This window comes from Polypterus senegalus, chromosome 12 (assembly GCF_016835505.1).
Source record: "Polypterus senegalus isolate Bchr_013 chromosome 12, ASM1683550v1, whole genome shotgun sequence".
Lineage (NCBI taxonomy): Eukaryota > Metazoa > Chordata > Cladistia > Polypteriformes > Polypteridae > Polypterus > Polypterus senegalus.
The window spans coordinates 31,422,451-31,494,539 of NC_053165.1; the positions used below are offsets into that span (position 1 = coordinate 31,422,451).

The window sequence follows — 72,089 nt, forward strand, 5'->3', positions numbered from 1 at the left end:
TGAAACAAATGGAGATTAACACGTGATATGACTGAAGGATTTAAAATTATGAAGGGAATTACTACAGTGGAGCCCTAGTGTTACTTTAAAATAAACTGTTGGAATTTTTTTCCACACAAAGATCCACAGACACATGGAATAAATTGTTAAGCAATGTGGCAGAGGATGTGACTTTAGGGACCTTCAAATTGTTACTCAATTTTATTTTGGAGAATCTATGAGAATTAGACTTGTGAGCTTGTTGGGCTGAATGGCTTGTTCTTATCAAAACTGTTATAATTGTTCTAGTATTCTAATGGCCAGGAGCTATATGAGACAAGAATATTTGCTCTTGTGTTAATCACTTTGGAAACGTAAATACTAGGAGAGGAGCACTATAGGTGGCACCATGATCAAGTGTTAAAGACAGAAAGGGATACCATCAGCTCGGCCATCATTCAGCACAAGCATCACTGGCAAGTACAACAGATGATTCACTTTGTTAAAGAAAGGAAGAAGACCAAGGTACAACCAAGGGTTCTGATTGGGTTTCTCGCAACAGCCCAGGACTGACAGTTGAAGGTTGGTGTGGGGAAGCAGCTCCCAGAGTCCCTCAATGTGACCATAGAAAGGTCAGATATAGTGCTGCTGTCGGAGTCAACAAGACAGGCAGTGGTGTTTGAACTCAAAGTCCCATGGGAGGAAATGAACCAGATATGCAAACTTAGTGATGGATGGCAACAAACAAGGGTGGAGAACACAGCATTTGCCAGTAGAGGTGAGCTGCAGGGTTTTTGTTGGTCAATCCTTCTCTTATGCATCAAGAAGGCATAAAGAAGATGGCCATTTGGAAAAAGAGAGAGGCACCTGAGAGATCCTCAAGATGGCTATGGTTGAGGAGAAATGAACCATGGACTAATGCTACTCGGACACAGACTTATCAATCACTGTCACAAAGGTAAGAATGTATGATGTTAAAATTCCCAAAACACCTAATGTGATGATGTGTCTGAGTGCCAAGGTTTTACCTTTTTATATTAGTTTTTATTTTTATATTTTTTCTGACCTTGCTTTAAAATTCAGCTTAGTTTTAGTTTTCCTTCATTGTGCGTTTTTAGTTTTAATTTAGTTTTTATTTCTCTGTCCTTGTGGAACAGATGCGCGCATTCCAAGTTAAACTGGACCTTTTCGCAAATGATTTGAGCACAGGCCGAATGCTGCATTTTCCGACACTCCGCAAATGCATCTCATCCCCTGTACAAATCACGGATGTGATGACAGGTTTCATTGCGATGTTGAAAAATAACTTTGCTGGTCGATTGGATGGACTTGATCTTCCCACAGAGTTGGCCGTTTTTGTCAGAGACCCATTCACTGTTGCAATAGAAGGGGACTTATCCGCCAGAGCTAAGAAACTGGTCCCTTCCATTGACGAGGGGAAATTCACACTCGAACTTGTTGACATGCAGTCATCTGTAACCATGGCACTGGAGCTTTCCACTAACGGGCCTGCAATGTTTTGGACTGATGTCAATGCACACCAGTTCCCTAACATTAAGAAAGTAGCAATTGTCATGCTCATTATGTTTGGATCAACATATACACGTGAGTCAAGTTTTTCACACATGAACTCCATAAAAAGCAACTCTCGTTGCTCCCTGACTGACCATACTCTCCACCAATGCCTTCAAATTGCATTGACAACTTGACAAATTACGAGCCTAAAGTCACTGCTCTCGTTCAAAACAAAAAAATGTCACTTCTCCCACTAAGTCAGCAGGGTAACTGTAGCCTACAATACATCAATATAAGGTGGGATGTGTAACAGAGGCATGCCTAATCACACATGGTGATTTAAAATATGTTCCCTCAGTGTTGTTATAGTTGTGAATACTGTGCACTTTTTATTTTATGCACTTTGAGATGTTCCTGGGTCAAATGTGTGCAAGTTGTTTATTTTGTTTCAAAAGGAAACAATGTTATTTCTAATAGCCTACTACTGTGCACTATTTTGTTTTATACACTTTGTGATCAGATAGGTCAGATACAGTGGTGTGAACAACTATTTGCCCCCTTCCTGATTTCTTATTCTTTTGCATGTTTGTCACACAAAATGTTTCTGATCATCAAACACATTTAACCATTAGTCAAATATAACACAAGTAAACACAAAATGCAGTTTTTAAATGATGGTTTTTATTATTTAGGGAGGAAAAATCCAAACCTACATGGCCCTGTGTGAAAAAGTAATTGCCCCCTGAACCTAATAACTGGTTGGGCCACCCTTAGCAGCAATAACTGCAATCAAGCGTTTGCGATAACATGCAATGAGTCTCTTACAGCTCTCTGGAGGAATTTTGGCCCACTCATCTTTGCAGAATTGTTGTAATTCAGCTTTACTTGATGGTTTTCTAGCATGAACCGCCTTTTTAAGGTCATGCCATAGCATCTCAATTGGATTCAGGTCAGGACTTTGACTAGGCCACTCCAAAGTCTTCATTTTGTTTTTCTTCAGCCATTCAGAGGTGGATTTGCTGGTGTGTTTTGGGTCATTGTCCTGTTGCAGCACCCAAGATCGCTTCAGCTGGAGTTGACGAACAGATGGCCGGACATTCTCCTTCAGGATTTTTTGGTAGACAGTAGAATTCATGATTCCATCTATCACAGCAAGCCTTCCAGGTCCTGAAGCAGCAAAACAACCCCAGACCATCATACTACCACCACCATATTTTACTGTTGGTATGATGTTCTTTTTCTGAAATGCTGTGTTCCTTTTACGCCAGATGTAACGGGACATTTGCCTTCCAAAAAGTTCAACTTTTGTTTCATCAGTCCACAAGGTATTTTCCCAAAAGTCTTGGCAATCATTGAGATGTTTCTTAGAAAAATTGAGATGAGACCTAATGTTCTTTTTGCTTAACAGTGGTTTGCGTCTTGGAAATCTGCCATGCAGGCCGTTTTTGCCCAGTCTCTTTCTTATGGTGGAGTCGTGAACACTGACCTTAACTGAGGCAAGTGAGGCCTGTAGTTCTTTAGAAGTTGTCCTGGGGCCTTTTGTGACCTCTCGGATGAGTCGTCTCTGCGCTCTTGGGGTAATTTTGGTCGGCCGGCCACTCCTGGGAAGGTTCACCACTGTTCCATGTTTTTGCCATTTGTGGATAATGGCTCTCACTGTGGTTCGCTGGAGTCCCAAAGCTTTAGAAATGGCTTTATAACCTTTACCAGACTGATACTGTAGATCTCAATTACTTCTGTTCTCATTTGTTCCTGAATTTCTTTGGATCTTGGCATGATGTCTAGCTTTTGGGGTGCTTTTGGTCTACTTCTCTGTGTCAGGCAGCTCCTATTTAAGTGATTTCTTGATTGAAACAGGTGTGGCAGTAATCAGGCCTGGGGGTGGCTACGGAAATTGAACTCAAAGGGGGCAATTACTTTTTCACACAGGGCCATGTAGGTTTGGATTTTTTTTCTCCCTAAATAATAAAAACCATCATTTGAAAACTGCATTTTGTGTTTACTTGTGTTATATTTGACTAATGGTTAAATGTATTTGATGATCAGAAACATTTTGTGTGACAAACATGCAAAAGAATAAGAAATCAGGAAGGGGGGAAAATAGTTTTTCACACCACTGTATGTAGCCTAGGTCAGTTTTTTTTTCTTTTGTAAGTGGAAAAAATAGGGGCTACCTCAGATTCTGTTAATTCAGCTCTTTTTGTATGCACCTTTTGCTCTGCAAACTGACCAAAGTTAAAAGAGAAACAACGAATAACCCTTATGTTTTTCAATAAATTTGTTTGTGTTGGTTTTAAAATTTGTCATTACGAGCTGCTTTGCCGCTAAAATGACTGGCCCAGCTAACCTTCTTGGTTTGACAATCTGGCCCAAGTGAATTTGTAATTGAATAGCCCTGCTCTAAGGGATTATCTGTATATCATGCTTGCCTCTTGAGCCACGCAGATCCAGTTAACGTACGCTACCGAGCACATTCAAAGTAAAATCCCAGCCACAGTTATTCCACATTAAATGGCGTTCTCTATCAGACGCTTTACGCGTCCGTAATCAACTTGCTCTGTCACTACAAATGCTGTGTGAACACCCGCCCCTCCGTCACCAGCCGCCGATCACTGGATGAACAGATGTGCGCGGCTCGTGGTGGATGACTTTCTGTTAAAAGTTACAAGGGTTAAATACTAACGGCAGGAATATTTATTCAAAAAACAAACATGAATACATTTTGATTAATTTCGGGGCCACTGCATCCCAGGTTAGCTCTTGCGTAAATCCGGTTTTGACGAAAACTAAAATATTTTGGTTAATTATCTAGTATTTCCAGCTACTTTAATAATATTGTTTACATTTAATTTTTCATTTCGGTTTTGTTAATTATTTTATTTCAGATTTTTTTGTTTTATTAATAGTTGCAGTTTTAATTTTAGTTTTCGTTAACTATAAAACCCTTGCTGAGAGCGTCAGGAGATGTATGGCTACGTATGAGGTACTGAAAGCGCACAATTAGAAACTGTACTTTAATAATACAGAATCTTTCCATTTTTAATAAATATTCTGGTCAAGAATTAATTATCAGTCTATCTTGTGAATAAAATCTATACATTAAACTAAGGTACAACAGAAGAAAATGTAAATTGGTTTTCTTGTTTATGGAAAAAATAAGCAAATGAACTGTTTTAACTTTAAATCATGATAAGGATTGTTTAACGGGAACTTTAAAAGAGAAATGTACCTGATCGAATAGGGACAGTATTTTTCCGTTACTTGAATACTCAAGTGCAATCAAATTCAGTAATAATAATAAAAATAATAATAATAATGTTATTTATATAGCGCCTTTCCCATGCGCAGTTATCAGCAGCAGCTTCCTAAATTCAATACTTCCTCACCAGCAAAATATTATTTTTTAATCCAGATCCAATACCATATTTTATTATTATTCCATATGCTAAAATAAATTATTTAAACCAACATGGAATATAACAAATTGGAATAGCATATAAAAGAAATGTAAATCCACATCACTTTGACAAACTTATTTGGAAGTAAAATCACACACTGTTGCCATTCAAAATATTCTTACATTTTAATACATAATAAAAATTTTAATAAAAAATATAAATACAAACAGATACGTACTGAGCAACACCTTAAAATGAACCTGGTTAACCTGCGAAGCACACATATATGATTGACAGGAAGGAAACCCATTCGGTGTGGCTCAAACTCTATTACGTCATACCTATGCGCTTCCTCTTCCCGTATACTTGAATTGTCAATCACAGCCAAAATGGCGGCTTTGAGAGGATTAAACATAATGTGCAGGATACCTTTAAATACAATTTGCTACCGAAGAAACCTTTTCCCACTTAGTGGTCGGCTCAGCCGAATACGGGCTTTTGGGAGTACCGTGAGTATTTTTTTTTAATTCTGCTTAAAACCTTATTCTTCTTAAGAGTTGCAAAGAGTTCAGGACTGTTGTGACATTCACTACGACTGGATAGCGTCAACCCAAATGGCATTGGCGTCATTAGACAGCTTGCTTCTGAGATTTTAATTTGACTGACTTTGGCTGCATATTTAGTTTTTCAACGTACCAGAGTGTTGTTAAGGTTTAATAGACCTTTCATCATTGTAGTCGCAATGTCTTGGGCGACATTAAGCTGATTGGTCTGTTGAGGGGGCGGTGTGTGGCCACGTGAAGTCTATTTGGGTTCTTATGGGTTTCCGTTCGGCAAACGTCCTTTTCGACTTTGTTGATCCGTTTGATTAAGCTGATAACTTTCATACTGACTAAAGGCAAGCTCAAGTTGAAGTAATTAAAAACAGACCTCATAAAGTAAAATGCACAATTATATTGGCACAAGATTTCAGATTCAGGTTGGCTACTTATATCCGCAGCTCTATGGTTAATATAGAAGGAAACATTTAAAATATGTATTTTGACTTGGAATATCAAACCTGTTAAGCATTTTCAAAAGTAAAATACACCACAGTGGTTGGACATGTAAATAAGAGTCCCTGTACGTTCTACACTTTATAGAAAGAAGTTCTTGACAACCATGTTACCATAGAAACCCATACTTTACGGAAGTCTTAAGCAAAAAATGTATTAACTTTATTTTTGGGCAAAATAGTGACATACCATTCTTGAACAAACAATATTGAACTGAGGATCATATGGGGTTGGGAATTTATTAGTCACATATGGCTGCAAAGTTCCATTTTCAGCAGCAGTGCCTTCAGTGTCCAAACTTCCTTAGCTTATCCTTACTTAGTCATGTTTACATGCTACTTAGTTATTAGAGCAAACTTCGTAAAAGTATTAGCACCACTGAAACCTTCTACAGGTGCCAGTCATAAAATTAGAATATCATGACAAAGTTGATTTATTTCAGTAATTCCATTCAAAAAGTGAAACTTGTATATTAGATTCATTCATTACACACAGACTGATGTATTTCAAATGTTTATTTCTTTTAATTTTGATGATTATAACTGACAACTAATGAAAGTCCCAAATTCAGAATCTTGGAAAATTAGAATATCAATTAAGACCAATGCAAAAAAAGGATTTTTAGAAATGTTGGCCAACTGAAAGGTATGAACATGAAAAGTATGAGCATGTACAGCACTCAATATTTAGTTGGGGCTCCTTTGGCCTGGATTACTGCAGCAATGCGGCGGGGCATGGAGTCGATCAGTCTGTGGCACTGCTCAGGTGTTATGAGAGCCCATGTTGCTCTGATAGTGGCCTTCAGCTCTTCTGAATTGTTGGGTCTGGCGTATTGCATCTTCCTCTTCACAATACCCCATAGATTTTCTATGGGGTTAAGGTCAGGCGAGTTTGCTGGCCAATCAAGAACAGGGATACCATGGTCCTTAAACCAGGTACTGGTAGTTTTGGCACTGTGTGCAGGTGCCAGGTCCTGTTGGAAAATGAAATCTGCATCTCCATAAAGTTCGTCAGCAGCAGGAAGCATGAAGTGCTCTAAAACTTCCTGGTAGATGGCTGCGTTGACCTTGGACCTCAGAAAACACAATGGACCAACACCAGCAGATGACATGGCACCCCAAACCATCACTGACTGTGGAAACTTTACCCTGGACCTCAAGCAATGTGGATTCTGTGCCTCTCCTCTCTTCCTCCAGACTCTGGGACCTTGATTTCCAAAGGAAATGCAAAATTTACTTTCATCAGAGAACATAACTTTGGACCACTCAGCAGCAGTCTTTAGCCCAGGCGAGACGCTTCTGACGCTGTCTCTTGTTCAAGAGTGGCTTGACACAAGGAATGCGACAGCTGAAACCCATGTCTTGCATACGTCTGTGCGTGGTGGTTCTTGAAACACTGACTCCAGCTGCAGTCCACTCTTTGTGAATCTCCCCCACAGTTTTGAATGGGTTTTGTTTCAAAATCCTCTCCAGGGTGCGTTATCCCTATTGCTTGTACACTTTTTTTCTACCACATCTTGTCCTTCCTTCTCCTCTCTATTAATGTGCTTGGACACAGAGCTCTGTGAACAGCCAGCCTCTTTAGCAATGACCTTTTGTGTCTTGCCCTCCTTGTGCAAGGTGTCAATGGTTGTCTTTTGGACAACTGTCAAGTCAGCAGTCTTCCCCATGATTGTGTAGCCTACAGAACTAGACTGAGAGACCATTTAAAGGCTTTTGCAGGTGTTTTGAGTTAATTAGCTGATTAGAGTTTGGCACCAGGTGTCTTCAATATTGAACCTTTTCACAATATTCTAATTTTCCGAGATACTGAATTTGGGACTTTCATTAGTTGTCAGTTATAATCATCAAAATTAAAAGAAATAAACATTTGAAATACATCAGTCTGTGTGTAATGAATGGGTCTAATATACAAGTTTCACTTTATGAATGGAATTACTGAAATAAATCAACTTTGTCATGATATTTTAATTTTATGACCGGCACCTGTATTCTGTTGACTTGTGCTTACAAGATACTTGCATTCCTGAAGTTAATTTCTGAGTACAATAATGGCCAAGTTGAATCAGCTTTCTTAGGAAACATGTCAGTTGAATGTTATTTTGGAGAATGTGCTGGTATCTGGACGGTTGCCTGTCCAAATCCCATTACTGCCAGAAGAGATCCTATTCTATTGGGCCCTTGAGCAAGGACCCTTAACTTGAACATTGCTGTAGGGGTGCTATACAATGGTTCATCCTGCGCTCTGACCTCCAAAGGTCCTACAAAAAGACAGTTTTCCCACAAGAATTAATACAGTGTACCAAATACAAAATAGAAATAAACAAAAACACCAGTGTTGTCTGCAACTGAGAACCAAACATATGCTACTTTAATTAAAATTAAAATGAAAGGCACAAATGAGACCAGTCACCCTGGGATTAAATTTGATTCTTTCAAAGTACAAATGGTAGGTTTTTCTTAACAATATTTGACACAGCTGAAGAAAGGTGTTCAATCTCACAGGTGCTAACAGGTACTTGCATGCTGCTTCGGCCAAAGTGGGGAAATAGACTGCATTGCTTTTATAGTAATGAACGCTGCTATTATTTCTGGAATTGGAGGGCTTAATGAGATAGTGAACTGCAAGAAATAACACATCTACAAGTTTAGAAACATTGATATGTGTAATAATTTTACTTCATTTTTTTTTAACCCACTGAATCCTGACTATTGTAGCAAGCACAGGGCACAAGGCAGGAACAAACCCTGGACAAGGTGTCTGTCCATTCCAAGATAAACAAATAAACAAACAAACACATGTACAACCTCAATCACACACTAGGACCAAATTGGTATTGCCAATCCACCTAACTTGCCTGTCTTTGGAAGCCCACGCAGACATGGGAAGAACATTAAAGCTCCATGCAGGGAGGACCCAGAAAGCGAATCCCGGTCTCTTTACTGTAAGACAGTATCTCTACCACTATGCCACCCTATGTATAATAATAAAAAATAACAGATTATTATTAGCTGACCAGATGTGTGGTGTATAAAAACAGAACAACTGGTTGTGATATTATGAGCATGATACATATTGATTTATGTGATATAGTGGGCATTCTAAGCTTTTATAATGTGCAATTTGTGTCCTATAGGGATGTTACGATACCAGAAGTTTAATATTCAATGCCAATATCAATGAAATTTCACAATACCCAATACTTTGTAATACCACTGCAAAAACAGAAATCAAAATCCCATTCAACCACTTATATATATATATATTCAACCACTTATATATATATATATATATAAGTACCACCATTATTAAAGTGAGCACTGTTGTGCCTTTTTCTGTAATATAAACGTAAATGTACTAATACATTTACTCATTAGGCTGACATCTTTATCCAAGATGACATTAGAATACTCTAGTTGAGAATAGGCCATTCAGCCCAACAAAGCTCGCCAGTCCTATCCACTTATTTCTTCCAAAAAAACATCAAGTTTTAAAAGTCCCCAAAGTATTACTGTCTACAACACTACTTGGTAGCTTATTCCAAGTGTCTATCATTCTTTGTGTAAAGAAAAACTTCCTAATGTTTGTGTGAAATCTATGACGTATAACAATTTAGATACAACTGGTTTCATTTCTTTTGTTTTTCCAATTGAAACTTGGACAGGTTTGAAGTCCATAGCCTAGACCACTGCCTGCCAAAACTATGCCACAGTAGTAACAACAGCTTTAAAATACTGATATACCCATCAATAAATTATGCAGCTATTGTTTAAGCAAACTAGTATTGGCATTCATACAAATCAAAATACAATGTAGGGCTTGAATTTTAATGCATCATGGGCAATATCTAATTTACCTTACCATGTCCGCATTACTAATTTATTCTCTGACTTGTCCTCTCCCGTACCTTACTTAAAATGGAAATTCAAACATTATTATGTCTGTATGGCTGAATTAGCAGATTCCAATACAATTCAGGATATTTTAATTTAAACAGATTCTTTAATTGTTTTCCAATAACATTCTTTTGAAATCTGGCTTGTCAGAGAATTCCTCATGTTAGGTTTGTAACATTTGTTGTTGTTCCCTTTTTTATTAATTGTTTTTTTACATGTGTCCAAACATTAATTTCTGGCGTAAAGTCAGTCTTGTCAGCTTTACACATATTCAGAACTATTTTAAACACCCTCTGTGGTGCTGTTTTCAAAGTATCTTTTATGATTGATCAGACTTTTTTATTGCTTAGTCCCTGCGCTAGTTCATATGTAGAATATTCACTGGACCTGCAAAAAGACTGCATTACACTCGCTAACATACCTTTCAAATGTATGACATATGTGCGTTCACTACATTTGTCACATTTTACACATGATTGGAATGGACAGTAGCTTAGCTTCAAAAACCAAACGAATAAAACAAATTTAGCATTTCCATATCCGTATTTAGCAATAAAGTAGGTTGTTTTGCCTGTCCTGTCCGCTTTGTAGCATTAAATACATTCTATTTTGGAATTAACAATTGGAGCAGTTTATTTTCTCACCAGAGTAGGCAAGCCAAATAGCCACTTCATTTAGAAACTTGCATCAACTTTTACTTGCTACAGCTGTTTGCACTGCCAGTGCGCACAGTCTTATATGCATAACATGCATGGTACACGTGATGTTTTTCTTTGGATGTATTCGACGTAATCAGAAAATGAATGCTTTCTAGAGTCTGTATAGGAAGCAGTAGTAGACAGCTATTCATCATGTCATCATTTTGTCTCCTCTTACGACATCATGACACTACAAGTTGAATGATTAAAACTCACATCTGATCAGTCAAATCATTATGTTAACAAAGCATGCATGAAGATATTTATCAACTAACTCTATAATGAGATTAAGTATTAATAATCAAAGCTAGTGTGCTTGTTTTAATAATAAGCACGATTCCCACGGTGCTGAAATTTCTCCTGTCTTGGGGACAAAGTATTTCTAGCTGTGACTTCTGTTTTTCTTTTCAACATGTGGAGATGTGATGCTGTATCATCATCATCGTAAGCCATATGTAGTTGTATATGTAGTTCTTTTTCATGTTTTTTCTCACATATTATTTTGCTTTCTTTAGTAATTTGTCTGCTTGCAATCTTGTGTGAGAGTCAAGTACTGACTGTTACTCAATATTGAAAAAATCCATAACTGTTATGTTTTTGGAACATTGGTATCGCCTGGTACCAAAAGTATTGTGTTTTTTTTTTGCCACATTTAAAAGATAATCTGTGTCATATAATGGGCATTCTGTATGTAGTGTCATGCACTTTTAAGAACTTCAACACAAACTGTTCCACACTGTTACATATATCTATCTTTGTACCATGGATCAAAGACAGTAGATAGACACAATAATGTTGGAGAAGGGTAAAAATGGTTAAATACTGTATATTGATTTCTTAGTCATATTCTGCAAAAGTCATGAAGATAGTATAGTGTAATGAATTCCATGTTTTAATACAATCTATGAACTCTCGCAGAAAATATTATTTTTATCGAAGCATTGCCAGATATTTGTTTCTTAGTTTTAATTATGTCTCTGTCCAGGACATGCAATAAGTTGACTTGCAACACTGCAAAATAATAAATTTGTGATTACATTAATATTTAATCTACAATGTATAACAAAAATTAAACTTTGCTTACTGCAAAGTAAAGATCAACAACAAAATTTATTTATATAGCACATTTTCATACAAAAAAATATAGCTCAAGGTGCTTTACATAATGAAGAATAGAAGAATAAAAGACACAGTAAGAAAATAAAATAAGTCAACATTAATTAACATAGAATAAGTAAGGTCCGATGGCCAGGGTGGACAGAAAAAACAAAAAAAACTCCATACGGCTGGAGAAAAAAATAAAATCTGTAGGGATTCCAGACCATGAGACCGCCCAGTCCCCTCTGGGCATTCTACCTAACATAAATGAAACAGTCCTCTTTGGATTTAGGGTTCTCATTGAAGGACTTGATGATGATGGTGATGTAGACTTCTGGCTTTTAGTCAATCAATGTTGGAGCATCATGATGCTTTGAGTAGGTGGTGGTGCAGGCCGCCACCACAAAGAAACCGGAAAAAGAAACAGAAGAGGGAGTAGGGGTCAGTATGGATTTTAGAGCCACTATGAATAGTTATTATGATGAATTGAACATACAGAGTATCAGGATTAAGTTAAAGTGAATTTATGAAAAGGCCATGTTAAGTAATGTGTTTTCAGCAGTGTTTTAAAGTTCTCTACTGTATTAGCCTGGCGAATTCCTATTGGCAGGCTGTTCCAGATTTTAAGTGCATAACAGCAGAAGGCCGCCTCACCACTTCTTTTCAGTTTAGCTTTTGGAATTGCAAGGAGAAACTCATTTGAGGATCTAGGGTTACATTTTGGAATATAGGGTGTCAGACATTCTGATATATTAGATGGAGCGAGATTATTTAAGACTTTATAAACCATAAGCAGAATTTTAAAGTAAATTCTGAAAGACACAGGTAACCAGTATAGTGACATCAAAACTGGAGAAATGTGTTCGGATTTTCTTTTCCTAGTTAGGATTCTAGCAGCTGCATTCTGCACTCGTTGCAAATCATTTATGTCTTTTTTGGGTAGTCCTGAGAGGAGTGCATTACAGTAATCTAAGCGACTGAAAACAAAAGCGTGAATTAATTTCTCAGCATCTTTCAATGATATAAGAGGTCTAAATTTTGCTATGTTTCTTAAGTGAAAAAATGCTGTCCTAGTGGTCTGATGAATATGCGATTTAAAATTCAGGTTACAGTCAACTGTTACCCCTAAGTTTTTTTCTTCCGTCTTAATTTTTAATCCTAATGCATCAAGTTTATTTCTGATAACCTCATTGAATCCATTATTGCCAATCACTAAAATTTCAGTTTTCTCTTTATTTAGCTTGAGAAAATTACTATTTATCCATTCAGAAATACTAGTAAGACATTGTGTTAGTGAATCGAGAGAGTCTGTGTCATCAGGGGCTATTGATAAGTGTGTCATCAGCATAGCTGTGGTAACTCACGTTGTGCCCTGAGATAATCTGACCTAACGGAAGCATATAGATTGAGAAGAGCAGGGGACCCAGGATAGAACCTTCTGGAACACCATTTAGAATATCATGTACCATCAGTATCACAGTGAGCCAGGATTGTACTATGGCATTGATATTTCAAAACTTAATCCTAAAATAAGATTTTTCAGACTAATGTAAGGCTGCGGAAAGAAGTAAAATACAAGAAAGCAACTTACAGCTCAGAATGTTTATACTATAGTCTGGTTACGGCATTATCTTGACTGCAGCTGCTCATTTAGCATAACAGGATTTTGGACTATGTTTGCCCAATTACTGAAACTTCATTATGGTTCCAGAAAAAGTGTTTGATAACAAAGTAGTTTTTCTTAACCCATAAGTGGTTTATTCTGAAATAACTTTTTCAGTGTTCTTTTCACTCAATAGTCTTTTCACCATGCAGGGTCCAGTTCTGCAGCAACAACCTTTTAACACCCCAGAGGAGAAGCCACAATTTCCTGGAGCTTCTGCAGATTTCGTGGAGCGTCTTGAATTCATTCAGCCTAATGTAATCTCTGGGATCCCCATCTATAGGGTGATGGATCGACAAGGTCAGATCCTAAACCCTGCTGAAGATCCTAAGGTAATTGAACAAGCATCTGTTGATGTCTGAGGGTGATGGTTTTATGATCTGCTTCTTTTAAATGAAGCAGTGGTGAGTATTCCTGAATTTTCCTCAAACTTCTAGTGACACTAGGGTACCATCTCAAAATTACAGTTAGTATGAACAGAATCTTTTCTTGTTATTTTCAGATCCCCAGGGAGGAGGTACTCAATTTTTACCAGAAGATGACATTACTAAACACAATGGACCGCATCCTGTATGAGTCACAAAGGCAGGCAAGTGAGATTGGCTCATTATCTTGACTGCCTTGATATCATAGGAAGGAAATTTTATCTTCAAGAGTCTAAAGGTCTTAATGTTCATTTGTGACATTTAGTCTGTATTTCTTAAAACACTTGTTTTAAGAAACTGACAAAAACATTCTCTGATGTAAAGATATGAGAAAAATGCTAATGCAAGAGTGAAAAAAGGTCTTCACACGTATATGAAGCTGTACTTCCATTAATCTCCTTATTGTGCATTTTGAAAATTGGGAAACAAAAAAAAATGGTAATGGAAACATACAAATTTTGAAAAAACTCTCAAAATTTGCTAAAAAGATTACACGTATGCTTGAGGTGGTTTTTCTGGTGATTCAACAAGGAAATAATTTGCAAAACTACAGTGGAACCGCTTTTTTGCATTTAGGTCACATGACATTATGTAAATTTGCAAACACATGTGCAAATATGATGTGACGAATACAGCAGTATCATGAGCACTACAGGGTGACCCAACACAAATATCCCTAATCATTAATTTGTCGTCAGCAAATGCCTACAGAACAATAGATGTCTAGCCGTTCCTGTTAACATAATCCTAATACCCATCTCTTAGTGCACGAATAGGGATATGTAAGCCTTCGATTGCACCATACACCAGAGGTATTTTGTGTGCCGCATAATTGCGCTGTAAAAAATGCCATACCTCTTCAACATCAGGTAAATTGATGTATTGCCTCATTAGTTTGAAGCATTTGGCCTGACACATCCCATATACACACCTGTGAACAGTGGTTTTGTTCACACCAAAAAAAGCATGGTGGTTATGAGCTTCTCGGTAGGGACTGGCTTCTTCATGTATGCTATGGCAGGGAACACAAGAGGGCCTATTACACTGCATAATTCCATAAATGTTGAACTGCTCATACTAAAATTTTGAACCCACAGCTCCTCAGTAAAATCACTGTGGACATTTTCAAAGAAATCCCTAATATTTTGCCTCTGCCAAGTATGGGGAGTTTGCCTTCCCTTTATTGTATTTGCTCACACTTGTTGCCTCCAGTTAAAAATGAACATGGCGATTGTAGGCACAGTTGAAATAACAGAATCAGCACCCATTGGTCTTCATTTTTAATTTCGGTTGATAAGCCAAACTTTATTTGCAAAAAAATCATACAGTGGTAACACAGACAATTTACATTTGTGCTTTGTCAACTGTTGAGAAGTATCGATTGCACATAACTGCAATGGAAACGTAGCTTGAGATGGTGATGCAGGTTGTTGCTATTTAGGTGAAGCTTAATTTAATAAGAGCTGAATTGGAGCTGTTAAAACTTGAAGCCAGAATAATTTTATGGGGACAAGCCCTACATAGAAATAAGATAGCCCAAATGGAAGATGTGTCCTAGCTAACTGTTTCTCTTTTCTTATAACTTGGATGTCATTTATAAAACGTTGCCAGGATTTGAGCATGAATATGCAAATGGCAAAAAACAGAAAAATGTGTTTGCAAAAAAAAGGCATTTCTATGCATATACCTATATAAGTCACATTGAGCTTTTAAATGTGCCTATGTGAATGTCTCGTGAGCTCTGCATGGTTTCTGCCCTGAAACAGCCACACATAGACTATGTTAATAGACCTTATACATATGTAATCACAATGCTACAGAACTTCATTAGCTGGTAGAGCAGCCTCACTTCTGACGCGTTGAGATCCCTCTGCCTGTATTGAAGTACATCTGGTTGCGCTCTGCAACTGACCACACAAGAACAAGCATGGCATTATATCTCCGCTCCAATGTGTTCAGGGAAAGACACAAGTTTGCCAGTGTCTGAGAGCATAGCTGCTATTACCTTGCACATGTAATGCCATGATTGCTATTAAAATAAATAGTACAGACCATATGAAAAACTGACTGTTTAGCCAGATACCTTACCAACAAGCCAGCCTTCACATACAGCACAGACTGCCGGTTTCACTTTGCCTCAAAATAAATGTAGTGAGAAGACAAGCAAAATGACATCTTTTTTTGGCCAACTAAAAAGATTACAATATGCAAGCTTTTGAGGCAACTCAGGCCTCAAAATAAATGAATCATGGATTGACCCAGGCCATAGAGCCTTGACTTTGTCTGTCTCATCTAGTCGTTGCTTACAGTTAACAAAATCAACTTAATTCTTGCTGTATGAGTGTACTAAAGTAAGGAGAACTGGACACTGCTACAAATTGCACTTTTATGTTGGCAAAATGTGTGCAATCACACTATATGAAAACTGTATGTAGCACCCTGCTGGTCAGTTAATATCTTCCAACACAGTGGGCACGATGGAGAGATGCTTGGCTGAGATATTTCTGACCTGTTGGCCAGATCCCTGAGGAGTGACAATAGGTAGCTGGTAGAAGCTGATGAAAAAACAAAAATGTTCAGTGCAAATACACAGCTGTCATTGATTTTCATAAAAGGGAACTAGAATATAGTTCTTGTGCATCATACTTATTACTTTTGAGGTGTAATATGTTTCTCATGTTAACATACATTCATATTACTGCTCAGTGATATGGATCAAAATCTTGACATCTTGTCACTAATTTTAATAATGTTATGGTTATCATTTATTTTATTGTACTAAACTTGCCTTCTATTGAGAGGTAAGATGTTATTTTCCTTCTTTCCATGTACTTGTTTTTGATAATTGTAAAGAGAATTAATTTGCTTTTGAAAAATATGAAGTAATTGGTTCCGTATTTTTGCTTGTTGGATTTGGTAATGTTCAGTTTTGGCAGTTGGAGATCTTTAGGACATTTTTAAAACTTAACTGGGATTTCTTTGTACCTGTATCATCATAATTGTATACATTCAAACAGACATGGCTCAAAGGTTGTACTGGCATTGCATAGATTATGACTTTTTAAAATTGGGGTTAGTTTAACTCAGTTTTATACCTTTGTTATGCTCACTAATGCAACATGTAGAAGAAAGAATGCAAATGTCATGCACTAATTATAATTTTTATATAAATACCTCCTGTTACTTAACCTCCTTAGCGTTGCATTTTATTCCAGAAAAACACATAAAAAGCATTGCAGTTTTTTCAGCATGAAAAAATACATTTTTATTAACTCTCAAAAGTATAATAATGATACAAATAATAATAGATGTCTACCAATAAGACACTCCGGATTGATCCGCGTGCTGGGTCAACCATGTCTCTTTAGCGGTAGTGTGGACGGTGGATGTGTGGCAGTGATTTGTTCAACAAACTGGCATGTAAAGTTTGCATGAAATACTATTTTGCCAGCTTTTTATTTGTATAACACAAATGCATTCCAAATACACTGTTTCAACAGGTGACGAAATATCTTTTTTTAATATTTCTTTTGTTGCCTCCACGTAATGGGACAGAAAGAAAGTCAATTCTTGATTCACATGATTTATGTCGCTATTGTAGTTGACCACAGCACAAGGCTTCTGTGAAGTCCTTTAGGCATGCCACAATGGTTAGGATGCACTGTTCATATGTGTCAGTCTTTCTTTGCAGCTCGATGTCAAATAGTTCTGACAAAGTTTAAAAATTAGCCATGACTACACGGTAACCTTGATCCAGCATAGCATCTATCAAAGTCTGCACCAATGACGTGGCAACTCCGTACTGATTGTATTTTGGATCAAACATTGTCCCTTTCTCTGTGTACAGAACCAAATTGTAAATGTATACCATTTTTGAGTCACAAAGCGCATAAAGCTTTATGGCAAATCTTGCTCTTTTTGAAGTGATGTACTGTATCCATGACGGTCTGCCCTTTATATGCCATGAGACTTTCATTGATGCTGACATTGCGGGTCCGGAATGTAAACACTCTGAAATTTTACTACAATCACCTGGTATATCTCCCAAGTTTTCTCATCAAATACTTCATTGTTGGTAAAGTGAAGATATTTCACAATTAGTGAAAACCTATACTCAGTCATAATTTCTTCAAAGAATGGCAGCACTGACAGCACTTCTACAGCCCGAGTCATTCTCGGTTCCAACACTTATGCAAGACACATCTGTACAGTTGCCGGAGTGACTTTTGGGACTAATGTTTTTAGCACGATTTTCACAGCCCAAGTAATGTGTCACTCTAATTCTAAGGAGGCTGCATGGTTATCAGGAGCTGTCTGACTTGGCATTCTTCTGTTCTGTCAATAAGTAGCCAGTTTTGCGAATGTTTATGAAGACATCATGTGAAGGTCCACATAGGTGGAACTGTAAAAATAAGCATGACATTGGACAAAATCAGGGTGTCAAAGATGATAGTCATACTATTAAAGTACTTCCCCCAAAAATAACTTGCTCCAATGTAGTTTGTATTGATGGCCGAGAAAAACTTTTAATCTCATGTTTTAATTTAGAACAGAGAGAGAGAAAATGTTATGATTTAATAATAACCAATAGTGACCGATTCAAACAGCAAACAATGTGAAAAACGTCCAAGGGAGAAATAAAAAATCTCACGTTTCCTAGGTCACATAATCCATATTTTAATTATCCAGTGTATGCACCTGGCATCAATTCTAAAACACTTGTAGCATAACATGTACTCTTAATTATTTTATTAATTATATTGTATACAAAAGTGAGTAAAGATTGAAAAGATTTTGATTGCAGAGAAAACTTTATTTGATTTTACTGTTGGAGTCTACAGAATTTAGTTGCATTGCACCATATGTACCTTAAAACAAGCACACATTTGTCTGACATGACTGCACATGTACTAATCATTTCATATCATTATGATGGCAAATGAGGACACTTGTATTGTCATTTATTGATGTGAGAATGTCTTAGAAATTAATAAATCGTACTGTTCTGACAATAATTGTATATAAATGCTATAATTATATGCACCTCCATCAACTAAGAATTGGATTAAATATAAATATTAGAAAAAATGTAATATTCGTAACATAATGCATATTTAATGTTTTGCCAAATTTATGCGTTTTCTTCCTTATATTTGATCAAGTTAATGTTATAGGAACAGTAGTATAATAATAAAAGCACAATAATTAAGATAAAGCACCATAGGAGTCCATTTTTTAATTTTTTAGCAAAATGGACCCTGCCAAATCTTAGGTTTTCATTTCACCTAGATATTATATAATGGGTTGGTGATATGTGTCAAGAATGTATATACACGCATTTTTTAAATCTGATTCATAGTAAAATGTGAAGCAATCCAAGCTAGGCAAATATTTTGAAGTCAATCTCTTCAAAATAAAGCAAAATGTATTGTTTACACTGTTAGTGCAATAATGTGAAAGAGTATTTTTCTCTTGTTATACAGTATTTGTCTTCCGGTCACTAACAGGGCAGAATATCCTTTTACATGACAAATTATGGAGAAGAAGGTACTCATATGGGTAGTGCTGCAGCTCTTGAACCCACCGATCTTGTATTTGGGCAGTATAGAGAAGCAGGTAAGTAGCTATTGTCTTTTTTAGCTGGCCTACTTTGACTGTTGTATGGCTTACTGAAGGTTGGGACAAAGTATGCTGAAGTGTTGCAATGAAGCCCTGGTGTTGTTTCTTCTGTATTGCTGTTTTCTTCTAACAGGAGTGCTGATGTATCGTGGCTTTCCTTTGGACCTCTTCATGGCACAGTGTTATGCCAATGCAGATGATCTTGGCAAGGGTCGCCAAATGCCAGTGCATTATGGATGCAAAGATCTCAACTTTGTCACCATCTCTTCACCACTGGCTACACAGCTACCGCAAGGTGAGTCTATTTTTCATGTTTTGCTTTTACATATCCTGCAGTATTTTGTAACAAGGACTTTGTTAGTTAGTGCGACTCAAACCACCTACAACTGAACACCAGCAAAATCAAGGAGCTGGTGGTGGATTTTTTGTGTGCATTTGATTCAGCATCTTTCTTTAATATTGTTCTTAATTCATGCATTTTAACATTTCTCAAACAGGGGTTGGACAATGACTGATTGAATGAATGTGTGAAAAGAAATAAAATGGTCATTATTTACTTTGTTTTGATAATATACAGTTTTATCTGTTCATTACTGTAGCTTTAAAAGGAAGTTACTCATACTCCAGGTCTGTCTTTGTCTCCTATATAATGTAATAAATTGATTGGCAACTCAATTGGTGTTCCATCCAGGGTTGGTTCCTGCCTTAAACCTAATGCTGCTGGAATAAGGTCCTGGCTGCCTGTGACCCTGAGTTGGATTAAATGAATTGATGCATGAAGATCTGCATTTACAGTATTCTGATCCCTTCACTTTTTGCATGATTTATTTTGTTGTAAATTTCATATTAAATATAAAATTAAATAATATTAAGTTGGTAAATTTTTGGGTCCTCCCTGTGTGGAGTTTGCATGTTCTCCCCGTGTCTGCGTGGGTTTCCTCTGGGTACTCCGGTTTCCTCCCACAGTCCAAAGACATGCAGGTTAGGTGCATTGGCATTTCTAAATTGTCCCTAGTGTGCACTTGGTGGGTGTGTGTTTGTGCCCTGCGGTGGGTTGGCACCCTGCCCTGGATTTGTTCTTGCCCTGCGCCCTTTGCTGGTTGGGATTGGCTCCAGCAGACCCCCGTGACCCTGTGTTAGGATATAACGGGTTTGAAAATGACTGACTGACTAACTGGTAAATTTTCCATTTTTGCCCATTAGTCAGTCACATAATGACAAAGTGGAAACGTGTTTTCAGAAAGGTTTGCAAATTTATTTTTATTATATTATTTGTTTAAGTATTCTATCATTTTTAACTTCCCAGTTTCCTCAGTTTGCTAACAAGTAAGCAAAATATTTTGTGACAGTGAACACATCTTTAAATGTTTTCATGTTTATCTCTTATGACAACATTTTCATTTACATGAATTAATTAAAAAAAATGAAAATGTAGTTAAAGGTTTTAATAAAATTTAGATGAGAAAATTGTGTAAAATTCCAGAAAGATCATTCATACTTCTCCCTAACCTGCTTTTCCAGGGCAGATGGTGTGTATCCCAGATGAAAGTTTAAAGAAATGTTTGAAAAACTAATAAAGTTTTAAGACTTAATACTTCTATTTGACTGTCAATTTTCAGTCTTATATATTGTGACATTTCATTCTTTTGTTTACAGCTGCTGGGGCTGCTTATGCCTTGAAGCGTGAAAACAACAATCGTGCTGTAATTTGCTACTTTGGTGAAGGTGCAGCCAGTGAAGGAGATGCCCATGCAGGATTTAATTTTGCTGCCACTCTGGAATGTCCTATCATCTTTTTTTGTAGAAACAATGGCTATGCTATCTCTACACCAACGAATGAGCAGTATCGTGGGGATGGTATAGGTAAGTAATCCTAAAGAATAGTGTTGTCAGGCGGTAATGTTTATATAAGACACCCAGACCTTTATGTATATTGGATGATTGTTATCATGACCTTTTTTATTTTTCAAAGTTATTACTTTGTTGGGGGAAAAAAATCTAATAAAAAAAAATATATATATATATTTAAAAACTATATATAGTTTAGGGTGGACGGCTGGGCCCCTTACCCAGCAAGAACGCCAGTGATGGAAGGACACGGGGAAAGGACATGTTCATAGCAATACCTACCCCGGAACACACGAGGGCAACCCCCCTGGTTTGCATTGGGCAAACGGGTTGGGAGCTTGGAAGCTCAACCCTGCCTTGGTGCATGGCCACCACCGGTTGGGGGCTGGGTAGGGGGGGCGGGGGTTGTGGGGTTAGCACCTGGACAGTTCTGGGGCCCTGGGAAGTGCTGCCAGAAGAGGATCACAGAGCACCTGGAGCACTTCTGGGTGCACTATATAGGAGCCGCCTCACTCCTTTTGAGGAGCCAGAATCAGGAAGTAGTGGACAAAACTTGCATAGAGAGGAGTGGAGGCAGCAGAGGAGAAAGAAAGAAGGAGAAGGGACTGAGCAGTATTGTGTACTGTGCTCAGAAGTGGGGAGCTGGGGAATTGAGCTGCCCCACGAGGAAATAAAGCGTGTGCTTTTTGGACCTGTGTCTCTGTGCCTGTCTCTGCCTATGTTCGGGGAGTGGTACAACCCCTGTTATTTCTACAAGTTACAGATTTAATAAAGTGATGCATTATAAAAATAGTTTTACACCAAAATGAGACTAAAACATTTAAATGGTAATCATTTCATTTTTCAACATTCACCAAAAATATTAGTACAATGTAGATAAAAATTATTATAGTAAAGCTGTCTTTAGTTGATGTGTTATTTTAATTTTTTTTTAATCTAGATCAATAAATTTACCATTGCATAGTGCATTGCCACAATCAGTTACACTTACACAATGCTTACACTCATTTACAAGTATAATATGTTAACAGTCAATTGCTAAACTACACAACATTTTCATAACAGAAATTATTCTCAATAAAAATACAGCTAACGGTATTCCTGAAGAAAGTAGCACCTTGGTTGTACACATTCTGTTTCAGCAGGCAAGGTCACAGTTCTGATGGCTGAGGCTACCCTCCACGTCCTGTGACTTTCTGCAAACTCATAATCCTATGATGAAAACATGGAACTGTATAAAATGCCACAGTAACTGTTGAATCTCAGAACTCTGAATATCTTCTATATCTACAAAAGTGTGGCAAATATAGCAGTGTCTGCAAGTGCCAGAGTTGCATAACAGGAAGAGAAGAGCATGGAGACCATAATGGTACAGTCATTAATACTACTGCTCCAATTGGATCCTAGCCCAGTTCCTGTCTTTGCAGAGTTTGCAAATTGTATCATGTCTGAATATGATTTACCTTCAGATATTCAGCTTTCCTCCCACATCCCAGAAATGAATGTTATATCAAATGGCAAATTTAAGTTGACCCAATATAAATAAGTTTGTGTATATGAAAGCATGAGACCTGTGATGGACTCGACCCCCTATCTTCTGTTAAATGCCTCTGGGCGGACTGTGGCCCATTCATGATGCAACTGGAATAAACCGGTTTGATGACAGATGGACTTTTTTAATGGCCTGTGAAGCCTCTTTGTCTTTGAAAGGGTGAACAACCAGCCTATATGACACTGGAGCTTTTAACTTTTAAACATACCGTCATTTTAATCTTAAGCCAATTACTATTTAGATTTGTAAATACTGTACAACCAATGAATGATTAATTCAATTTATTTTTCCCTTTCTAAGAATGTTTCCTTAGCATAACTAGATCTATTAATTTTTTTCGCTGCCCGAGAGAATTGATAATTGCATGGTCATAGGTTTGAGTCCAGTGCAAGCATGACACCAGCATTTTTAATATACAATATGCCAACCAGTTTACAAAAAGACGAAGAAGCAGTAATAAATACTTATTTACCATGAACGATGCATTATTTTTTTTACTTTTATAAAAATGTTTTCAGGATTTTAAAAGTGACTAATGATTGTGAAAATGCTCAGTTGTTTCCTTAGAATATAATTTTGTTTTGTTGCCACAGTTGGACCTAAGGTGGAAATCTCGCTACTACCTGGGACACCTCCTGTCTAGGCTTAGCTCATTCTAATGAAACCCATGTCCTTCACAAAATAAGTGTCAGTGCCTCCCTGCATTTATCTTCCAAATACTTATATGCTTCTCTGATAACAACCATATGTATAGCATGCCTTGAAATGATTAGAAGGGGTAAATGATCTCTGAAATTGAAGTTTTGCCTTTGGTAGCCTTATGAGCAGTTCGTCTGTTTATTCATATGTTTTATTTTAGCGGCTCGTGGACCAGGTTATGGCATCATGTCAATCCGTGTTGATGGAAATGATGTATTTGCTGTTTATAATGCTACACGAGAGGCCCGACGTCGTGCAGTAGCAGAGAACCAACCATTCCTCATTGAGGCCATGACCTATAGGTAACACTTTTTTTTTTTTTACTTTAAATCTATATCATTGAGGTACATATCACTTATTATTTAATATCTTCTTCAGTTTTATTAGTTGTCAGTTACTTGTCTAACAGCACTATTAATTTCTATAGGATTGGCCATCATAGCACCAGTGATGACAGTTCAGCTTATCGTTCTGTAGATGAGGTTAACTACTGGGACAAACAGGATCATCCAATCTCTCGTCTGCGCCATTACATGGTATCACGAGGCTGGTGGGATGAAGATCAGGAGAAGGCGTGGAGAAAGCAGTCCCGCCAACATGTGATGGAGGCTTTTGAGAAGGCTGAACGGCGTCTTAAACCCAGCCCAGACAACCTTTTCAGTGACGTATACGATGAGAGTCCACCGCTACTAAAGAAGCAGGAGCAAGAAATGTTCCAGCACATTCGACAGTATAAGGAACACTACCCTCTGGACCTGTATGAAAAGTAGCTTTGTTGCCTATCTGGTTTCCCAGATGTCCCTACTACTCATGCACTCTTAGAGCTGTGCATATGTGTGGATGACTGTGTGCTCTCTAGCCTCCTTAATTATTCAAACAAAACAGCTAGTAGATGTTTGGCCACAAGTCTCATTTTTCTGTGGAACGTTTCAACTTTTTGCAGTTCATGAGACAGCAGAATAAGTTAACAGGATGGCAGACTGGTATGTGGTTCTCACATAGTGCCTAACTGTGGACTTGAAAGTCTGACCACAATTCTGTCTTTAAAGTACTTAACCACTGTACATGATAAGAGCCCAAGAAAATAATAGGTTTTCTCAGCCATTATCAGACTGTGTGGAAATGTGCAGAATCCTGTTCATAATAATGTTCATTTAGAATTTGAAAATGAATACAGTATCAAAGTAAATAACAGTTAATAATAGTATGCAAGTAAAACAATGATCTGCTGTCTTCACAAATAGACAGCTTAACAACACTATGGAAATTAGTTCCTTTATTCAGAGTTATAACCCCATGATAATCTGTTACCTAAAATTTAATAAGCTACACATGCAATAGATGTACATCTTTGCAAGCTGCAAAACTATATAAACATGGTACTTTCTATGCAAGTTTCATTCTGATGTCAATTGTCTATTCAAAACTGATGTAAATTTTCTGTACACATTTAGGTTAATAAACTGATTTGGAGCACTGTACATCTTATGGTAATGCAAGCTGATGAGTTTGAATCCAATCTTGGGTTTTAGACCCTTGTGTTATAATAAAACAGGTCAACAAACATATGAATGTTAGCTAAATGACATCTGCTCTATAGCCCCATATAAATATCACTCTCGTGACTGAAGGTGCTGTCTCATGATCAATCCGATGATAACCAAGTGTGTCAGATATTGATGGACTTAAATAATTCAAAGGTTATATTTATGTATAGGTGCATAAGTTATTACGTTTTGTACTTCTGTCTGGTGGAGGGCATTTGGGAGGCAGGGTGCGAGGTGTTCTTAGTGCTTCCATGTTTGTCTCACTTTGATATCAGGAGAGATGGACCTATCTAAATGAAGCATCTTGCATTCACTCTGGGATGTGTAATTCCAGTGTGAATTTGGTACTGAACATTCACTTTTAGTGACTGAGAGTTTCGTTGTGTCATGTGAATGGAAAAAAAATTGTAATAAATTATACTGAACCTGAGCTAAATTTCAAAACCGAGGGTAGTCAAGTGGCTGTGTTGTACTTTTTTTTTTTTTTTTTTAGTTAAACCGCACACGCATTTTCTGCTATAACATTGCACAGAAGTTTGCCACTCAGGAGGAATGTTGTGTCGTCTCAAATTCAGTACTTTGTGTAAGCATGTTGTGTGAAGAGTTGGCTCAAAGTTCTCTTTGCTGGTTCCAGAAGTACACAACTTTGCTCACATAAAGAGTGATTGTGATAATTTTAAATGTAACTTGACAAATAAATGATTTTAGTCCAAAAAATGTAAACATCCCTAAGACTGGTTTTGTTTAAGCCTAATATTATGAATATTCTTTCTTTCTTTCTTTTTTCAATTTCAAGATTGTTTATGTAAAGCAACTTCCTGAATTGCAGCAAACAAAACTGCCGACTCTGTAGTGCATTACTTTAACCTCTATAGATATTTTGATGGGCATGTCACAGTATGGTTTCAGAATAATGGAACATAAATGTTTTAAAATGCTTCACTCTTAAATATGGCTGCTAGTCCACTGTTTTCATTTTTCAGCACCATCATAAAATGTTTCAGAACTGTTCTCCCAGACTCTGTCCCGGGGAACAACATGGCTGCTTTTTTATGCCAATTCCTGTATGTATTGCATGTCTTTATTCAATTAGATTTGGTCTGTATGTTCTCAGTCTGAGGGAAAGAAAATTAAAATTGAGTCTTGTCAAATCTTATTGCTGTGACCAGAATAGAAAATGAATAGATTAATATTATAGCTTGTGCATTTTTTTATTTTCATGAATCATTAGCATCCTGTGCTTAGTTTCTGCCTTGTGCTTGACGCTGCCAGAACAGGCTCAGATTTCCTAAAATTGAGAAAACAGGTCTGGAAAATGGTTGGATTAAGTGATGTTTTAAATAGTAGGTGCTGTGAGTTGCTTAGAAATAGTTTCCATTAAAACAGAATTTAATGGAAGTCTAAATTGGCAACTTTCACATATCCAAACTCCACATCAACAGTTGGCATTAAATCATCATCAGGCATTTTTAGAAGTAATGAGAAAGTGAGATGTAAACAAGTAATGTCAGGAAAATTCAACACGTCCATGTGAATAAAACACAAATGGTTGATATTTTTCTTAAAGTAAAATCAGACAGGTGAATCCTGATGACAATTTATTCTATTTATTTATTTATTAATTTCTACTAATGCTTTGTGCTGTTTTTGTTAGGTTTTTGCTTTTTTTGACACTCTACACAATGTTACTTTTTCTATTGAAACAAAGGGTTAAAATCATTAAAGGTGCACAAGCAGTAAATAATTGTGCCACAAAGATGTTTTAGACGGAATTGTGGACTTTTGCATCTTACAGGTTGAATAGCTGAATGTCATATTTTTGAAGATTGCTTTACAGTCTCCATCCTCACTTGCAAACCTGTCCTGTACCCTTCAGTGTGTGTTGCATCCCATTTATGAGGGCCTCTTGCCCCTTTTCCCATTGTTCACAGGATATTTGATGTGCATAACCTTCTTGAAGATATGGTAAGTGTTTTTAAAAAACATTTAACAAGTAATGTTTTTTCCTTGCAGTTATGGAAGCACTAGCTGCACTGTATAGCTAAGCCATAGGTTCACAATATTGCTAAGAAGTGATGAAAGGTTTTGAATCTGATCCAGAAAGGAGTATTATAAGTTACCAATTTTGTAACTAGCTTAATATTCTCTCCTTTGTACTAAAGAGTATGAATTATGTGTTTCTAGCATTTGAGGTATGTAATGTACTGTACGTTGCTTGTTTCAGAACTGATTCAACATGGTTGCTGAAAATTGCAAAATAAGATATTCCATTATTGTGTTTCTAATGATAGATAACAATATGCAATCCCAGTTAATCCGTACCAGGAGCATCATAAACCAGTTGAGAGATGGGGTGCAGAATTCTGGTGTGGTAGGACGTCGTTGTGCCATTTTTGCCCATCAGTAATTGCAAAGTGAAAACGTTTTTTCAGAAAGGTTTACAGCTTTATTAAAAACTAAAGTCTCATTTATATACAGTAAGTATTCAGACCTTTAAATTCAGTAGAAGCCCCTCTGTGAGCAAAATCAGTTTCAATAAAGCTTCTTGGGTAACCTCATAACATCAGATGGGCATTCTGAAGAAATCAGAATTAGAATTGGGATTGCCAAAGAAGCATTCGGAAAGAAAAAAAAGCTGCATGCTTAATGCGTTGACACAATTTTAAAGAAGAGAATTCTAAAGAATTATTTCAGAGTGTGGCGACATAATCATGTGAGTGGTGGACAATGTAAAATTAAGACAAAGAGACTGATTGGAGATTTCAGATTGTGCATCTGGCAAAGCACAATGTGGGTTGGATTAAAAAGGAAAACAAATGAAGAGAAGTAACAGAAGAGGGGCATGTGCTGAATAGAAATGGCCTGTTGGAGGAAACAAACCTAGGAAGGCATCTGGTGAGAAGACCAAGAGGAAGGAAAAGGATGACAATGTTGGTTGATGTTCAGAAAAGAAGGCAGATGAAGAGAGTAGCTGAAGACAACGAAGTGGAGGAGAGAACTGAACTTCACAACTGTCTGCAGACAGAGTGCTTCCTGATAATGAGCCGGCTAATAACTTGGTCGTACTTTTTTTAAAAAAAAAAAAGAAACACTAAGAAACCGTTGTAATCTATACATTAGTGGAACTTTCTATTTTATTTTTATTATTATTTTTTTTTTACTTCTGAACTGGGCACTCTCTCCTGATATTGATGTAAGTCTTAATTATTATGCAATCCTTCGGACGTGCAGTTAATTTAGTATCCTTGGTAACCAACACCTTGTTTTGCTCTTTTCTTTTATTAACTTAATGTCATTTATACAAAGAAGCCTGCCCGAGCTTTTCCAACAGCTCATCCACACATACGTGCTGTCTGTCTGACGTACCAAAACCCCAGTTCCTATCCTTCCTTTTTCTTTCCCACATAACCAATCACCACATGATAACCGTCTTTGTGAAATTAAAACTAGATATAAACTTAGACCACGGAGTATTCAGAACTTTAAAAAATCTTGGTTATACATTTTTAAATATGCCATCCATTCAGGGTTGCACCCATCCCAGCATCGTGTGCCAGGCAGGAACAAATCCTGAACGCGACGCCAGGTCATTGCATGGTAAATACGAGCACACACATACCCAGGGTCAATATAGCATAGCATAACAAAACTCCACTGCCTACTTGACTTTGAACGGAAACTGAAGCACGCCGAGTAAACCCACCGGGAAAACATGCAAACTCAAGGCAGGGTACGCCCGGGACCCCCTTGCTGCCAGGCAGCATGGCCAACCTCTATACGCCTTCAAGCCCCCACATGATTAGTACATGCCTTAATGCATTTCATCATGAAAATGATATCACGTATTTATCTTAGCACTCTAAATGTTCAGAGCGATGGAATATCATGAAATGAATGTATTCTGTGTGGTAATCGCAGTTTGCGCCTCCTCTTAGTGCAAAGGAAATCAGTTTAAGAAGCACGTTGTGATTAATATGGCACGGGGAACGCTTAACACAAAGCATTTCATGCGCTACATCATTTATAACGGGGTTTGGGAAAATCTACTAAATTACATATTCATTTTAAGATGAAGTTTAGTTTACAATGTTCTACTCTAATGAAAAAACTACAAGAATAAAGTCAACAAGTCGACTTTATTCTCGTCATAAGCATTGAGATTAAAGTAGAAATGTTGAGAATAAAGTCAGCATGTCGACTTTAATCTCGACATTTAGTTTTTTTTTTCTTCACTGTGTCCGTATTTTTTTTTTCACCGTGGCCCTGATACGCTCCTGTAGTCTCGCGAGGGATACCAATATGTGTGAACTATTTAATATGTGTGAACTATTTGCAATAGTTTGGGTGTCCACCCGTCACACCACTGTTTCTTCTGGGTATCTTGTGGCGTAGTCAATTCACACAAGAATATACTGTAAGCCACTTTAACTCCGGGGAAGCAGGCCAACGATATCGAATCCCATCCTCTCAAAGAGGACGTCTAAAATAGGCGTCGGTACAAGGGGTGCCCCGCTGGTCTGTAAGCGGAAACTACAGTATTTGACAGTCGGGACAGGCCTTACAGAATCGCTCCACATCCCGGCTCATGTTCACCCAATAAAAGTATTTTGAAATACGTTCCCTTGTCTTTTCTGTGCCGAGGTGATCCCCCAAAACCTTCACCCTATGCTCACTTGGTACTACCAGCTGCTCAATACGTCCATCACCCATGCAATCAGAAATCACCCAATACAGAAAACCATCCTTAAGTAATAAATGAGGTGTTTTAAAATTCGGGTCTTCTCTCTCTAGATTATAAGAGTATTTGCGACATGGGCTTGTCTAAATGCAAAATCCAAGATATTATCGGCTCGTTGTTGGAGAGCAAACTCTGCCTGGATGGTAGTCTCTGCTTCCTCCGTGTCTGACGCAGCATTGCGCTCACTTCCTACCGCTATTTCATTTTCGGCCGGGTTCTTATTGAGTGTCCAGTCTGTGGAGGCTGTTGATGCATGAGGCTGCGTGGAAAAGCTTGCCAGCTCTCCCTGGTCTTCACTTGAGGGTTTCCTTGATGGACATTGTTTGCGGCGAGCCCCTCTCTCTCCACAACAGGGGTAGATACTCTGCAGGTGGTCAAGACCCATGGCAGGAGGGCATTCCTTTTTCCAAATAGGTTCTTCCTTTTAAATTTCAATATATAGCCTCCTATGTTTTAATGTCCCCATGGACGCAGTGGAAGTTTACTTTGTCTGTGGGCTTATAAGGGGTCTTCTGGAGCAGGTCATGGCAGAATACACAGAGGTCACTACTAGAGTCCAACAGTGCTGAGAATTCCCATCCGGCGAGACTTTAAAATTGTCCTCCTTTAACATCTCGGGGTAAACCTGCAAGCTGCATACATTGGCCAGACCAGGCCATTGTTTGTGCAGGTGGGAGGTGATATTTTTGAGCCAGATGTCCCAGTTGATCACAGCAAAAGCAGCTGTGCTTAGTCCGCACAGTGACATCCACATTATGGCATCTTCTACCCGTGACACTGGCAATGCTGAAGGTCTGTGCTGGCTGGATTGAAATCAGGGTCAAGCCTGGATAATCCCGTTGTTTCCATGTGGCTTGTGAACCCTCTAGTCTGTGGTTCAGATCCAGCAGTGAGTGGATGTCGTTCCGTAGCATTTCCTCACAAAGGCTCTTGTCTATCCCTGACAGGACTGCATCAACAGTGAGCATCTCCACAATGTGCTCGAAAGGGTCTCTGTGGATCCAGCTTTGAATCGGGTCCACTAAGCCCAGGATCTGTTCTCGGACAGGGCGATCTGGATCAATATGCCACAGCGAAAACTGGCACTCCTTGACCACCGGGCTCACAGTTGTGCGGAGAAGGATCTGTTGCTTCAGGTAGTCATAATCATCTAGCCTTTTGGAAAGGAGATTCCATATGGCTTGGAAAACTTCTCCTGTTGAAAATGGGGCCAAAGTAGCTGCCCAGGCTCCCCTGCCCCAGCGCATCAATGTTGCCATACATTCAAAGCAAAATAGATAGATAGATAGATAGATACTTTATTAATCCCAAGGGGAAATTCACATAATCCAGCTGCAGTATACTGATACAAAGAAACAATATTAAATTAAATAGTAATAAAATGAAAAGAATTAAAATAAAATTAATGTTAGCATTTACTCCCCCGGGTGGAATTGAAGAGTCGCATAGTGTGGGGAAGGAACGATCTCCTCAGTCTGTCAGTGGAGCAGGACAGTGACAAAAGTCTGTCACTGAAGCTACTCCTCTGCCTGGAGATGACACTGTTAAGTGGATGCAGTGGATTCTTCATGATTGACAGGAGTTTGCTTAGTGCCCGTCGCTCTGCCACAGATGTTAAACTGTCCAACTTTAATCCTACAATGGAGCCTGCCTTCTTAACAAGTTTGTCCAGGCGTGAGGCGTCTTTCATCTTTATGCTGCCACCCCAGCACACCACCACGTAGAAGAGGGCACTCGCCACAACCGTCTGGTAGAACATCTGCAGCATCTTACTGCAGATGTTGAAGGATGCCAACCTTCTCAGAAAGTATAGTCTGCTCTGACCTTTCTTACATAGAGCATCAGTATTGGCAGTCCAGTCCAATTTGTCATCCAGCTGCACTCCCAGATATTTAAAGGTCTGCACCCTCTGCACACAGTCACCTCTGATGATCACAGGGTCCATGAGGGGCCTGGGCCTCCTAAAATCCACCACCAGCTCCTTGGTCTTGCTGGTGTTAAGGTGTAAGTGGTTTGAGTCGCACCATTTAACAAAGTCTTTGATTAACTTTCTGTACTCCTCCTCCTGCCCACTCCTGATGCAGCCCACAATAGCAGTGTCATCAGCGAACTTTTGCACGTGGCAGGACTCCGAGTCATATTGGAAGTCTGATGTATATAGATTGAACAGGACCGGAGAAAGTACAGTCCCCTGCGGCGCCCCTGTATTGCTGCACACAATGTCAGACCTGCAGTTCCCAAGACGCACATATTGAGGTCTGTCTGTAAGATAGTCCACAATCCATGCCACCAGGTGTGAGTCTACTCCCATCTCAGTCAGCTTGTCTCTAAGGAGCAGAGGTTGGATGGTGTTGAAGGCGCTAGAGAAGTCCAAAACATAATTCTTACAGCACCACTGCCTCTGTCCAGGTGGGAGAGGGATCGTGTAGCATATAGATGATGGCATCCTCCGCTCCTACCTTCTCCTGGTATGCGAACTGCAGAGGGTCGAGGGCGTGGTAGACCTGTGGCCTCAGGTGGTGAAGCAGCAGCCGCTCCATGGTCTTCATCAGATGTGATGTCAGAGCAACAGGCCGGAAGTCATTCAGCTCACTAGGACGTGATACAAGATGTTTTCCAAAGCCTCGGGACTCTCCCTGTTCCAGGCTCAGGTTGAAGATGCGCTGTAGAGGACTCCCCAGTTCCAACGCACAGGCCTTCAGCAATCGTGGCGATACACCATCTGGACCCGCTGCTTTGCTGGCACAAAGTCTTTTCAGCTCTCTGCTCACCTGGGCTGCTGTAATTGTGGGTGGGGATGTCTCACCTATGCTGGTATCAGCAGAAGGATGGTTGGAGGATGCAGTACTCCGAGGTGAGAGTGGGTTACTGTGATCAAACCTATTAAAGAAGTTGTTCATTTGGTTTGCTCTCTCCATGTCTGTCTCGATGGCGGCACCCCGCTTCGAGCTGCAGCCAGTGATAATCTTCATCCCATCCCACACTTCCTTCATGCTGTTGTTCTGCAACTTCTGCTCCAGCTTTCTCCTGTACTGCTCTTTTGCCGCCCTGAGCTGGACTCGGAGTTCCTTCTGCACGCACTTGAGCTCATGCTGATCACCACCTTTAAAAGCCCTTTTCTTCTGGTTCAAAAGGCCCTTGATGTCACTTGTAATCCATGGCTTGTTGTTAGCATAGCAGCATACTGTTCTTACTGGAACTACAATGTCCATACAGAAGTTGATGTAATCAGTTGTGCATTCAACAGCCTCTTCAATGTTCTCACTATGTGATCTCAGCAATATATCCCAGTCTGTAGTTCCAAAGCAGTCTCTCAGAGCCTGCTCTGCCTCAGGGACCACTTCCTGAATGAGCGTGTGGTTGTAGGTAGCGCCCTCACTCTTGGTTTGTATTGAGGCTGAAGCAGAACCAGGTTATGATCTGCTTTCCCAAGCGCAGGCAGTGGGGTGGCGCTGTATGCGTCTTTAACGTTTGCATACAGTAGATCGATAGTCCTGTTTCCCCGAGTGTTACAATCCACATACTGGGAGAAGGCAGGTAATGTTTTGTCCAGCGTTACATGGTTAAAGTCTCCAGCGATTAGCACAATAAGAAATACTCAGGGTCATCTGAGAGAGCCATCTTCAGCAGCACATCTCATGGCCGCACTAAGGCAGGGGCAGTCGCCAGAGTTTCCTCGGTGCAAGGACCCCACTTCTGGTACCATGTGACATGTGAGTCCCTGTCTTGCACCCCAAAACATGATGCTGAGGCTCAGTACTTTAGCAAAACCAGCTTTATTCAACTTGAAACAGGAACAGCACGGTTATTTATTGTAGCGGGATCTACCATTCTCCTATACATAGACACAGCTATCAGGCAGGGTTGTGACCAAGTAATCCTGTTCCCTGCATTTATAATGTTCCTTTCATCACTCATCGACGATGGCGCTTACAGCATGACCACGGTCAGCTCGGATTTGCTTTCCCAGTAAGCCACTGCAGCACTGGGACCCTGTGGTTGCCCTGGCAGCGGATAAGCTGTCTGCCACTGACACGGTGATTGTGCTTCGGGACACTCTTTGGCATGTAGGCCCATTGGGGGGAGTCCCAAAAGAGTTTAGAAACCTTACAAAATGTTTAAATATTCTCCATTGTATTAGAAATTTACCATTTTTCTCCCACGATAGAAGTTCCCAGATGCCTAGTAAAGGATCGAAAATAACATATTTGTAATTACTGACTTTAAAAGAGTCTGCAATAATTATATGTGTGTTTAGTAAAAGCTGCAATCTCTAATGAACCTCTTCCCAGGGAGCAAGCACCCCCTGCTGGATACAAGGGGGATCCCAGTAAGCTCGACGTTTTGCATAATGAGACAAGTTGTGGGAAGTAACTCTTATGAACACAATTTGCAGGAAGCGTTCAGGTCACCTTGAACACTTCTGACATTTGAGTGAAGCAGCATTGACTCCCTCTATTGAATATGAATACAAAGTTAGCGATTCTACTGACTCAAAGGAGACAGTAAGATAGATTAAAATGACCAGAAGATACATGTAGTCAAAAACAAGTCAAAGTCAGAAAAAGTTAAACTGACCACCCAACCCGCTATATCCTAACACAGGGTCACGGGGGTCTGCTGGAGCCAATCCCAGCAAGCACAGGAACAAATCCCAGGCAGGGTGCCAGCACACTGCAGGACACACACACACGCACACCAAGCACAATTTAGGATCACCAATGCACCTAACCAGCATGTCTTTGGACTGTGGGAGGAAACCCACGCAGACATGGGGAGAACTGGGAGGACCCATGAAAGCGAACCCAGGTCTCTAACTTCATGGCAGCAGCGCTACCACTGCGCCACCCTGTCAAACTGACCTTTTATCAAAATTGAAAATGCTAATCAGAAAGCAGAGCAGGAATTCTTAAATATTTAACTACTAGCGACTGGGAGCCTGATCGAATTGGGCTACAAATTCTACGTTTGTGAAATCCATACTTTCTCTGCAAAGAATTAATAGTTTTTTAAGTCCTTGTAATTTTTTTGTTATCATGGCACTGATTTGTGTTTAAAATAGACCATTTCGGCCGATGTAATGAAGATCTTCCTGTTTAAACGGGGCTGCGATACGTGAACTCAGCTTTTAGGCGCACCTCATTTGATTTTTCCCGGCAAACAAATTTTCAAAACAAACCGTATTTTACGACTCTAATCAGAGTCTGAGTAATAATTATGTTGCCGTGGTCATTTTAGATCTGAGATCGGTTAAAATTTAAACAATGACCATTGTTAATATCAAGCCGTCATTACTAAGTTTGCCAATAAATGTCAGAAGGATGGATGCCAAAACCGAACTGCCCAAAGATAGATTTCGACGTACCATGCAAATGGCGAAACGTTCTAAATTACTTACGGTTCCGGAGCTGTGAAAGGATTTAAGTCAGTCGACGACGTTAGTCCTGGAAAGTACGCCCCACCAAAACAACGTTCCAAAAAACAACCGAACTTACTGTTATCTGCTTGAACCAACACCGACGTACTACCTGTATAGTCGGCCGTCCAGCGGCGTCACTGAAGCGTTCAAACATTCTTAGCCAATCATGCAATACTGCGTCTGTGTTTGCCATGTGATGTTCTAACTACAGAGGCAGAGTCCCATTGCATGCATGGTTCTAACTTGTATTGAGTCGAGGTATTGACATATGGACAGTATCAAATTATATATAACGATTTTTTTTTAACTTGCTGAAAATCTAAAAATTAACAATGGATTAATCGGGTCCTAAAATCTCAAATTAGGTGTATAGATAAAAAAAAAGCTATGCAGGAATTCTCACAAACAATGCATAAAAACTACTGATAACAACAGTGATGAAGAAAGGCTGAGCACAAAGCATCAAAATACATTTAAGAAAAGTAAGACTGCTACCCCTTTATGCCCAATTGTGCCACGTGTCTGTGAGTTGGTTGATTTACCCACCTTCCTAGTTCTCAATGGTTGTAACAAATCCAAATCACCTGCCATGTCCCCCTCTCCTTTCTCACTTTTGCTCTAAATGTATTTTCTTTGTTTTCTCTAGACGTTGCTCTGTTCTTCTCTTTATAGTGATGCTACGTAGAAGGTTGCTTTCTGTTCAGTGTGTTGTGTGTTAAGGTTTGTGTTTCTTGTTACACCAATTTCAGAATAACTGATTGCTGTCTTTGCAATGTAATTATTTGTTATACCTGTTGTGGTGGACGGCCGGGTCCCATGCCTGGCCGGGACGCCCCTTCAACGTATGTTCCGGGGGAACAACCATGGGTTACCCAGTACCTACCCTGGGACGCTTGGTGGCAGCCTCCCTGGCTGACGATGGTGCCTCAGTTTCCCACAGGGCTCCATGGGAGATCGAGTTCTCCACAGCCCTGGTGGGATCTGGGGTGGCGCCGGGGGGAGGCTGCATGGCTCCCTGAACCTGCACGTACGACTCTGCAGCCCCGCCCAGAAGTGCAATCGGAAACAGGTGATCAAGCACCTGGAGCACTTCCGGGTGGGCTATTAAAGGGGCCAGCAACCACCACTCAGCGGCCAGAGTCGGGAGGAGGAGGACGAAGCTTGACGGGAGGAGTGGTGTCGGCGATGTGCTGCCAGGATACTTTTACTGGATGACCTTGTTTCGGTGCTTTGAGTCTCTCTAATGAGTTGTATAGTGCAGATTTTCTAATGGCTTCTTTTAGGTCCTACCCGTGCCAATTGTCTTTTGGTGAGGATTTTCTGATGAGAAGTCAAGTAAGATGACACCTTTTATTGGCTAACTAAAAAGATTACAATATGCAAGCTTTTAAGGCACCTCAGACCCCTTCTTCAGGCAAGATGTAGATGAGAATTTTCAAAACGGATTCCTGCTCGCCTTACTTGTATATTGTTTCACTTGAGATACGAATGTATATTTTATTCTGCGCTGGATTTAGTTGCGTAGCTATCTAGCATTCCTTGGGTTTGTTTACTGAGGGTCCATGTTTCTCTGCCGTATAGGAGAATACTCAAGCATGAGGCGTTAAAGATTCCCATCTTGAGTTCAGTAGAAACAGGTTTGCTTGCCAAATACTCTTTAGCTTCCAGAAGGCTATCCAAGCTTTCAAACTTTGACCTTGTTAAGAGTGTTTGCAACCATTGATCCCAATGGTTTCAATCTGCTCTCCATTTAGTTATTTCAGATTTTGCCCTACTCCATCACTTACGTGTTTTGTGCCAACCCAGTAAAATGAAATTTCAAAAATGAAATAAATATTCCTAAATGTGCACTTTTGCTTTACATTAAAATTTAACATTGATAATGTACATATGCAAAAACAAAGAAATCAAATAAAGCTTGAAATGGGAATTGTTCCTTTTATTTAAAAAAATATTATTATTTGATATTATTTAAATGAAGCTGCCAATGGCAATTTAACAGCTTGATATAAAAAGTGGTCTTTTGCTTAAAAAAGTTTATTTTTTTGCAGTGTAGTCAAAAATACCTTTGAGAGTATTTGTAACTAATAAAATGTTGTGCTGGTATTGACTACTCCTGTCACGACTGATGATAATCACAGAGAGAGTAACGACCCTCCACGCTACGCCATTAAGTAGCGCAGCTCAGACTGTTAAGCCAGCAGCGGTGCGACGGCCACCACAAGCTGCCGTTTTACTGCTAAAAGGAAGACCTGACGCCAGAACTATCAATCTACTGTAAATGTAAGTGGAATTGTGAAACTCCTTTCTATAAATCATAAACCAAATCACTGGTCGAGAAAGGAATATTTATTTCTGGTAAGACTGCACTTTTAATATACTTGTGGCAGTAGACTGGAATTTTAAAAATAAATGTAAAAACACCAACATTAGGAAAATGAATCTTTAGTAATGCACACAATTGTGTGTTACAAGTCTGGTTTTCATGTCATATGAATTCAGTAGGGCAGCATGGTGGCGCTGCTGCCATACAGTGAGGAGACCAGGGGTTTTCGTCTTGACTCCCCCCTCTGTGGAGTTTGCATGTTCTCCCCGTGTCTGTGTGGGTTTCCTCCTTCTATCCAAAGACATGCAGGTTATATGAATTGGCGATACTTAGTGTGTGTGTGTGTGTGTGTTCACCCTGCGATAGACTGGCATCCTGTCCAGGGTTTGCTTCTGCTTGCACCCTATGCCACCTGTGATAGGCTCCAGCTCACCATGACCCTAATCTGGATTAAACGAGTTAGAATATGAGATGAGATGAATTCAATAACCATTACTGCTTTATGTAATTCCACTATGAATGGGACAGTGACTAATAAAAGTAATTTTGCATGTGAGCTGCGATCGATTTAAAGGAGTAATTGGAGTTAGTAGGTTTGAGAATGTTATCAAAGTGCCAGGACATTATTTTTGCTCACGGGAAAACAATTGTACATCAAAATGTCTTTCCCTGCATTGTAACAAACTACCCGGTAACACAAAATTAAATTTACTTAACTAATGTGCCACAAGGGTGGCACAAATTGGACGAAGTTACAACAGCGTATACCACGGTTCTTAAAACTTTTTAATCTGAAAATCCAAATAAGAAAATCAGTACCATATTGGGAGCCAAGAAGAGGATTGTTACCATAATGCCAACAGTGCCATATCATTAAAAATGTTAATGTGTTGGTTTCTATTCGTGCATATTTTTCACATATTATAAAAAGATAAACCTATTGATAATTAAATACTTAAAACATGGGGATGGATTCCAGTGGTTTATCCCTGCCAGTGCAGATGCTTAGTGTAAGCTTCAGCGAAGCAGAGAGAAACAAAGTCTTGATAGTTGTGGTGTGAGGACATGATGGTTTCTGAAAGGATTGGCTCCTGGCACTGGATAAGGAATAAAGCAGTCACAAAAACAATTTGTCTATTTCAGTTTATTTACATTGTCTTATATTACATTTTTTTTTTAAATAATGTTTTATGTCAATAAAAATACATTCTCCTAAATGAGTTTGCAAATTGTTGAGCATAACCCAGTTTTCATTTAACAATTCAATAAACTGAATAAAGAAATTGACCCAGGTAACTAAATTATTCTTTAAAAGGAATACTTTATGTGTATTTTATATGGGGGGATAGCCAGGGTTCACCCTCTATCCTGAGACATGACAGTGGCCAAGAACAATAGGTCTGTGTCTCATCGTTTGTTTGCCATTATTACATGTCTCAGTTAGGGTGATTTTTTTCATTGTAACACTATTTTAAAGGCATTCGAGATGTTTCAGTCTACTGATAGTGAGAAACTTGTGTGTTTGTAGGACAACTGAGAACTCTAAGGACACAAAATGTCAAAAGGTTGAGTTGGTCTTTTGTGTTTTGCTGTTCTTGTGCTTTTTGTATATTTTGGAATTTTGATCCTCTTGCTGTTTTATCAGCTTCTCTGTTTGAATTCTGTACTGTGACTTTGTCTGGCGTTTGTTACAGGCAATTCCATTTTGCCTTTCTGCTCCAGGGAGCTTCAGTGTGATTAGAAAAAGATTTGGTGGGTGTGCCCTTCTTACTAGCTGGAGTTTGATGGTGATATCCCCCTCTAGTGGGCATGACTTGAAGTGTTAGGAACTTCAAAATCTTTAGTGCTTGGCTCTCCAGTTCACAACAGCCACTAAAACTGAACTTGGGATACAACACTACAAAAAGGCTACCAAAAAGACACAGCAGCGCTAGAAAAAGTCCAGAGACAAGCGACTAGGCTGACTCCAGGGCTACATGGAAAAATTTAAAGAGCTGAGTCTTTTCAGTTCAAGCAAAAGAATATTAAGAGGAGACATGATTGAAGTGTTTAAAATTATGAAGGGAATCTGTACAGTGGATCAAGACTGTTATTTTAAAATGAGTTCATCAAGAACACGAGGGTATAGTTGGAAATTTCTTAAATTTCACACAAACATTAGGAAGTTTTTCTTCACCCAGAGAACCACTGACACCTGGAGTAAGTGACCAAGTAGTGTGGTAGAGAGTAGGACTTTAGTGGGCTTTACAACTAGATGTTTTGTTAGAAGAATTAAGTGGATGGGACTGGTGAACTTTGTTAGGACGAATGGCCTGGCCTCGTTGAGATTGTTCTAATGTTCTAACACTGTCACGCAACTATATAAACCTCCACTCTATGGATTCAACACCCTGAAAATCATCACACCCTTATTCCTGTAATTTTAATTTCAATTTTTCAAACTAGTGCTACTGTGCTTTCATCATACAAACTTGTCTGTCTTCCTATTTCTTGTACATTTATTCCCTTGTTAGTCATCTTAGTTGATTGTTCCATACCATTGGTTATGTGAGGGGTGGTGGTGCTGTGGGGAAAATTTATTATATTTTCAAAAATATAGAAATGAAAGCTCTCTGTTTTGCAGCACTGCTTGTCTCATATCATATGCTACTGCAATAATTAACACACTAAAAAGAGGGCTGAACTGCTGTGGACTCACACCACAAAAACATCCCAATTCAGAGATTTGTACTGTGGTGAACTGACAATGGTCAACTGTGAATCAGAAGTGGTCTCCTTACAGTGTGAGCTAATAGAAGAACTCTTTGCGTTGGCTGCATTGAACACTGTGAGCGGAGCAATTCCTGCGGATGTCAGCTGTGCGCTCTTTCTCTCAGCCTCCACCTTTCTGGCACCACACCACCATTACATCCCATCCTCATCACCAAGTAAATTGTAGAGGATTTGCACCATCAAGTATCTCAGTTTGAAGATTTGCACTGTAGTGAACTGCTGGTGGTCAGTTGCAATCTCACAAAATCTGCCTCAGAAATGTCCATGAACATAAACTAATAGTGTTGGCATTACAAGGGTGGCATATCCTCAAAATTTCACAAAATTCACAGCTGGGCGAACTAGGATGATTAATCATGTAGTGATTCAACACATACATGACCACAACCCAATTAAGAAGCACAGCCATACGTCGTCACGTGTGCTAAATTGTAGATGAATCATGTCAAGCTCTGAAGCTGTGATCTGATGAGCTCATCACACAGGAAACAGTGAGTACAAAATCAACCATCTTCCATGTACGGTAACGGCAATAATATACATTACAAATGTATTTTACAGTTGGAGACAATCTCACTGCCTGTGCGTAATTTGGGTTGAATTAGGTTAGGTTCAAATCAAAATAACAGTTTGCCCAACGGCATCCATGAAATGAATCCATCACAGTTCCTAGTAGAGGTTAATACTTTGTGCTGTCTGTAATACTGAAAGTTAAGAAATCAATGTATAACTTATCGTTATTAACCAAATGATAAATTATCTCATAAGTGCTTGCCTTGAATAATGGTAAGGAAATATAATTGGTTGTATTATCATGTGGTTTATAAGTACCATAAATTGGTTTATTGGTACCATGAATTGGAAGTTGTGTTCAGTGTAAATATATATTTTAGCTGTTACTTGATTGATAAGGATTTCCTATAATATATGGCAGCAAAAGCAGTACAGTAATAATTTAATTTGGATTGACACTTAAGGTAAATTGGCCCCATGTGAATGTGTATGTGGATGGGTGGACTAGTGAGCCTTACAGTGGACTGCCACTCTGACTCGGAGTGAATCCTGCCTTGCACCCAGCACTGCCCAAATTACAATAAATGATTTTAGAATAGATGGGACAGATATTTTTCCTATTGTCCTACTTAAAATTATGACAACTCTTTGAATGTACTCCATTAGTACAAAACTAGTTAACATTTATTGTGGTTTATCTATAATGTGGAAGTTCACTTTAATAAAGATTACTTTAATATTTTATCAAGCCTGAACAAGGGGGATGCTTGATATGTTAAGTTTTGTACCACTAACACCTGCGCTGCCTATAAAACAACATTCTCACATTTCAAAGATGTGCCTGTTAAGTCAATAGGGAATGAATTAATTACAAATTGGCACACGTGAGTGGTCCCCATGAAGAGTTGGTGTCCCATTCAAGAGTTAGACCCTGCCATGCACTTGATGCTGCCAGGATAGGCTCCAGCCTTCTGTAATCTTAACTTGGAGCAAGCAGGTATATGAATGTTATGTTATAGTAAAGACAAAATGAAATGAGGCCACCACTCTTGCATGTTGTTAGTCAAGATTTTGAGGGCTGCTGTTATGGATTGTCCATTCCTTTGTGCTCCAACATCTTTCTTGTGACTGGCCTCACAGGTCATTTTGAAGGCTCATATTCATCATATACAGTATGCAGACTTTCTTCACGTCAGTTGCTCAGAAGCATATATGCACCTCTCTGATTATCAAGTATGCTTTATCATCCCACAATTGGGAAAGCATTCTGATTCAATGGCTTAGGCTGGAATCCTGAATAAGACTTATTTGTAATTGCTTCCATTCACACGCTCACTCATATCTACATTCACATTTGTAAATGAGGCCAAAGGTCTCTTCCATTCCTCATGGTCTTGAGTCTCCATAGACACTAGATTCTCTCTCCCCATTTGAGTCACATGCTTCCCATCTTATCCCACGAGACTGTGGTTCAAGGAAGCGACTGCAAGTGCTAGACAATTTGCCTGAAATCAGCACTTCAGCTCATGGCTGTGGATGGCATTCCAGAGCTGTTTTGTCTGTTGTGGAGACCGCCGATGGACTAGCAGGATTTTGCTGTGCACACAAGGGTCTTGACGGTCTTTTTCCCAAATATCGAAAGTCTGAAACTGCTCATGGCGCAATGGTGTTACTCCTAGTGCCTGAAAACACATCCCTGTATACACATCATCGATGGGATACAGTGGGAGGGCCTGAGATATATGATAGAGGGGCTTAATAAGTGCACCTGAGAAAAGGTAGCCACCTCCACCAGCGTAAGGAGGATAAGGACCATCATAGAAAGTCTTTGGTACATAATACTTGCTCTTAGGGTCACGAATGGGAGAGGCCTGTGTGACAATTTGTCCTGCATACAGTTTGGAGGCCTGCTCAGCATCCAGTGACCTTAAATAACTTACTATTTGTTTGGGGTTGGCGAAAACATCATCATCTCCCTTGAAAATGAATTGAGCATCTGGGCAAAACATGGTTGTCCAAAGCAGGAACAAGTTGTCCTTCAGTGTCAGGTTGAAAAAGGTATCCTGGAACCCCCACTGTAGAAGGTCTCCAAAGAGGGAACTCTCATAATTCAGTAGCAATTGCAGGTCAGGGTCATTCTCTCCAGTAGAGCCTAACAGGAAGACACTGTGCACCCTCAGTCCCCCATCAAACACCTGTTCCCGACCCCAAGTCTCTCGAATAGTTTGACGCTCCTCAAAATGTTTAGGAAGAGATTTAATAGCCACCAGGAGAAAAGTTCTGTTAGTGTGCCCACCACCTTGCAGTGGGGCACACTTCTGAGGCTGATTGATGATTATTGGGAACTCTCGACAGTCTATGGTGGGTAAGAAGTTCTTGTATATAAGAGGATATGAGTCAAAATCCGAAATTTCCTTGGGAATGTTTAAGTTCGACAGACAGGGAAAAGTGGACAGTTGTTTGGAGGTCAATACAGCCTCCCTATCTAACTGCTCAAACACTTGGTGCAGCCTCTGATTCCAGTAGGCATTGTTAACTGGAATGTTTTTACGGAATTCCGCTGAAATGGTCACTTTGATTGGCAGACTAGATTTATTATAATTTCCTGAGGTGATCCTGGCTTGCATTAAAACTTCTGCAGTGGACATCTCATGAGGAGTTTTAGTATATGGCTTTGGAGACCAACTTGGGGACATGCTGATGTAGTACACAGAAGTGGTGACCACAATCACAGTTAGGATTAAGACCACCTGCCGCCTGGAGAACCCCATAGGTGGAGGATCAGATGTGTCCAGCAAGGCAGAGCTGATATCAGAAACGTCTGGAACAAGTATATGGAGTGCTGCAAGGGAAAAACAAAAGCAGAATCAGAGTGGGGTAGTTCCTCAAAGAACGTAACTACTTGAAAAAAGCAATCACATTATTAATTATTTCAAGTAAACTTTTACTTTACTAAATTCCATGCAAATATGTCCATCCGTCCATCCATTATCCAACCTGCTATATCCTAACTACAGGGTCACGGGGGTTTGCTGGAGCCAGGAAGGAAGGCAGGAAACAAGTCCCAGACAGGGCGCCAGCCCACCGCAGATGCAAATATGTACTAACTAGAAAGTATAAGGATGGCACCTAAAGGTGTTTTTGCACTCACAGTCCATTTGCTTTGTTCCGAATCGGGGGTGTTATACTACTTTGTTTTGATTCCCAGTTAGTTTGGTTCCATTTCATACTGCAAACCTTCAAGCGAAACTGAACATATCAAATAAACACCATGCAGGCGTGCCATGGGCCTTTTTTTCTTTGAGAAAAAAATTCTTAGGAAAAAATATCATGGAGGGTTGACAAGAGTAGTGTTTGCTCATTACTGCATTTTTCATAATTATCTGGTTTATTTACCCAACACCACTGTAAATGCAAAATGCCTATTATCAAACAACTAGACGTCCACTTGAAAATTGTGCACTACTAGGCATGGTACGAAAAGGACAAGTTTCAAATAGGTGAGAGTACAAAAGAAGGCGAGCTCTGTCAAGGACATAAACAGATGTGCTTCAGTTTTATAACAGCAGATCTTACCATGCAAGTTTCATTTCACTGCTACTCTCCCGTAGCCACCAAATGAAGGTAACCTCAGTTTAGCCAATCTCAAATCACTTAACCGAATTTTGCATATCTCAGATCTGCCCAAAGAAATCTCACTATGAGGTGTTGTTCAACAGTGGTGCGTCCACGTTCATTTGATCTTGGCTTCAACTAGACTAATGGCAGAGTGTTGCACTGTGCGTGTTCAAACAACTCCATAAGCCACTGCAAAATTATTGTATTAAATCAGCTTCTATCCATTGTGGTTACTGCATAATTTTCAACTTGATTTTATTTTTTAATTTTCCCTCATACCACTTGCCACGGTTGCTGGCTGTCAATTACTAAGACTCCACTGCAAAGTGATGACAAGTGTGATGTATGCTGTGTGGTGACAATGTAATGTTAACAAAAATGGTCTGAATACTCTGGAGGATGATGGGTCACCTATAGGAAGTCTATAACTTTCATTTCATATATTGGGGCACAAAGTCAAGAACGTTATTAAGTGTGATGCCTGACTTTTTAAAGCAGAGCATTGTTAGTTTAGGGAACTGAGTGACATTGCTGAAGGTTCAATGAATACAAATATAGATTTACAGAAACATTCATTATCAAACTCCTTTAATTCAATGCCATCAGGAGAAACCAAACACAGACACAGGAGGATAATGTTTTGAACACAAGATGCTAGACCCATAAATCAGCAACACTGACTACTTCACCACCATGCCACCCTGACTATAACTTTATAGCATTACAATCTCACACCAGCTTAATCCCATTTTGAGCTGTGGAGGGCTGGAGTCTATCCTGATAGAACTGGCAGCAAGGCAGGAAAAAGCCATGGACAGGACATCAGTCTATTGTAGGATTCATTCACGCATACACCCAACCAAAACCAATTTTAGGTGGCCAATAAACCTGGTGATGTGGAAGAAAAATGAGGGAACTTGGCTGTAACACTGTTACAAATTGTGCTTTACTGTGTGCTACATATAACTTAGAATATTTAATGTGTGAGCTTATTTTATCATTTTATAGATGAGGACTCTTAACTTGTAGGCTCAGAGCTCAAGTGGGAAATGTTCTGTAACTGAAATAGCAGGCAAGGACAAATTGACCTCATTTCACCATTAATATTCATCAGGTGGTTTTCCAAGAGTGTCTCATTTTGGTTTTCCAAGAGTGTCTCATTTGAGGGTAGACAGAACTCTGGAGAGTATGTAATATAGACATAGACAGGAATTTCCCAAAATTCCTGTCTAAGATTAAAAAAGTGTGTCATTGTTTATTAGAATGTAACTGTTTAAGCTTACATAAACTGGCCAGTGTGTCTTTGCTCATAAAATGTGAAATGAAGGCTTGGGACTTTAAAATGGACAAGTTTTATACAATCAACCAGAGCACTGGAACATATGAGTTGTCCCAGTTTCTTGACTGATTCAATATCTTGCCTTAGGCAATCAGTATGCCACTATAAATTCAAAAGATTTTAAAATAAGTATTTAGGAGGAGGAGACAGAAAAAAACTGCCAAACAGAAGAGGACTCGGTCAGATTTCACCACCTACATCTGCAAAGACTGCACCAACTAAAGCTACAACCCCTGATACAAAGCCGCTGTGTGACCCTAATTTGAATCGTTCAGGTTTTAATTTGTCATATCTAACATTTACACCTTTTTTTTTTTCGAACAATCTAGACCAGGGGTGGGCAAACCTTTGGGCTCAGGGGCTACATTGACTTTTAAAAATTGACAGATGGGCCGGGTCAGCACTAGATACATACATATCAAACATAAACATAAAGGCATTACAGTGTTAATATTTACATTCACTTTTAGTGGGAACAGTGTTGTTGATCACCCTTTTTTGCCAGTGCATCAAAGTCTGGTGTTAGTTTTGTTGTGGCAATTCTCAGAACAGATTTGAGGTGTTCATCTGTGGGGATGCTTTCTTGGTGTTCATCACATTAAAAGTCTGTTCACACACATACCTAGAGCCAAACAACACCAGATTCCTCTGTGCCATCTTTTGGATGTTAGGAAATTTGGCTGTGCTTAATGAAGCATAAAACTCATCCAGTTTCAGAGAGTTGAACTTCTCCTTTGAGACGGTGTCACATTGGAGATCAATCAGTTCCAACTGCAACTCCTGTGGCGCCGTTTAGGGTCCTTTGTCAAGGGACAAGACACCAGCTGAAGTGACTTGTACATTTTTACATAATCAGAGAACCGATGGCAGAATTCTCCATGCAGGTCGTCCAGTGATTTCCTGTATTTTCAGCGTAGCCAGTGTGGGGAAATGAACGAATGAGTTGTTTGACATTGCTTTGAGAATAAAGCTAGCTTGGTTTTGAAGGCTCTGACGTTTGTGTATATTTCGTGCACAAAACTGGTCTTTCCCTTGTAGCTTTATGTTCAGCTCATTCATGTGTGTCAGTATGTCCACAGCAAAAGCTAAATCACAAAGCCAATCTGCGTCACTCAGCTCAGGAAAATCGTCAGCTTTCTCAAGTAGCTCCAAAAATGAGATAATCTCCTGTTTGAGCTCCCATACTCGTCGACATACATTCCCCAAACTTAACCATTGGACCCCGGAGTGGTAAAGCAAGTCCCTTTGCTTGAATAAAGTTCACAAGTTTTTCTACTGACTTTACTACATAGTCAAGCTGCAATACGGATTTACACAGTGCTTCCTGGTGGATTAGGCAGTGTAAGAAAATTACCTCCTGTTCAGGGTTGTCCTCCTTCACCCTCTCCTGGATTCTTTTGAGCAACCCAACATTTTTTTCACCATCTGTGGTAACGTTGACGAGTGTACTCCAAGGTAGCTTGTGCCTATTGACGACCCCCCATACGCTGTCATACAAGTCCTCTCCCCGTGTTTTCCCCTTTAGGGATTCCATGGCCAAAAACTCATCTGTTATCTCAAAATTGTCATTAATCCCTCCGATAAAAATTAAAAGCTGAGCAGTGTCCTTTATGTCATTACTTTCATCCAGTGCCAAGGAATATAATGTAAATGACTCCGCTTTTTTGTTTAACTTGCTAGCTAAGTCTTCGTCAATTGGCTCAACACGGCGAGTCACTGTCCTGCGTGATAAGCTAATTTTTTCAAATTTGTTCTTGCTCTCAGGACACAAGATACCTGCTGTCCCTACCATGCACTCTTTGAGAAACTCCCCTTCGGAGAAAGGCTTGCTGGTCTTTGCTAACTTGAACGCCAGCACATAACTTGCCTTCGTGCTTGATTCTTGGATGGCAGTTTGTCGGATAAAGGTGTTTTGCTGAGCCTGCAAACTAGCAGCCAACCTCTGAGCGGTAGCCGTCCGTTCTTGCGTTGACTGGTTGTTAGCATAATTAGCATGCTTGGTGGAAAAGTGACGGCTGATGTTGTATTCCTTTAAAACCGCAACAGTTTCTTGGCAAATAAGACATCCTGGCTTTGACCGGACTTCAGTGAAAAAGCATTTAGTTGTCCATTCCTTATTAAACACTCGGCACTCACTGTCGACTTTTCTTTTTTCTTTGGCTCACTCATTGTTGCAGATGGGTTCAGAGCAGTAAGCAGAGTAATAACAGAGAGTAGCCCGGGCTCCGCAAAATCAAGTCAATGTATCACTGCGCCTAATGCACCACCTGGTGGAACGCCAGGCATTACAGGACAAGTTCAAATGAATACAGTCACAATTATATGATTTGATTTGGGCAATTTTGTACCAATCTTCGGTGGGCCGGATTAAAAAGACCAATGGGCCGGATGTGGCCCGTGGGCCGTAGTTTACCCACCCCTGCTTTAGCGCCTGTCTGTGTCGGGTTGAGTGGCTGGCACGCCCCTTTGATGTGTTACAATATATACATACTGTAATGGATGGCCGGCCATTTATCCCGGCCAATACCCCAAGCCGCCAGGTGGAGCCCTCCTTGCAGCGTGGAGGTCCCCAGAAGACCAGCAGGGCATCATGGACATTGGAGTTTTTATGCAAAGCCCTGCTGGATGCCGTGGGGGCCACAGGAAGGAGCTGCAGGGAGGACCGAGGGCTTCTTCGTGCCCTGTGAACCGGAGGTTCGTCACAGGAACAGCGACGGACTTCCGGGTTGAAGAAAGGGACTATGTACCCTGACCCGGAAGGGAAAAGGACTTGTGGACTATTGGGCAGAAACACTTCCAGGTCAGGGATATAAAGGACTGTGGGAACTCCCAGACAACGAGCTGAGCTGGGTGGAAGGGTGGCAACGCGTCTGGGAGCTGGAGGATTGGTTATTTGTTTATTATTGTGTAGTATTGGTGATTATATGAGTATTGTGGAGGAGAGTGTGCTTTGTGCACTGTGGAAGAGAAATAAAGTCAACATTTGGACTTTTACCTGGTGTCTGGAGTCGTGGACAGGGGTTCAAGGGAGCGAGAGCGCCCCCTATCGTTCACAATACATACATAAAGATAAACAGACAGACAGACAGTCACAAATGCAGTGGATCAAGAAACTTTTCAGACCCCTTCACTATCTACATATATTGTCGTGTTGTAAATTTAATTTTAAATGTATAAATTTACTATTTTTGCTCATCATGCTACACACAACAACCCACAATGACAAAGTGAAAACATGCATTTAAAAAGGTTTACAAATTCTATAAAAATCAAAAACTGAAACCTGTCCTTTATATAAGTATTTAGAACCTTTGCTGTGGCACTTCAAAGAGGAGACCCTGGAGAGGTGGAGATATGCTCAAGAGGGGGGAGGAATGAAGGTCAGTAGGAACAGGACAGAATACGTGTGTAAATGAGAGGGAGGTCAGTGGAATGGTGAGGATTCAGGGAGTTGGTGAAGGTGGACAAGTTTAAATACAGTACTTGGGATCAACAGTACAGAGTAATGGGGATTGTGGAAGAGAGGTGAAGAAGAGAGTGCTGCCAGGGTGGAATGGGTGGAGAAGAGTGTCAGGAGTAATTTGTGACAGACAGGTATCAGCAAAAGTGAAAGGGAGGGTCTACAGGACGGTAGTGAGACCAGCTATATTATATGGGTTGGAGATGGTGGCACTGACCAGAAAGCAGGTGACAGAGCTGGAGGTGGCAGAGTTAAAGATGCTAAGATTTGCATTGGGGTGACGAGGATGGACAGATTTAGAAATGAGTACATTAGAGGGTCAGCTCAAGTTAGACAATTGGTAGACAAAGTCAGAGAGGCGAGATTGTATTGGTTTGGACATGTGCAGAGGAGACATGCTGGGTATATTGGGAGAAGGATGCTAAGGATAGAGCTGCCAGGGAGGAGGAAAAGAGGAAGGCCTAAGAGAAGGTTTATGGATGTGGTGAGAGAAGACATGCAGGTGATGGGTATAACAGAAAAAAATGCAGAGGACAGGAAGATATGGAAGAAGACGATCTGCTGTGGCAACCCCTAACGGGAGCAGCCAAAAGAAGAAGAAGAAGATGCTGTGGTACTTCAAACTGTGCTCAGGTGCATCCTGTTTTGCTTTAATTCTCCTTGAGATGTCTCTAGAACTTGACTGGAGTACAAATGCATCAAACTGCATTGGTTGGACATTTATAAAAGTACACACCTGTATATAGAAGGTCCAACATTTCACACTGCATGTTAGGTTAAAAACCAAACCATGAAGTCCAAGAAACTCTGTATAGTCCACCACAATCAACTTGTCGTCATGAGGCACAGATCAGGGCAAGAGTGTAAAACCATTTCTAAAGCTCTGAGAGTTTCTAGCACATTGGCTGCAATAATTTTGAAAAGTTGGTTGTCCAGCCAAAGTGAGTAACTAAGCAAAAGGGCCTTTTTCTGGAAGGTGACCAAGAACACAATTTCCACTCTTGCAGAGCATCAGTAGTACTCAGGTAAGATGGAAGAACTTGTTAGAAGGACGACCATCTCAGCAGCACTCCATCAATCAAGTTGAAATGACAGTCTACTTGGGATTTGCCAAAAGGCATTTAAAAGGTGTTCTGGTCTAATGAGACAAAAACTGAACTCCTTGGGTAGAACTCCAAGCACTATGACCAGGCACTGCTCATCACCTGACTAATGCCACCCTTGCAGTGAACTATCATGCTCTGATGGTGTTTTTCAGCAACCAGGTCAGGGAAACTGGACAGAATTGAGGGAAGATGAATTCAGCCAAATACAGAGGAAATTAGGAAATTTGCTCCAGAGTGCACAAGACCTTAGACTGAGGCAAAAGGTCAGCATTCAGCAAAACAATGGCCCAAAGGATTCAACCAAGTCAACACTGAAGTGGCTTCAAAACAAGTCTCTGATTTTCTTTATGTGGCAGAGCCAAAGCTCAGACTTAAACGTCACACAACATCTGTGAAGACAACTGAAGATGGCACTTTGCATACATCTGCCATGCATTCTAATGGATCATGAGAGGATTTGTAAGGAAAAAAGGGATAGACTGCCTAAATACATGTGTGCAAAGGTTGTGGAGACTAACTTTTAAAGATTCAAAGATGTAACTGGTGCCAAGGGGACTTCTACAAACTACTGAATTAAGGGGCTGAATACTGACATAAATTACAGATTTCAGCTATAAATTAATAAATTTGCAAACATTTTTGAGAACAACTGTTCACTTTGTCATAATGGGGTACTAAATGTAGACTGACAAATGTATTCATTTAAAATTAAATCTACAACACAATAAAGTGTGCAGTGAAGGGGTCTGAGTACTTTCTGAAGGCACTCTATCCATCTATCATATAGTGCCTTTCATATCTATCTATCTACATTCACTATTGGTCAAAATTTTGGGGTTGAAGGCTGCCACCGAGCAATGCCTTCATTATAAACACCTTTGTATGAAATCTTTGTTTCTTGCCCGTCTGTCACATGAAACAACCATTCTGAAAAAAAGGCAACAACAGACTAACATGTTTTTTGAGAAAGCTGATTCATTTTGGCCATTTGTGAACCGAGAACGGCACTTTAGGAATGACAGTACCTTGTAACACAAGTACAGAATAACAGTTTTCAGCAGAGCTAATGCAATTTAAAAAAAGGTTTGATGGTGAAAAATTGGCTTCACAGACATATGTGAATAATAAATTACAAATCAAGCAGTAGCAACTATTATAAAAAAATAACCATATCTTGGCTATATTTTTAAAACAATTTCATGGTATCTTGATAGTAAAAGATTTCAATTTCTAGCAAAAACATGAACGTTTCCTGGGTAACATCTAATGTTTAAATGGTAATGTACACACACAGAAAGAGAAACATAGCAATCTCCCAAAGTACTTTAAGGGCAACAACCTGACCGTAGATGGCATCAAAACAAAAGCACACAATGTGGTCTCCAGGAGACACCACGTAAATTTAGTCAGTGTCGATGGAAATGAAAATCTAATCTACTTCAGATTCTTTGGTTACTGATACTGTTCTTCCAGGACTGAAACAACAGAGCACAACAACAACAATTCACATCTCATCTAACCCATAATCACACAAGGAATGCCTAAACTGGCTTAAACTGGCCCTGGTTTATCCAGAAGATGCAAAGTAAAACTTCACTAATGGGAGTTTACTTTGGCAGAACTGAAACAGCTGACATGCTGTAGTGCCAGGAAGTGTCAGGAAGGGATGAAGAAAGTACGCGGTCAGGAAATCAGGCACATGTCAGAAACCAAAAAAGACAGATCTGAGAGGAACACCCAAAGAACAGGGAAGCGTTAAGTCAAGGAGCGTGAGGTTGTATTATCAACAGATTCAAATGTGAAAGCAAAATACAGAAAGGGTGTTGCTTTTAGAAATGCAGATGATCTTCCAGACATAATGGGAGTCTGAATATCATCACGGTTTGCAACCTCATAATGGCACGACTGCCGGTACACACTCGCTAGCAACCTGTGATTACAAAATTACTCTGCAGCAAAATGGCAAACAATAACTTATTATTTTATAGATGTTTATGATAACAGTACATGCACAAACCAAGCACATATTACAGTATGCCGCCAAAACAGGCTATTTTACACAACAGTCAGATGTATAATTTAATTAAGAGATGTCTCCTGAAAAAGAGCTCCCTAAAGCATTCTTTTTGATGGTGGTACTGGAGAGTGGCAGACTTGTGGCATGTTGGTTGAAATTTCACTGTGCTCTGTATACATGTGACAATACTGATCCTACCGTTAGTGCTAGCAGACCTTTTATGTTTTGGCTTCTGACAGGCATTTTATGCTGATCCCTTTCTCCCTTTCAGGCTGTAAGTCACAAGTGCTGTGCCAACAATAATTTTATGATCGCTGTACAAAGTTCATTCATACCACCCATTTAATTTCACATTAAATGAAATTAATATGACCCTTATTTGGTTATGTTCAATTCTACAGCCATTTAACCTTGAAGCTTGAATCAAATTTCACACACACAGAGGACAGTCAGGGTCCTTAACTGGCCAGGGTGCTTTCTTAAAGGGAGGAAAGGAAGAACTGGGGGAGCAGATGTGCATAGGGCACTGCCTCCCTTGGAACATTAGATGGCAGTCCCCTTGGTTTGCAGCAGTGCCTCAGCTTCCTACCGAGCCTCATAGGAGTTGGAGATTGGCATAGCCCTGTTGGGTTCTGTGGGGGCTTCTGGGCAAGCTGCAGAGCCCTACTTTGTTGGGCTTCCACCATACCTGGGAATTCTTCAGGACTTCACTAATGAGCCACCAGGAGTACTCCCAGGTGCAGCATAAAGGGAGCCCCCTGCCTTCATGCAGGGAGCCAGAGACAAGCGGTGGGGGACAAAGCTTGCCAAGGTGGGGTGGTGGAACAGGGGGGTGCTGGAGGCACAAGGACAGGAAGAATCCTGTGTGATGTTTACTTGACTGTGCTTGTATACTGGGCTGTTTAGGGGGAAACAATTGGGAAGAGTTTCCGCTGGCCAAATAAAAAATGTGTATTGTGCTTGAACTTGTGCCTGGCATTAGTCTATGTTAGGTTGGGGCCCCCTTGGTGGCCACAATATATACGTTTTCAGCCAGCATTTTTCTCCTGGCTAGGGTTCAAAGTTGTGTTTTTTGTCTTGTTTGTTTCATTTTTGTGCCAATTTTTTATGTTAATGTTTCTTTTGTTTATTATGTGCATTATTCTTTGTTTTTCTCTGTGACTATAAAATGCCTTGGTTATGTCCCATGAGTTTTGTGGGTAGTTGTCCAAGAGGATGGACCACTTGCCAATCACTGCCAGGAACTGTCCTCCACCCAATAAATCCAAAGGGTCTTGTGGTATAGCAGGTCCACAGCTCCCGTCAAAACGCCAGTTTTAAATAAATAACCGCGCTGAGGGGGCATGGTGGTTGAGTGGCTAAAGCAGCTCGAGGGGGATTCGTGGTGTGGGCGTTTCTCACCTAAGTGCACAGTTGAGAATCCTGTCCACATCCATAATTGTTCCTGGGGCTGCTGATTGCTACAGCTGCCACATCCTCTTTATAAATAGAAGTGTGAGGCGGCTAAAAGGGGAGAAAAAGACGAAAGAAGGAAGAAGAAAAAGGAGAGAAAAGGTAAAAGAAAAAGAGCCGGAGGTTGCAGGAGAGCAGGAAGCAGTATGTAGAGAGAACTGGTGTGAGCGAGCGAGCGTGAGCATGTGCTCACAGGCAGGCAGGCAGGCAGGTAGCTGGACAGTGAGCCCTAGCAAGGGTGTTTAGTTGAAACTTGGTGGGGCAGAAGAAAGTGGTTTCTCCAGCTGAGCAAACAAGGAGCTGGAGTGACCGGGGATGAAGGACGGCTGGCCGCGTAAGGCCGACAAAGCAGCAGGAGTCCTGGAATCTTGGGAAGGTGAGCCTCAGCAAGAGCGACCTGGCTGTTGAAGAACCCAAGTCTCAGTCCGGTAAGGTAGCCATACAGAGCCAGGGAACGGAAGGCAACCTGATAGTAGTAAGGTCAGCTGCCGAGAGGGTGATTCTCCTGTTGCGGGGCCCAGACGGGAGAAGCAGGAGAGCCACCAGGTAAAGAAGACTGCTTCCAGCATTGTTTTAACCTCGTTTTAAAGGATTGTTGTTTTTCTATTTATTGGAATTTTTAACATCCACTCTGCACCAATTTTATGGATTATTTATTTAATGAAGACTTTTTTGAAACACTGCACTATTTATTTGAACACTGTTTTTTGTTGTTGGTTTTAAATATAAGCACTTTGCACTTTTGCAACCATCCCCTTGCTCCATTTGTTGTGCCTCACTGCTGTGCTCATCGGTAACATTACCGACTGTGTCGGGTTCAGGGCTCCCGGAAGCAAGATGGGTGCATGCAGCGAACCAGCATCGTCACATTTGGTGACGTGTATATATATATATATATATATATATATATATATATATATATATATATATATATATATATATATATATATATATATATATATATATATATATATATATATATATATATATACATATACTAGGGGGCTCTGCCCCCTGCTCGCTTCGCTCATCCACCCCTGGATTTGGTTTACCGGATATACAATTTAAAGAGATTGTTATTTTCTTGGGAATTGATACATATGCATTATTTTCACTTTTACTTTAAAACTTTTGTAAAAACAATATTTGTCCTTTATTTCTGGCCTTGGGTGTGGTTACATCTCTTTCTCGCAGGACGTATAATGCTGCTCGCGTTGTAAAGGGGGTGTGGCTGAATGCATGCTAAGGAGAAGCCGTCGGATCATCTACTGTCTTTCTGCTGCTGGTGCGCTGCCTGTCGATCATTTTAAAGCCTGTACAGCAGCTGTCCTTTTGCCACTTTGTTTCTCTACCGCTCGCATTGTGAAGGCTGGAGTTGGAGGGGAGGGGGGTTGTTTAGGGTGACTGAACGCATGCAAGGAGAAGCGGTTGGATAATCTGCTGGCTTTCTGCTGCTGGTAAGTTGCATGTTTTGCTTGTCACTTGTCATTGTTTTAAGAGCTGGGAACAAGTTAGGTATTTGTATCGCACCAACATTTTTTTGAGCCTTTCGAATTCCACTGCTTTCATAATTTCTAACCTGCTCTGCATGTGTATAGCGCCAACATTTTTGAACGTCTTTATGAAGTTCTAATTTGTCTTTTACTGTCTTTTAACTCTGAGCCCAACTGGACGTGCTTTTTTTTCAATTCCACTTGTTCCGGCCTGTTTATTACTTTCCTTATTTTCTGAATTTGCACCTAGATAATTTGTTTTCTTTTTTGCATTTTTTTTCTCTCCAACGCTTTTGAGTCTCTTTTCTCCGTGCTGCTCTTTCTTCTTCACTTAGTCGTCGACGTTTCATCTATAACGTATTGTCCTTATATGTTTTATATGCACTGAGAGCCTTGGATCTGTGTGTGCTCAAAGCCTTACACTCATACAACTGAGTGTTTTGCTGTCCGTGGTCTTATTTGATATTGGTTGTAAGTAGGGCGTGTCTTGCAAGAATGGCATGTTCTACGTCATCGCGAGACAGTCCTGGGTAATTCTCTTGGCGCAAAGTCTCATGTTTAAGATCCCTGCGAGACGCTCCATGGCCAGTCTCTTTCATCTCACAGGTCTTTTAAGTGTCTTCCATGATCTTCACGTAAAGATCACGTCTCGTCTCCCTAGTGTTTCTCTCCCAGGATTTTTTTTTATAATAGAGAGATACATATACACTAAGCAATAGGGGGTGCAACAGAGCCCCCAAACCCCAGACACAGTTCAAATACAGGATTTTTTTATCACATACAATACCTTAGACAACATGCACAGCCTATAATTACACAATCGCAACACAATCTGAATCTTTTTCTCTCTTTCCACACTCCAGATTAATGTTGGCTGCTGACTCCCCAAGGTGAGGTGGCGAGCACCTTTATAAGCAGGACCTGGGAATGCCTTTGGTACTCTGCTGCATCCTATGGGAAGCACTTCTGGGTCATGTGGAAACCAGGGAGGTCCTCCCCTGACAGTGCCCTCTAATGGCACCCAGTGACCCAGAAAGGGCTGCACTTCTGGACTCCAACTCCCATGCAGCCCTCCAAACTGAGATACCTTGAAAGGACCACTGCCACCTATTGTACAGTGGATGGAACTGCCCCTGGCCTCCAGCTTCTGCTAGTCCATCCCTTATACAGTGGTACCTCGGTATACTGTACATCCTTAATCCGTTCCAGATCCTTTTGGGCAGTCGTTGCTTTGTCTCAAGAGAGGTAAACAAGGGTAGCGCGCAGTGTTCTAGTATGCGAGTCGTATACCAAGCAACATTTTTCACGTCCAAACAGGACGTATACCAAGTTGGACTTATTCCAAAGTGGATGTATACCGAGGTACCACTGTTTATCCTTCTGACCGAGCAAGAAGTAATTTTCTCGTCCAGCCAGGATGCTCAATGTCTTCCATGGCACTTTCTTTATACATTGGGAAGGGCAGAAGTAGGTTTACAGTTGCTTGTATAGAAAAAGACATGCAGGATATGATTATTACAATAGTTTTATTAACTTTATTAAATCAAAAGAATGTCACAAAAATTAATACAAATGTATGCAAGAATAAACTCTGTGTTTTGCATACTCACAACTGTAAATCTACTTTTGCCCACACCTGTATATATATATATATATATATAAATATATCTGCATGAGGGTTCCAGAAAGAACCATTATTTATTTAAATCTGAAACAGGGTCCATAAATAGGCAGGAATCGATGTTAGTACATTTGTGAAACACCACTAGGTTCCCAATTTTAAAAGGACACAACACCTGCATTAGGATATAACGGGTTGGATAATGACTGACTGACTGACTGACAACAACACCACACTATTAAAAATGAAGGTGCCAGAGTGGGTCTTCATTGTGATATGGGGTCCCAAAAGACCCATCCACATGAAGTTTCCAGAAGGAACTTTTGTTAATTTAGGTCTGTCACAGGCTCCATGCAGTAAATAACCATGAATAGATGCTGACAGATTTGTGAAATACCATTGGTCCATGATCTGAGAAGTATTCTCACTGCACAAAACAACATAGCCTTAGTTCACTATTTCTGAATCCATGTGTCCTGCTAGGCAGCCCACCTTCATGTTTTTCAAAGCACAAAGAACCAACTTCGTATGCAGAGAACCCTTCCCAGAATGAAATGGTGCTTGGTCAAGCAATGGAGCTACGAGGAACCACACAACCCAGTAAAAAAACATAAAGTGACATTAAAGTATTTTTAAGAGTGACTGCATGTGCGGAAATTACCTGGTCGGTGCATTTTTAAAATGCAGGTGCTAGCGTGGTTGTTTAAGAAAAGAACTCTATCCGCACGAAGGGTCCAGAAATAAACCGGAATGGGTGTGATGTGAAATACTACTGGGCTCCTAATTTTAAATGCGCTCTTTCTGCACAGCCATAGTTCATTTTTTTTATCTTATGTATCCTGTTAGCTAGCCTACTATACATGAATGATGTCTGTGTTTTCCGCATATTATGTGAACCTCCCCTTGGGATTAATAAAGTATCTATCTATCTATCTATCTATCTATCTATCTATCTATCTATCTATCTATCTATCTATCTATCTATCACGAACCTTTTCAAAGTCCGAAGGATTAATTTCATACGCAAAGAAGCCCTCCTGGAATTGAAAGTGTCTTTGTCTTTAGAACAAATCACAGCACAGAAACTGCACTCGTTAAAGTAGTAAATGACTTGCGGGTAAATGCAGACAGAGGCCATTTATCTGTTCTCATCCTCTTAGATCTGAGTGCTGCATTTGACACCATTGATCACAACATTCTTAGAAATCGCCTTAGTCAATGGGTGGGCCTCTCTGGCACAGTCTTAAATTGGTTTGAATCCTACCTGACAGAGAGAAAATTTTTTGTTAGTTGTGGGAATTACAACTCGAAGACACATGATATCCGATATGGTGCTCCACAAGGCTCTATCCTGGGTCCGCTGTTATTCTCAATCTACATGCTTCCGTTAGGTCAGATTATCTCAGGGCACAACGTGAGCTACCATAGCTATGCTGATGACACACAGCTGTACTTATCAATAGCACCTGATGACCCTGATTCTATTGATTCACTAACAGAATGTCTGACTAGTATCTCAGAATGGATGAATAGTAATTTTCTCAAGTTAAATAAAGAAAACTGAAATTTTAGTGATTGGCAATAATGGATACAATGAGGCTATTAGAAATAAACTGGATACATTAGGATTAAAAGTCAAGACGGAGGTAAAAAGCTTAGGGGTGATTGTTGACTGTAATCTGAATTTTAAATCGCATATTAATCAGATCATTAGGACAGCATTTTTTCACTTAAGAAACATAAGTAAAGTTAGACCTCTTTTATCACTGAAAGATGCTGAGAAATTAGTTCATGCGTTTGTTTTCAGTCGACTAGATTACTGTAACGCACTCCTATCAGGACTACCCAAAAAAGATATAAATCGTTTGCAACAAGTGCAGAATGCAGCTGCTAGAATCCTAACTAGGAAAAGAAAATCCGAACACATTTCTCCAGTTTTAATGTCACTACACTGGTTACCTGTGTCATTCAGGATTGACTTTAAAATTCTGCTTATGGTTTATAAAGCTTTAAATAATCTCACCCCATCTTATATATCGGAATGTCTGACACCTTATATTCCAAATCGTAACCTCAGATCCTCAAATGAGTGTCTCCTTAGAATTCCAAGAACAAAACTTAAAAGAAGTGGTGAGGCAGCCTTCTGCTGTTATGCACCTAAAATCTGGACTAGCCTGCCAATAGGAATTCGCCAGGCTGATACAGCAGAGCACTTTAAAACACTGCTGAAAACACATTACTTTAACATGGCCTTTTTATAACTTCATTTTAATCGAAATTTAACTTAATCCTGATACTCTATATGTTCAATCTCCTCAAAATAACTATTCATGGTGGCTCTAAAATCGGTACTGACCCCTACTCTCTTTTCTGTTTCTTTTTCCGGTTTCTTTGTGGTGGTGGCCTGCGCCACCTCCACCTACTCAAAGCTTCATGATGCTCCAACAATGATGGACGGATTAAAAGGCAGAAGTCTACGTGACCATCATCATCATCAAGCCCTTCAGTGAGAATCCTAAATCCAAAGAGGACTGTTTCATTTATATTAGGTAGAATGCCCAGAGGGGACTGGGCGGTCTCATGGTCTGGAATCCCTACAGATTTTATTTTTCTCCAGCCGTCTGGAGTTTTTGTTTTTCTGTCCCCCCTGGCCATTGAACCTTACTCTTATTCAATGTTAATGTTGATTTATTTTGTTTTATAATTGTGTCTTTCATTTTTCTATTCTTTAATATGTAAAGCACTTTGAGCTACTGTTTGTATGAAAATGTGCTATATAAATAAATGTTGTTGTTGTTGTCAATCAATGGTTACAGTTGACACCACACCACTTAATAAAGTGTTTTAAAAAATCGGGCTTTTCACTTGCGTCCAGTGCTGTCTTGATCGGAAATTGCTTAATATACTTAAAAACTTGCTCTATAATATACGGAAGCGTATTAGGGCCACGGTGAAAAAAAAAATACGGACACAGCGAAGAAAAAAAAAGTCTAAATAGTCTCGACATGTTGACTTTATTCTCGCCATTTATGTCGAGATTAAAGTCGACATTTACACTTTATTCTATTGTTTATTTTGTCAGTAGAATGTCGCAAACTAAACTTCATCTTTAAATGAATGTTCAATTTACTAGATTTTCTCAAACCCCTTCATTAATTAATGTAGCACATTAAATGCTTTATATTAAGTGTTCCCGACCCAGTTTTTAATCTTTATGCGCTTCTTCAACTGACTTCCTCTTGCACTGAGAGGCGCAGACAGCGATCGCCGCACATTGACTTCATGATGTTTCTGCTCTAAGAACATTCAGAATACTAAGAGAAATACTTGATATCTTCTTCACGATGAAATGCACTAAAGCATGTATTAAACATGAATGGCGGGGGGCACGGTGGCATGGCTATAGAGCTGCTCCCTTGCATTAAGGGGTCCCCAGTTGTATGTTCAGTGTAGTACAAAGTCCCAAAAACTGGATATATGAATGGGTATCGCACAGGTTTAACTTAAATATTGTGTAAATATTGGGCTTGGTGGGTCGGAGACACGAACACAGGATTAAATGGATGTTCTTCTTATTGCATGCGTGCTGTCTCTATCTGACGTACTAAACCTCCAGTTTCTATCCTTGCTTTTTCTTTCTGCACATAACCAATCACCACAAGATAAACGTCTTTGTGAAATTAAAACAATTTATAAACTTAGACCTCGGAGTTTTCAGAACTTTAAATTATTAAAGCATGTGGGGGCACGGTGCTTGCTGGGATGGAGTTTTCAGAAATTAAAAAAAAATCTTCATTATACATGCCCCCCGCCACCCATGTTTAATACATGCTTTAGTGCATTTCATCGTGAAGAAGATATCAAGTATTTCTCTTAGTATTCTGAATGTTCTTAGAGCAGGAACATCATGAAGTCAATGTGCGGCGATCGCTGTCTGCGCCTCTCAGTGCACGAGGAAGTTAGTTGAAGAAGCGCATAGAGATTAACAACTGGGTCGGGGAACACTTAATATAAAGCATTTAATGTGCTACATTAATTAATGAAGGGGTTTGAGAAAATCTAGTAAATTGAACATTCATTTAAAGATGAAGTTTAGTTTGCGACATTCTACTGAAAATATAAACAATAGAATAAAGTGTAAATGTCGACTTTAATCTCGACGTAAATGGCGAGAATAAAGTGGAAATGTCGAGAATAAAGTCAACATGTCGACTTTAATCTCGACATAAATGGCGAGAATAAAGTGGAAATGTCGAGAATAAAGTCAACATGTCGACTTTAATCTCGACATTTAGTCTTTTTTTTCGCTGTGTCCGTATTTGGCGCATCTCAACGCCTTTTAGGAGTGAAAAACGTCCAGTTAATTCCTAACCTACTAAATATAACATTTTTTACGTTCCAAATGGAACGAAATCGCCGACCGCAATTGCAAGTCTGAGATTCTCGGGCAGCCCAGCTGGGGACGCGCCGCCAGATCGACCACACTTTTTATTTAAGAGGCAGAACCCCATCTCGAGCTTTCGAAACGATCCCTCCGCGAACACGCCTGTTCTTAGTCCCCTCCACGGCTGCCCATCTGATTGTCTGTTTACTTACCTGCTCTCGAGGCTGCCTTGCTGCAGACTGGAATTAACTGGGACTGTTAATTCACTTGGCTAGCATCCAACAACCTAAGTGTGGGCGGGGAGAAGTTCAGTGCGCAACCTGTTCTACCAGCTATGTCGAGATCCATGGAGCTATGTGGCTTTGGAGGCGAGTTTAAACGTCCATGTGCCCGTAGTGCGCCGACTGCACAGGACACGGGGTGTAGGTAGGTAAGCAAGTGAATATGAGAATACATTTCGGCTCAAAATATCAGCGAGGGAAGACACTCCCGCATACTTCCTTTGAATCTTCAGTATTTATTAAAACTTTCATTCATAAAATGGCTTCATTAAACTAACAACTTAAAAAAAAACTTTTCTGATCGATGTCGCCCCCGATCAACGCGATTTATTCAACTCCCCTGCATCTCAGGTTCAGGGCTTATCTCGCTACCTGTGCTTATCGTCACATATCTACACGATCAAGAGGAGGGCATAACTCATAGAAAACGAAGACAATTTAAAGTGAGAATTGTATTTCATGGACAAAAAGACACCATAAACACCGACTTAAATTGCTGTAGTGCGTAGTGTAGGCATCCCTGACGTCCTAGGTGGCAAGCCCATGTGGGCACCAAACGTGTCGGTTGGAATACGACACCCAACAAATTGTGCACCCAAGGATCACATTGGAGTCATTTGGGCTGGTAGTGTGGCTTTAGTGATTAAGGTTTTGGACTTCAAAATCCGAGGATATGAGCTCAAATCCTGTCACTGATAGGTGTGACCATGAGCATGTCACTTCACTTACCTGCCCGTGCTCCAACTGGAAAAAACAAAAGAAATGTAACCAACTGTGTCTCAAATGCTGCACAAGTGTTGGCTAAATAAGTAAATGTAAGTTAAAAAATCGTTGAGGAAGGCAGAGTAGCATAGTGATTAATGATTTGGACTCCAAATCCTGAGGTTTTGCTTGACTTTTCACTACAGAAGTTCTTTAAATAGACATACATACATACATACATACATACATACATACATACATACATACATACATACATACATAAATGTGTGTATACACACACACACACACAAAAGTCTGAACACATGCCAGAATGATGAAACAGAAAGAAAGTAATCAATCATATTTCAAATATTGTAAGTCACATTAGATAAAAGGCATCAGCCAAATCAACAAATGTAATTTAAACGATCTTATTATTTAAAATGGTTGCATCAAGCTTAGGTACATGTTATCTAGACCAGCAATTCCAAAGCCCAATCCTTAGGGACCTCCCAACTGTCCCAGCACACCTGTACCAGACAATCAGTAACAGTAACCCACATGAACCCCCAGATGATCCACAGTTTGATGGTGAGACGCATGGCCTTGCTGCCTGGTTTCTCCAGTCAACTGGTGATTCTAAAATGCACCCATGCAAATGTGAAGCATCTCTTTCAGGGTGGGCTTTTGCCCAGCCTTTCTCTCAATAGATAAGTGAGTTGGAGAATCTGATTTTGTGCACAGCATGCAGTGTGTCTTTGAAGTGCATTTATCTTAAAGTATGGGCACCAGCTGGGACCCCAGGAGCATAGGGGCCCACAATGTTTCTGATGCCTATGTATGTTTTTGTTTTTCTAACAAAACAGGGGTCCCAGCACACTAATTTGCCCAGGGGCCTATGGTGGTGTTCAGGCGGCCCTGAATAGAATATATTTTAGAAGTTTCCTATTGTATTACGAACTGCTGTATGTGCACATCGTCGTAATTATGATCAGAAAAAGAATTCCTTCTGTAGGAGGTGCTGCCCTGAATGAACTGTGACAAAAATTGCCTAAAAATGGGTAGTGTTGGGAGACAAGGAGTCGCAGTCACTCTGCGGGTAGCATTGTCACTAACGACTAAAGTTCAACTGACATGTCGTGCAAGAATCACGTGCCCATCAGTTATCTCGCGTATCACATTTCATATCCTTCTCCCAGTTTTACAAACCTGCTTTTCCAACTACTGGATTTCAGATGTGAAGCTCGTCTTAGTAGGAAGGGGGCACAGACAGAAAAAAACCTGTTGGGATAGCAGGCAGTGATGCGCCCCTGTCCTACGTATTCAAGTGGGGTCACAGTCCTGGATCGCGCATTAATTTTCGTGTCAGGCACCTGGCCGGTTTATTCGAAGAAGCGTATCGTCTCAGCGTACAATGCGTCGAGCCCTTAAACGGAAGTGCTGTTTAGAAGCTCCAAAGTGGTACGACTGCTCTGCGTTCTATCTGAGCATTGTCGCGCTGCGTGACTCGCCCATCTCGCGATGATCTGATGGAAACCGAACAGCACTGAAGGCAACTGACAGCGACATTTCATTCATCTTCACTGTAATGCAGCGGCTCCCAAACTTTTGGACGTCAAGTACAACCTGAGGTTAAATGAGTTGCGTTGCGTACCACCCGCACCTTGTTGAAAAGGAGGGAGAGCTGTATGGGGGAGTTCGGGTCTAAACCGCCCCGAAATCTGAATAAAAGTTAAAGAATTGGAAGAAATTATGCATAAAATTAATTTAAAAAAATTTGTGCATGTACATAAATTGATAAATTCCGCCCCGAAACTAAATCCTGCCTTCGGCATGTATGTGACGCAGTTACCGAAGACGAAATGGTATCGGCTTTTTGCTTAGATCTAGTGACTACGATGCGATACAACGGCAGTGCACGTACTGTATAACAACAAACGCTAGCGGTTTCTGTGAGGCAGAGTCACCGAAGACTAAATAGTGTCGGCGTTGTGCTTTCATCTAGTGACCAAAAGCTCAAACAGTGAAGAAGTAGAAGTTGACTTCCGCGAGACGGAATTATGGTATTGTCAAATGAACTAAATACTGATTCGAATAATAGGTTTTATTTATTCCGATGACGAAATTTCACACCACACTAAATTTGGGAATCCGCGTATTATTGTATTTAAACAGTTTCATTGGTTTTTGCTCACAACAGGCTTGTCACAAAGGGTTTTGCACATTAAATTAAATTAAATTTCAGGGACCGCGATGCGTACCACCTGAAAAGACTCCGCGTACCACTGCAGTTAAGGAACCGCATGCTGTAATGAACGCCGGAGGCGCGTTTTGTTCTTCTCAGTGCAAATGTCACTTTTCGTACCCGAAGACTGCTCAGGGCTTGCATTTCTTTGTTTCCTTTTTTTTTCCTTCTTTGCACAGGATCTTTAATTTTCCTCCATATATTCCGCATTCCATCAATAGGTTTTATCTTGACGTACCATACCCAGGAATTTAAATGTTTTGATATATACCATTATTTTTTACAGTGTTAAATATTGAAATACTGAACTCCGCCAAAGATAGTGCAATTGGTGGTTTTAACAAACGATTACGGGTAAGTTTTGGGCGTGTGTATTACTCTTTGTTATGTACAAATGTGTTTTTTTATTAATTCTTTTTTAATGTATTAACAATAGTATTGTTTGATATAGAATGAAGGCAGTCCATTTGTCTTACTATGTATGCATACCAAATTTTTTCAGTTTGTAAAACTGGATACTGCTTAAACCAATAAATAAATAAATGGTAGTCTGTTACACTTGTAGTGGGGCTATAGTGTATTCAATGTATGTGCTGAGTGCGTTTTTTTTCCATCGTCCCGTTTGCTGTTCATGATGTGTACGTCAGTGAATATTGTCCCCATAAACACAGAGGGGACAGATGAGGGATATAGAGACCACACCTGTTCATATTCAGTTACATCCGGTTCAGTACTATTTAAACGATAAGGAGGAAAAGAAAAAGAGAAGTGAGGAAGGAAAAAGACAGAGATTTCATTTAACAACAACGAACCTTGTTCACATTTTTCAGGTTGCTGCTTTGGTGGAGGGATATATATATATATATCATTCTACGTGGGGAATGTGCAATATTGTTTTGTTATTGTGTTCCTTGTAATATATTTATTCACTTATTTTACATACCTGCTTTTGTGTGCATGTGATTCACCATCGAATGAGGGGAAAATATTATTTGTTAGAGGTATGGCTTGGTATATGTAGATTCATCTCAGTAATTTATCCATACCACAGGTCTTGGTAATTTAGATGCCGGCTGGGTAAGGAGTCGGCCGTTACACACTACTGGTTGAAACCCATGTGGAACTCTAGGAGGGGGGTCTGGAGCATGTCCCTATTGAGTAACCTTGCTGTCCATAGCTTGGTTGGGTCAGGGCATGGAGGGGGATTTTTGATAAATGGTCAGTGACATTCACTAAAATAATCATGCTCTGCAAAGTGTAAAGTGCAGGCTCTAAACGGACGGGAGAGTGAATGTGCGTTATCATGTGCAAGTCCCTGTCTTGCACCCCAAAACACAAGGCTAAGTCTCAGTACATTAGCAAAACCAGCTTTTATTCAGCTTGAAACAGGAATTTATTGTAGCAGGATCTCCCACTCTCCTATACACAGACATAGCAATCGGGCAGGGTCGTGACCAGGTTAATGGCCAACTAATACCGTTCCCTGCATTTATAAGGTTCTTTGCATCACCCATTGACGGCAGGTGCTCATAGCGCGACTGTCTTTTCGGAATTGTTTTCGCAGCTAGCTGCTACTGCGCTGGGACGCAGTGGTCCCCTAGGAAACCGATGGGCTGTCTTCCACAGACGCAGTGATCTCACTTCAGGACACTCTTTGGTGTGTCATCCCGTTGGGGGGTGCCCTAAAAGAGTTTAGAAACCTTACAGCACAAACATGCTTCTCTCCAGAGATGGATAGAGGGAAGCCTGCCTGATTGCAACCACACATGCAAGTGTGCTCATCTGGCAGGTGCCTTATTACTTCCTTGGAGGGAGCAGTATACAGTGGTGTGAAAAACTATTTGCCCCCTTCCTGATTTCTTATTCTTTTGCATGTTTGTCACACAAAATGTTTCTGATCATCAAACACATTTAACCATTAGTCAAATATAACACAAGTAAACACAAAATGCAGTTTTAAATGATGGTTTTATTATTTAGGAGAAAAAAATCCAAACCTACATGGCCCTGTGTGAAAAGTAATTGCCCCTTGTTAAAAATAACCTAACTGTGGTGTATCACACCTGAGTTCAATTTCCGTAGCCACCCCCAGGCCTGATTACTGCCACACCTGTTTCAATCAAGAAATCACTTAAATAGGAGCTGCCTGACACAGAGAAGTAGACCAAAAGCACCTCAAAAGCTAGACATCATGCCAAGATCCAAAGAAATTCAGGAACAAATGAGAACAGAAGTAATTGAGATCTATCAGTCTGGTAAAGGTTATAAAGTCATTTCTAAAGCTTTGGGACTCCAGCGAACCACAGTGAGAGCCATTATCCACAAATGGCAAAAACATGGAACAGTGGTGAACCTTCCCAGGAGTGGCCGGCCAAACAAAATTACCCCAAGAGCGCAGAGACGACTCATCCGAGAGGTCACAAAAGACCCCAGGACAACGTCTAAAGAACTGCAGGCCTCACTTGCCTCAATTAAGGTCAGTGTTCACGACTCCACCATAAGAAAGAGACTGGGCAAAAACGGCCTGCATGGCAGATTTCCAAGACGAAACCACTGTTAAGCAAAAAGAACATTAGGGCTCGTCTCAATTTTGCTAAGAAACATCTCAATGATTGCCAAGACTTTTGGGAAAATACCTTGTGGACTGATGAGACAAAAGATGAACTTTTTGGAAGGCAAATGTCCCGTTACATCTGGCGTAAAAGGAACACAGCATTTCAGAAAAAGAACATCATACCAACAGTAAAATATGGTGGTGGTAGTGTGATGGTCTGGGGTTGTTTTGCTGCTTCAGGACCTGGAAGGCGTGCTGTGATAGATGGAACCATGAATTCTACTGTCTACCAAAAATCCTGAAGGAGAATGTCCGGCCATCTGTTCGTCAACTCAAGCTGAAGCGATCTTGGGTGCTGCAACAGGACAATGACCCAAAACACACCAGCAAATGCACCTCTGAATGGCTGAAGAAAAACAAAATGAAGACTTTGGAGTGGCCTAGTCAAAGTCCTGACCTGAATCCAATTGAGATGCTATAGCATGACCTTAAAAAGGTGGTTCATGCTAGAAAATCCTCAAATAAAGCTGAATTACAACAATTCTGCAAAGATGAATGGGCCAAAATTCCTCCAGAGCTCTGTAAAAGACTCAATGCAAGTTATCGCAAACGCTTGATTGCAGTTATTGCTGCTAAGGGTGGCCCAACCAGTTATTAGGTTCAGGGGGCAATTACTTTTTCACACAGGGCCATGTAGGTTTGGATTTTTTTTTTTCATTTAAAACCTGCATTTTGTGTTTACTTGTGTTATATTTGACTAATGGTTAAATGTGTTTGATGATCAGAAACATTTTGTGTGACAAACATGCAAAAGAATAAGAAATCAGGAAGGGGGCAAATAGTTTTTCACACCACTGTATGCAGACCTGTATTTCATTAGAAGGGACAGTTTAAAAGGAGCTTGCAAGGGCAGAAAGAAAGAGAGAGCATGAGCGCACACAGCATCATGGAGAGAGGCAGGACGTGCAACCAGGCAGTGTGGGTGCAAGACAGCAAGTGGTAGGCCGGTGAAGGAGTGAATAATAGCATCGGCACTCTAGGGTCAGCCCTGCTGATAAATTGTTGAGGAGTGGGAATGATCAAGGTTGCGTACTACCCCCAGGGATCCAAGGTACGCCAGGGGTGTGAGAAGGAAGATGGGAGGACAATCAACCCGAGCCATCTGGCCAGTGCCACTTGGAGGTAGCTAAGACGGGGTCGGGTAGTGAGGATTGCTGCTCCGTATGTCTCAACTGGCTAAGCTATCAATGGGTGAGCCGGGGAAACAAAAATGGGAGTGGTGCTGGGCTGGTCTGACAGAATATGAAGGGCCAGATGTCTGTTGGCTTTAATCTCATTTTAATCTGGATTTTAAATTCATGGATCATCACTGTTTTTACGGATAATTTATTTTAAGAAGAGACCACTGGAGTTTTCAACACAGATTTGATCGAGTTTGTTTAAATAAAAGCACTTATCACTTTGCACCTACTTCTTGGTATCTGTGCCAGTCCTTATTTGCTAGGCTTATCCCTTGGGTACGTTATTGGCAGTAATGGATTCAACAAGCCCCCAGAAGGCCAACTCACACCATCACAGGATTTAGGAATGATTCCAGAGAACATGTCGCTCAAGTTATCAAAACAGCATCCCATGGTGTCCATAGAGCACTCAGGACCTAGGGGAGAGATGATCTGAGCACATGTCCATAGAGTTACCAAAATGGTGCTACACAGCGCATATTGTGTGACTGCGGGTTTGGGCAGAGTTAATGATTCCGAAGCATGTGCTGATTGAATCATAAATATGGTGCCACATGGTGTCCATAGTGCACATTCAGCATTATTAGATTTTAAAGAACCAGGGGTGGAAGATCAACCTCGTTGTTCAGTGTATGCACCCCTAGAGCTATCAAAATGGCACCTGTCAGTGTCCATAGTGTGGCCAGGAGTGGGGAGGTGGGTTGAGATTCAGCAGTGTGCACCACTGTTGAGTTACATAAATAGCCCCTGAACTTTCATAAACGTCCCCACTCTCATGAACGCACCTGACATCTGTGTCACCTGACACATTGACCGGCTTTGCTCTGTTATAGTACCGGGCTATTCAAAATGAAAGAGCATGTTTTAAAAATGTATTTCAAACAAGCTGTACGTATAAGACAGAAACACATTCCACACATCACTGGATAAAGGAAAGTTCAAAGTTTAAAAGACCGGCTAAAAGTACCAGTGAATGCCACCGAGTGCTGTTTCTCGTTTATAGTAAAATGTTGACAAATTCCACAAGAGAAATCATTTTGCGTGCTGCAATTTGCAAAGTGCAAAACTCCATTGTTCATGTGCAACTTGAATTCTGCCAACAGTTTAACAAACAGCTCCCTCATCATAAGCAAATTTACGAGTGGCATAAAAAATTCGTAGAAGAAGGTTGCATGTGCAAATGTAAAAGCACTGGTCATCATGTAAGATGGTTCACTGCCTCATTTCCACTTGGAGGTCCGGCGTTACCAGGACACTGGATTGGAAGAGGTGGACAACAAGATCTTGCTCATCGTCTGTGGTCTCCCAGGTCTCCAGACTGTACCCCCTGTGATTTTTATCTAGGGGGGTTTTTTGTTCCACTTATGACCGGTAATGTTCAAGATTTGCGACATCAAATTGAGGAAGCTGTGAATTCAGTAACTAGGGACCAGTTGACTAGTGTGTGACAAGAAATGGTCTACAGTTTTGATGTTTGTTGAGCTACACATGGTGCTCATGTTGAGTGCATGCAACCTCAAGAGTACCATAGGACCAAACTTTGAACTTTCCTCTCTCTATCCAGTGATGTGCGGAATGTGTTTCTGTCTTGTACAGTTTGAGATAAATTTTTGAAATCTGCTCTTTCATTTTGAATAGCCCTGTACCTTATATATAACAATTTAATTTTATCTTCAGGAGACATGGTGCTGCAGTTGAAGAAAAACAAGACTTAGGGGTCATATAGTCATTTATGGATAATATACAGTAGATATTGCACATATCCCATATTAAAACATAGCATCTATCTTAGAAGTAGTATAAATGGGTTAATAAATGTCAGAAACCTGTTACAGCATATCAGGAAACCAGATAAAGGTCAAGTGACCAACAAAGAACAAGGGTGATGGTTCAAGAAGTTGGCTGGCTATCATGTAACCAGTAAGGCCTGACAGATTTGCCCAGAGGGGACTGGGCGGTCTCGTGGTCTGGAATCCCTACAGATTTTTTTTTTTTTTCTCCAGCTTTTGAAGTTTTTTTTTTGTTTTGTTTTTTCTGTCCACCCTGGCCATCGGACCTTACTTATTCTATGTTAATTAATGTTGACTTATGTTTATTTTTTATTGTGTCTTCTATTTTTCTATTCATTTTGTAAAGCACTTTGAGCTACATTTTTTTGTATGAAAATGTGCTATATAAAAATACATGTTGATTGATTGATTGAGATGTTATGCACACAGGAACTCAAAAAGTATTGAAAAGTACAGCAAGGTTCAAGAATATAGTGAAATGAGACTTTTATTTTGGGGTATGTAAGTAAGCTGGATAAAGCTTGCTGCTATAATGCCTCATGTCTTTAAGCCAATCAGAGTGAATGCAAACTAGTGAACCAGTCAGAGTAAGCATTAATTCAGCAATGTTATGTAAATTCAAGTACCTATAAGTAGAGCTTCTCTGTCTTTACTTTGTGACCATTCGGAATGTATTCCTCTTCATTATGAGAAATAAAAGATGCAATAGACAAGCTTCTGCGGTGGGGTGGTGCCCTGCCCGGGGTTTGCTTTCTGCCTTGTACCCTGTGTTGGCTGGGATTGGCTACAGCAGACCCCTGTGACCATATGTTAGGATATAGCAGGTTGGATAATGGATGAATGGATGGATGGATGGACAAGCTTCCTCCTGCCTGATTCTTTGGTTTTATATATATATATATATATATATATATATATATATATATATATATATATATATATATATATATATATATATATATATATATATAAATGATTTTCACCGCACCTCACAGGTTAGGTCTCATCGTTGGCCACAATTACTGATCCAGCATAGTTGGCAGGTATTTCCCTAACCATCACATTGCCATTGCACCATTATAATCCAGTCAAAGCTAGTTCAGTTTCTACTTCATCACTGATTCAATGCGTTTACAGAGTTTACTGAAATTCCCGAACATTTCCATATTTTCATTGAACTCGAGGTAAAGCAAATTCAATGGGTTTCACTCATGATTAGTAGCCATATTGAAAATGTTTTGATATGTGAGAAGTGTCTGGAAGTAATAGGATTTCTTTTTGAGAATTTCCTGTCACATTTTCACGGTTAATCAGTTGTGTTCGCCACACCACCACAGAGGATAGCAACATAAATATTAACTGCATGAAATTTTATTAAGATTAATCTACTGATTTTTTTAACCAAGCTTTCATTTTGGAGCCTGGATAAATGGGAAGGGAAGAAGAAGAATCTACTGATTTTCTTGATTTTCCAGTAATGAGGAGCTGATGGGCCAAAATCTGTTCCAATGGCATGTGTGTAAGATTCAGTTTAACCACGTTTCAATGTTGAGCCATCTTAACTCAATTTAGGGCCACCGGGGACAAAGTGTACCCCTTGAACTATATATATATGTATAAAAGTCTGCCACAGATTACGCACCCACACAGAGCCAATTTGGACCTGCCAACGAAAATCAAGATACGCTATCTTTGGGATGTGGGAGGAAAAGCCATGAGAGAACGGGCAGGAACCAACCCCAGATGAAACACCAATGTTGTGAAAGATGTCAATTCTAAATATCAAAGCAGGGACGTCTGAGATTTAGACAGCATTTTGTTACATTTTTTTTTTACAATACTTCCTGCTTTTCAAAGCAAAAGTAATTTTAATAACCTCAAGGTCAGTGTGGGTTTTATCATATGAAGAACAGAAGACTCTCAGTAACAGTTTCCCAAAGGTTGGTTCAGGCTCCTGATTTTATTCATTGCTTCATCACATGTCTCACTGTCGTTTCTACCATTAGCCTGATGATTTCATGTGACT

At 40.0% G+C, this 72,089-nt stretch overlaps 2 protein-coding genes across 2 annotated transcripts; one reads left to right on the forward strand and one right to left on the reverse strand.

Annotated features, from left to right (window-relative positions):
* Positions 1 to 5,251: 5,251 nt before the first annotated feature.
* On the forward strand, positions 5,252 to 25,438 carry bckdha (branched chain keto acid dehydrogenase E1 subunit alpha). Its single transcript, XM_039770788.1, has 8 exons — positions 5,252 to 5,401; positions 13,455 to 13,634; positions 13,805 to 13,891; positions 19,235 to 19,343; positions 19,480 to 19,641; positions 21,003 to 21,209; positions 23,606 to 23,747; positions 23,873 to 25,438. The coding sequence occupies exons 1-8, from the start codon at positions 5,282 to 5,284 to the stop codon at positions 24,213 to 24,215; spliced, it is 1,350 nt and encodes a 449-aa protein (XP_039626722.1). The 5' UTR covers positions 5,252 to 5,281; the 3' UTR covers positions 24,216 to 25,438.
* Positions 25,439 to 39,642: 14,204 nt separating this feature from the next.
* On the reverse strand, positions 39,643 to 61,487 carry LOC120540698 (N-acetyllactosaminide beta-1,3-N-acetylglucosaminyltransferase 2-like). Its single transcript, XM_039771681.1, has 2 exons — positions 61,463 to 61,487; positions 39,643 to 43,602 (listed from the first exon to the last, which is right to left on the reverse strand). The coding sequence occupies exon 2, from the start codon at positions 43,529 to 43,531 to the stop codon at positions 42,272 to 42,274; it is 1,260 nt and encodes a 419-aa protein (XP_039627615.1). The 5' UTR covers positions 43,532 to 43,602; positions 61,463 to 61,487; the 3' UTR covers positions 39,643 to 42,271.
* Positions 61,488 to 72,089: the final 10,602 nt, after the last annotated feature.

Coding starts and splice junctions, on each gene's coding strand:
- bckdha (XM_039770788.1), top strand. CDS start 5,282: ATGGCGGCTTTGAGAGGATTAAACATAATGTGCAGGATACCTTTAAAT. Junction 13,635..13,804: donor ACCCTGCTGAAGATCCTAAG/GTAATTGAACAA, acceptor TGTTATTTTCAG/ATCCCCAGGGAGGAGGTACT. Junction 21,210..23,605: donor GTATCGTGGGGATGGTATAG/GTAAGTAATCCT, acceptor GTTTTATTTTAG/CGGCTCGTGGACCAGGTTAT.
- LOC120540698 (XM_039771681.1), bottom strand. CDS start 43,531: ATGGGGTTCTCCAGGCGGCAGGTGGTCTTAATCCTAACTGTGATTGTG.